At 35.7% G+C, this 70,615-nt stretch overlaps 2 protein-coding genes, 2 non-coding genes and 1 pseudogene across 5 annotated transcripts in view; 3 read left to right on the top strand and 2 right to left on the bottom strand.

Moving 5' to 3' along the window:
• Positions 1 to 32,879: 32,879 nt before the first annotated feature.
• Positions 32,880 to 36,008, top strand: LOC123257989 (transcription termination factor Rho 1-like). 2 transcript variants are annotated; one of them, XM_044717919.1, is made up of 3 exons: positions 32,881 to 33,133; positions 33,185 to 35,005; positions 35,066 to 36,008. In XM_044717919.1, exons 2-3 carry the CDS (start codon positions 33,850 to 33,852, stop codon positions 35,251 to 35,253), a joined length of 1,344 nt encoding a protein of 447 aa, XP_044573854.1. In that variant the 5' UTR covers positions 32,881 to 33,133; positions 33,185 to 33,849; the 3' UTR covers positions 35,254 to 36,008. The 2 variants fall into 2 exon arrangements, with proteins under 2 accessions (XP_044573853.1, XP_044573854.1); XM_044717918.1 differs by having other exon boundaries at positions 32,880 to 33,133; positions 33,185 to 36,008.
• Positions 36,009 to 44,295: 8,287 nt separating this feature from the next.
• On the bottom strand, positions 44,296 to 44,368 carry Trnam-cau. The gene has a single exon. It is a non-coding gene; the product is annotated as a tRNA-Met (tRNA).
• A 12,288-nt stretch (positions 44,369 to 56,656) lies between these two features.
• Trnar-ccg lies at positions 56,657 to 56,730 on the bottom strand. The gene has a single exon. It is a non-coding gene; the product is annotated as a tRNA-Arg (tRNA).
• A 10,303-nt stretch (positions 56,731 to 67,033) lies between these two features.
• Positions 67,034 to 67,140, top strand: LOC123257990 (annotated as a pseudogene).
• A 3,470-nt stretch (positions 67,141 to 70,610) lies between these two features.
• Positions 70,611 to 70,615, top strand: part of LOC123257984 (ATP synthase subunit beta) — a 1,656-nt gene continuing 1,651 nt past the window's right edge. Inside the window, exon 1 of the mRNA XM_044717912.1 lies at positions 70,611 to 70,615. This exon is cut by the window's right edge and continues 1,651 nt beyond it. The gene's annotated coding sequence lies outside the window, so the exon portion shown is untranslated.

The following is a 70,615-nucleotide window of genomic DNA, read 5'->3' as shown; positions in this document are numbered from 1 at the left end:
TGCACATATTGTAAGTATGGGAAATACTATGATTGACGCTAAAATCCTTGGTGCAATTAAATATTTAAAAGGGTTGATGTTCAAGGTTGTAAGTGCATCTATTTGCTCGGTGATGCGCATTGTACCAATTTCTGCTGCAACTGATGATCCAACCTTTCCTACCATTATTAAGCTGATCAAAACTGGTCCTAACTCTTTAATGATAGTGATCGTAACAAGTTTGGGTATTATCTGTTCTTGGTTAATTAATGGGTCACTCAAGCTGCTTTGTAAAACTATCGCCGCTCCTATGAAAACTCCAGTGAGCCCAACAATTGGCAGAGAGAAAAAGCCTATCTCTATAATTTGTCTTGCTACGTTGCTAAAATAATATGGCGGCACAAGGCAGTGGTATAGAGATTGAATAAAAAATATGAATGCACTACCAAGCCTTAACAAAAAATTGATAAAGTACCTACCAATTATTCTAACACTATTTATATCAAAAAAGCTCACTTTGTATTCATTTTAGCTAGAGGTTAGTCTTACTGATTTTATTAAAATTTTTATTAACTTTATCGCAAAGTATAGCTGAGATATGTTTTAAGTTCGATATACTTGATGTTTTAATTTATAGCTAACCCAAGAAAGGTTTCCCTATGTCATACCGCAATTCATTCGCGGTATAGATTCCACTAACTGGTAGCGGAATGACGGTTTTTCAAATTGTAGAGCCACTTTAGCTATAGAACTCAATTACATAAGCAAACCTTACTTATTTTACTATCCCTGTTTACTTCCTGTAAAAAACATGTTACTAATGAATTGAATTTTGTAGTAGAATGGAGGAAGTTTTGGCAGTTCCAAAAAGAAAAAAGTCAAAGTCAAGGCGTAATATGCATCGTTCTCATCATGCTATTGAGCCTAAGAATGTTGTGGTATGTTCAACAACTGGGGAATTCATGTTGCCTCATAACGTAGCAGTTGATGGCAGTTACAAAGGAAAACGGGTTTTCATCAAGCAACAGGCAGAGTGACTATTATGATATGTTATCTACGGTCAATAATAATATAGTTATTGCACTTGACGCTATGGGGGGAGATTTTGCGCCTCTTTCCGTAATTCATGGTGCTGGTTTTTTTTTAGACAACCTTGTTGACCCAGGCATTAAAGTTTTTTTTCATATTTATGGAGATAAGGAAGAAGTATCTCCTTTGCTTTTGAAATATAAAAAAGTAAGTAACAATTCTGAATTTACTCATTGTTCTGACAATGTCCTTGCAAATGATAAGCCATCTTTTGCGCTGAGACATCGTAAAGACTCAAGTATGAAAGCTGCAATTGTTGCAGTGAAAGAAGGTAAAGCTTTCGGAGTGGTATCTTCAGGCAACACCGGAGCGTTGATGGCAATTTCCAGATTTGTTTTAGGAACATTACCAAATATTTATCGTCCTGCTATTGCCTCTATCTGTCCCACTAAGACAAAAAGCTTCGCTTTGCTTGACCTTGGTGCAAATGTTGATTGTAATGCCGACTCATTATTTCAATTTGCGTTAATGGGTAGTATATTTGCAAAAATAGCATTAAAAATTGACAATCCTGAAGTTGCTTTGCTAAATATCGGCACAGAAGAAGTTAAAGGTAATGACTTACCAACTTTATGATTACCTATGCCTGAAGATCCAGCGTTAATATTAGACCCTTGTGAAATAAGAGCTTTAACTACTTCGAGGTTACCATTTTGTACTGCAGAATGCAAAGGTCTTGCTCGATCATTATTTACAGCATTAACATCTAACCCCTTTTCAATAAAAACATTTACTATATCTAGATGACCATTCTCTGCTGCTAGGTGTAAAGGTGTATTAAGTTTATCTGTTTTAGTACTAAGATCTGCTCCATTTGCAATCAAGGTGTTGACTATATCTAAATATCCTTGCTGGGATGCAAAACTTAAAGGTGTAAAGCCTAGAATGGCCCTATGGTTTACATCTGCTCCATGAGCAATAAGAAAGTTAACCATCTCTAAGCGATTTTTTGCAATTGCAAAATACAGTGGCGTAAAGCCATCGTACTTAATCTCTGAGTTAATATCTAAACCCTCTCCTAATAAAGTGTTGACTAAATCCAACTGACCATTTCCTGCTGCTAAATGTAGTGGTGTAAGACTAAGATGTTTCTGAGTTTCATAATTTTCATTTAAAAACTCTACAAAAAATTGTAGCTGATCCAGATTATTAGATATTCTATTAGTAAACATAAAGGCCTCGCATGAAGAATTTACGTAAAATATAGTATCTACAAGTTTTTAAGCAAGATAAATCTTCTTCTTAAAAAAGATACTGTAATCCAATCTGTGTGCTTATAACTTTTTTATTTGATCATGAGTGATCAGCTGTCTCAGCTGCAATAGAGACACCTTTCTTAAGTAGTTACATCAAATTTCTCTGTTTTTTGCCCTTTTTTTTCGCTGATGATGATGTCTTCATTCTTCTCAGTAGCCAACATTCTTTTTAAAGTATAATCGTTACGTGCACCAAAGCATTAATAATTATACACAATTGTGAAGAAATATTCAATCTTTTTATTGTTTTGAATGTGTTGATGAAAAAAACGTCTGTCAGAGATCATCTGAGAATTGCATTTTAGGCTTTAGATGTAGAAGGGTCTTATCGTCTTTTTATCAATACTCTAAAAATAGGCTTAAATCGCCAAGAGATGGATATCATGAATTTAGTAGCGTAAAAACATCAAAGATACCTCATATCATAAAGTTTAATGTCAACATTTGGTAGCAACATTCCCGATTTACAAAGCAGAGTCAATAAAGGTTGCAAATAATCTACGTATGTTGGACGTTTCTGTTGATGCTATTTCTAAAATAACAGATTTATCTATTGAGGAACTTGAAAATCACGCTTCCAAAACTTAACCTGAATTAAAAGCAACATTAGTTTACTGATTTCTATACAATATATTAAAATATCAACAAAGGTGATTACATAATTAATTATCTGCATTGCTGAATGAAATTCTTGTGCTTCTGTATTCAATATATAATATTAAAAAAATATTTTAGTAAATTTATTAAAGTAGATACTAGAAACTCGCTTATTTCGTTTTTCTAGCTCAGTTATAGTTTTGGATTTTGCTTGCAGAATTTGTCTATCACTTTCTGGTTATCCTCTATCATTTTACTTGCCTCTTGCTGAAGAAATTTGATATTTTTGAGTGTAATATTGTCCATCTCAGTCGATGCTACTTTCAATTGCGATTGTATTCTTATGTATTTATCATCTATTACTTGTTCTAGTTGATAATCAACGCAATCCAATCCAGAAGCAAACATCACATTCAGTAGTGGCTTGATCCACCCTATTTTGCCAAATCTCCTTGAGTTAGCATACTTTATACTTCTATTTGTTCCACCAGTGCCTATTGATAGCAGTATAATCTCATCATTTGGAAATAACCTTTTACCACTTGCATATGCACAAGCCGCTGGATTATTGGCAAACACTCCGCCATCTATCAACACTCTCTCTGTTTGGCTAATTTTTAGACGTTTTGGTGTGAAGTACGTTGGAGCAGCTGTTGTAGCTCTGAGTGCATCTTTTAACTTAATGTTTTCTTCTTTCCAACTTTTGAAGAAAAATTCACAACTATTGTGAATGTCATAACTGGTGAGCAGTAGATTACTCGCAACATCGGCCATAGTGCTTTCGCCGAAGTATTTGTTGAGAATAAATTCCATATTTTTATATGAGTACTGAGAACCACTCAGCCAAGAAGCGATTGATTTTCTCCAAAGTGATGCTTGAAAGATATATGCTCCATACTCTTGGTAAAGTTCAACCAAATCATTGGCAGAGTATTGAAGTTTATTGCTTTCACAAAGTCCAGCAACAACAATTCCACCGGTTGAGGTTCCTGCCATTAAGTCAAAGATCTGGGAAATTGGCTTTTTTGTCCTAGATTCAATTTCTGCTAGAATAATGGCAGGAATTATTCCTCTAATTCCTCCTCCATCTACAGATAAAATGTACTTTGTCATTTGTTATAGTTATTTTTGTCTCTGCTCAAGCTCGTTAACTTCTTCAGCAAGGTTTTTGACCCTTTCTTCAAGACGATAGATGATTTCTGTAGTCCTTTGATTTTGCTCTATAAATTTATCATGCATATGAACTCTTAAGTCGAGCTTAGCTAGCCACCAGATCAATGCTATTGTTTGTATCACCATAGTAGCAATTACTGCTACAGGGATCTTTCCTGTGTTTGTCATCTTTTTTAAAGGAAAAGTTGTATATATACATATACAAGATTCATCAAAAATACGTCCAAAAAATCTTTTCTAAAATAAAGTTAATTAGTTGCACTAAACAAGCGATGTAAATAATATAATCAACATGAAATCTAGCCTTTTTTGGAAATTGTTAACAAGTTCAATAATACCAATAATATGCGTTATTGTTCTGTATCAGCACTTTAGTACAGACCAATTATCAAAAGATGTGCCAATAAAAAGTAAGGCAAGTGGCAATGATCTGGAAACATTATCTACTGCAGCTGAAAAATGTAATTTAGATACTGTAAGATCCTTAATAAAAAATGTAGTAGATATCAATGCTACTCATCATTTTGGTGCAACATCATTACACTATGCTACAAGCGGAGGCTGTTTAGAAGTCGTAAAATTTCTAATTGAAGAAGGCATTGATGTAAATACTACTGATGCTTTTAGCTGGACAGCTCTGCACTATGCTGCACGAAAAGGACATCTGGAAATTGCTAAATTTCTACTGAAAAATGGAGCAAATCCTTCTGCTAAAAACAAAGATAAAAAAACTCCTTTAGATCTTGCTGTAGAGGAATTAAACAATAATAAAGAAGATATCTATGAGGAAATTATCAATTTACTTTCCAACTATCAATTATTCCCGTAACAATAGTACGATAGCCAAGGTTATCAATTACATGCTCAGCCCTATTTATTATCCATTTACCATAAACTCCTTTGCGAAATCCAGAAAGATTAATCTTTGCTTCAGCAAATAATTCAGGATTTCCTGGCATTGTGACATTGAGTGTTGCTGCATTACTCATCAGCTGATTCAACTTCGCAGATGCTGCACTTTGTGCCAAATCACTACTTGCATAAATATCTCGCAAAATATAGCTTGGTTCTTGATCACCTACTTTTTCCGTTATTGTCTCTGCTTTTTCATAATCATACCAGTAAGCAATAACCGAGCCATATTGATTACGCTCATTAAATTTTACTTTCCAATTTGTAATATCTCTAGGTGTTAAAGTAACAGTGCTTAAAGTTTTTCCGGTAACTGATTTTGCTTTTCCTTTTGAAACAAACAGTAAATATCCTCCTGCAGGTTTTGCTATTGCTCCATAAATTTGAGCAAGCCTGGTTAAAAAATGCATATCGCTCTCTGCAGTTTGATCAATATGTGATATCATGATATTTACAAACTCTGCAGCAATTTTAGCTTGATAGCCATGTTTGTCTGCAATCTTTTTTACCAAATCATTTAAGGTGATTTGATGCCACTCATTAAACACTTGTTCCTTTAATGACTCTTTTAGATCCGCTGCATGACTTTTAATCTTTAGTGATTGTGGCGGGCCTTGTAGCGTAATTTCATTTACTATATAATCTCCCATTGGCACAATGCCAGTTTCCTTATACCCGAGTAAAATATTTAGCTTTGCCCCAGTTCTAGGAATCTCAAATAATGAATCACGGTCATCAAGATGAATTACAGCAGTATCACTTATTACTCCTGCTTCATCAGTAATATGCATTGATACCAATCGACTTTTCACCAATTCAGTGATGGAAATGCCCTCTACTGAAATACTAAAGTCTGGTGTCATTTTAATCCCATAGTTTTACTACTTGCTTTTGCGTCTCTTTTTGAATAACAGGAAGTTTAATGATTAATCCTGCAGGAAGAAGTTCGTACTCTGCAAGCCCAGGATTAGCTCTTAACACAATCTCAACTGCTCCTGAGCTGAATCCATAGTAGTTCCAGCAGATTAAATCTAACATATCGTTTTCTTTAGTTTTGTAGTACATCATCATCAAGTTGTATATTGTCAACGGGATTATTTAGTGATCCGTCTGACAACACATTATCGTAGTGCTTCAAACTTAAGTGAAACTCAATCTTTCTTGGTTCACCATTTGGAAAAAAATATTTCTGCGTTTCTTCTATTTTCACGATAACAAAATGCCCTAAAATATTACCTTGGCCATCAATAAGTAAAAGAGGTTTCGATGAATTTCGCATATTATTTATTTGCTTCAGCCCTCCTGAATAGATTACTCCTGCAAGCTCAACAATGTCCTCTCCAGGACCAATACTTTGAAGCAATGGCTTTTCCCCAATACGCTCAAGTGCAGGCCAGCGATATTCACTTCTGCGTGTAAAGCCTTGCTCAATTAATGAAAATCTATATGGACCAAGAGATAACATAATTTAATTTATATCGTAAAGTGCGCCACTAAATTGCTCTCTAATTCGCTCCATTACTTCATCAGCAATGCTACGTGTATCTTGCCCAGGAGTTGAATGAATATTAATACTGAAGTGATTATTTTGAGTTTTATTCTCTATAGCTTTACTGTGTGCCGCAATGGGGTACTTAAGAGAATCACTTATAACGTTATTTACAGACTTAACTTCTAGTTTAGACTCATTTCTTTTATTCCACAGATTACTGATTGTTCTAAAGGGCTGAGTAATATTATTCCAAAATTTTCCTACCCAATCAGAAAAAGACTTCCATACAATTTTCACTGATTCCCAGATAGTAACAAAAAAGTTCTTTACTGCTTGCCATTTGGTAATTATCAAAGTTGCAGCAACAGCAATACCACCAATAATCAGCCCCATAGGGTTGCTCATCACAGCAATTGTTAATGCTTTAAATCCAGCAATAATTGCTGGAAAAACTGCAGAAGTAGAATAAAGACCTATTTTTACCAAAGTAATAACAGATCCAAACATTCTCCAAGTAGATAAAAGAGCGAATAAAGAACCTTTTACAAAAGTCCAAGCATAGCCAAGAGATATAGCTGCTATTTTAATGCTAATCAACGCTGTAGTAGTACTCATGATTACTGTAGTCAATACTGGATATTCCTTGGCATAAAGTGCTACCTGTGTAGTTGCTGACCTCAGAAGATTAACAGTAAAATTTAAAGGTGGTAATAATACATAACCAAGATTCATTCCTACTTCTGCTATTGAATTCTTAAGTAGCTGAAGATTATTTGCTGTAGTATTTGCTCTATTTTCAAACTCTCTTTGCATTGAGCCATGATATTCTTCGTTTATTAATCGCAAAGATTTTCTATATTCATCTAGACTACCAGTAAGTAGCGCTATATCATCCTGATATTCAAGACCAAAGAGGTCAAAGAGAACGCTAGAACGTTCTTGCTTATCTAATTTCTAAAAACTTAAGTAATGTGCCTTGTGCATTCTTGCCAATTGCTTTTTCAAATTCCTTAGCATTTATTTTTAGCTGCTGAAAAGATTTTTGAAAATTGCCACCTTGCTTACTTGCTGTTTGCAACTTACTGAGCATCGCATTAATTGCTGTACCTGCTTTTTCGGGGGTCTTACCAAGACTAATGAAGCTACTTGCTAAAGCTCCCGCTTCTACTGCAGTTAAGCCAAATTGCCTTGCTGTACCACCGATTCTGTTTAATGCAGGAACAATGTCTTTAGCTTTTGCTGCAGTGTTATCAGAGATATGGTTTATTGCATCACCAATACCTTTCATTTCACCAATTTCAATTTGATAAATATTAGAAAGTTTAGCAATAGCGTCTCCTGCTTCTTCTGCTGACATATCAAATGCAGTTGCCATTTTGGCCACAGTGTCTGTAAAAGTCGTAAGATCTTTAGCTTTAATACCAAGTTGACCACCACTTGCAGTAATTTGCGCAAGTTCTGCCGCAGATAGCGGAATTGTACGCGACATTTCCTTTAATGTTTCCCCAAGTTTTGTTAAGCCATTTACATCTGTATCTTCAAACTTTACAACTTTCTTTACATCAGCCATGGCACTCTCAAAACTAATTGCAGCCTTAAGTGGTGCTGCAAGGGTGAGGCCAAGTGCCACGGTATCCATGATTTGAGCTCTAAAATTTGCTCTTTGCGCTAAAACTCCCTTACGTTTTTGCATTACGGAATTTAAAGCTGTATAGCTATTTTTAAGCTTTTCAATAGAAGAGCCAAGTTTAACTTGATCTCCAATAAGAGATTTTATATCTCTACCACTTTTACTGAACTCCGTGCGTAGTAAGTGGAGAGCACTTCTTTTTTGTAAATAAGCTGTTTTAGCTTTCAGTGCTGCAGCTTTAGATCTTGTAAATTCATTTTGTAGTTTCTTACTTGGTGCTTCTGTGTTTTTTATCTGTTTAGCCAGAGATTTTGTCTTTATTTCTAGCTCATCCCAAGAGCGCCGAGCAAGCAGAGCATCACGGCTAAGCTCTTTAAACTTAGACACTGATTTACTTGATGATTCAAGTTGTTTTATCGTACTACCAATACGAGAAAGCTGCTTCGTACTACCTGCTATCGTACTATTAAAACTGCTTTGTAGTGTTGCTCCAATTACTATAGAAATTGCCTTCATTTGTATAATTTTCTGCTACTTTCAAACCACGTAAAAAACTCTTCAATATCCATATCAAGCCACTGATTGATTCCACCACCAACTACTGAGCTAAGCGATAATATGCTCAGCCTCAACTCTTCTGCTGAGACAAAAAACCTTGTAACGCTTCTTGAATTTTGCTGTAGTCTGCAAGATCAAGTTCTTCTACTGCTTCTCTTGAAATACTTGCAAGATTTGCAATCAGTGCTACTTCTTTCTCTGCATCGTTATTACTCATACGTTCAACAGCTAAACGATCTCGTACTTTTGGGCGACGTAGAGTTATCTCTGAAACTAAAATTCCATCGATTTTTATTGGTTCAGTTAATTTAATTTTTTGCATTGTTTTACCCTTTTAGTTAAATTCCTAAGGCTGTACGCATAGAAGTCATTTGATCAACACCATCGATCTTGCGAATCATGTTTTCTGCATCAATTTCAATCAATTCTTTGCCATCAATAGTAAGCTTATAATAGTTGGCAGCTACAGTGCATTTTAGCATTGCTTTTTCAGCAGGTTTCCAGCTACCAAAATCAAGTTCTTTAAAGAGCCCTCTTAAGTTAATCACTACTGATTCTGTATCACTACTTCCCTGCAAACCTCCTCTTAAAGTAAGAGAAACTGCATTATTGTTTATCAATCCGAAAAGTCTAAAGAGCTCAGAGTCATATTCAGCAAAAGTGAGCTCTGCTTCAAGTTTCTCCATTCCCATATCAATATTTATTGGAATATCCATACCACCAGCTCTGTATTCTTCTGTTTTTATGGTAAGCTTTGGTAGCGTAATTTCATCTATTTTCCCTGCATAACCTCTACCATCAACGAATACGTTAAAATTCTTTAAAATCTTCGGTAACATTTTTTCCTCTTTTTTCCCTTTTTACAATATTGTACCACTCACGAGGTGTGACCTAAAAGTAATCTGCTCAGCTGGATATGGCGGTGTAAACTCAAAATCAAAAGACACTTTTCCGCTTGCAATATTTGCCGGTGTATTGAGTTCGGGAGTTGCATAACATTTTCCACTGATAATCGCTCCTTGTGCTTTTAAATTGGCCAAATAAGAATTTACCCCCTCAATCACATCATCTATATAGGTTTTGGTAATATTGCGATCAACTGCCCATAGATGAGCTCGAAGTAAACTATCGTTAATTAAATCTGCAGTACGCCTCACTGATAGAAAAGTCCATTTCGCATCGTTTGAACATGTCCTATTTCCCCAAAGCCTATAGCCATTTTGATGAATTATCGTTGTTACTTCATTTTCATTTAAGTGGTTTGCTCTACAATTTGTATTACCGAGCGTAAAATCAATAGGCCTGCTTGTTCCAATAATACCATTTATCTCTTTATTTGAAGGTGAGTGCCAAAATCCTTGCTCGCTATCTACTTTCGCTATTAAACCAGCTACAAATGAACTTGGAGGCAAAATTTCTTCTTTTCCTTCAATAAATACCTTAACCCAAGGATCAACTACGTAAACTCTTGAGCTGCCCACACTTTTTCTCCATTTTATTGCTTCTTCATCATTGGTATTTGGTCCATCTGCTACTATTATGCTTCTCAGCTTTTCTGCTATAGGAACTAATGCTGCAACCGCTGGATTTTTGCCATCTTCTGGTAGTTGGTGAGTAAACTGAGGTGCAATTAGTATTCTAGGTAGCACATGAACTATACTTTCACTGCTGAGAAATGCCTCGATTCCCTGATATTCTCCGGTTTCTTTATCAACACCGCCAATTATATTTTGAATAGTTTCACTTTCTTCAACTCGAATAACTACTACTGTTGCACCAATTTGGGAAAATATTCCGTTTATTGCAGAAGGTAGTGTTCCACTTTTCCCAAGCTTTGCTGCTTCCTTTAAGCTTCCTGCTATTAATACTGGACTATTGAGTGGAAATTTTTGCTCATCAGCTTCAGGGGCAGTACCAATTACACCTATCACTGATGATTTAGCTGTACGTACTGTCTTTGCTCCTGAGGTTACCTCAATAACATTTACTCCATGTAAAAATTCTTCAGCCATTTCTTTGCATCTTTTGTTTAAAATTGTTTAGTAAGTCCTCTAGCTCTTCTTCACTTTTGGCTTCTTCAATCTTTCTCTTGGCTAAATCTTCAAGCTCTTCACATTTAATTATTGCTTTTACTGCTTTTTCTGCCTTCTCTTCTATTATTTTTGCCATCTCCACTACTGAAATCCCTCTCACTCTTGCCAGTGGCTCTATAATTGCTGCATCCTTCTCATCTATAGATTCTTGTGTTGTTAAAATGTTCTCCGCGGTTTTTGCTTGAATCTCGTACGACTTAGCCTTTTGATGAGAGTGCCCTGAGAATCTACTAGTAAAGTTATTAAAATGAGTACGAATATTGTCAAATGCACAGAGCTTCGCATTATCCAGTAACTCCTTTTGTATATCTTCTTTAGTACGCTGAGCAATTTCTCCTCCTTCCGTTAGACAATAACTCTTTTGCCATTCAAAATTTTCTGGCGCTTCATACCAATCATTTCCAGCTGGTTTGCTTTTAAGCGTCGTTGTTTCTACTTGTTTGTTATGTTCAAATCTAATATAAATTGGCATTGGTTTTCTCCGTTTTAATTCCAGATTTTGTGGGTGGCATCTAATCCTGGGCATTGCCAAGCCCTGAGAGTCCTTTCCACATCTACTTCAAGTCCTGTAGTCAGAAAATTGCTACGTATGTTATATATTCCCCACTGGATAAATTGACCATAGTTGTATACATAATTTGATGCAAGCATACCTTGACTGACTTGTGTTCTGGAACATAGGTAAGATGATGTGTAAAGTAATATTGCAACTGTTTTTCCTGCTGGAATCTCCACATTACCAGATCCAGCTAATTTGCTATCAGAACTCGTGTATTGGTAAACATTTTTCCATACTATTTTTGAAATACTTGATTTATTAGAATTAGTATTATCTGGTGTTCCCACAAATAGTCCTGCACCCCCATACTCCGTACTAGAGTATGATGATCCAATAAATTCTATTGTTTTATTTATGTTCACATTCGTTGTATTTTTTACAAATACTACTCCAAGTGCAGCATATGGGTAATAGTATATCTCATCATAACTACCCGAAAAGCTTTTTGTGCATAACTCTCCGTAAATAAATGTTCCCTTGCTTCCCTCTATAAAACTTAGTTGTCTTGGCCGATAAAAACTAACGTAATCTGTATTGTACGTATGGCTACCTGCTAGTAGTTGTAACATATAGTCAGTTTTTGTTATATCACTACTCCACTTTCCAAGCTCTGTCGTAAAAGTTCCGTGGCCAAAATAATTATTTTTTCTTCCAAGTACACCAAATAAGAAAGGTAATGACCCTGGTTCAGCCATATTACGCTTTCTTATTTCATTTATAAGAGACGCTTTTAACTGTTCATCCCGAGTTTTTACCTCATTTATCAGGGATGTTTTTAATTGGTTATCACGAGTTTCTATTTCCCTAATAATTGATGAGCCAGATGGTACATTATTAACAGCACGAAAATCTTCTACTAAACCTTTAAGACCATCTTTATGACTGTTACTAATGCTATTTATTGCTGCAATATTGGCATTCTTTCTCGTATCAAGTAGCGATATATGCGAATCTGATGATGCTTTTAAAGTGTTTAAGGAATTATCCCTAAGCTTGTTGATTTCATTAACAGACTCTGTTTTTACTGCAGTTATGGACGATATTGAGTTTGTTTTGTTGCTGTTTATGTCACTTAAGTGTTTTTTTGCACTATCAAGAAGTTCTTTTAACTTACCATCAGTCATTTGCACAATTTCAGAAACCGCACTTTTGTCGACTATTGATTCCAATGCTTTAGCAAGATATGCTAATTGATCTGGTGTACTGTTTGCTACTAAATCCTTAAGTCTTTTTTGTAGTGCATCAATTATTCCTTTTACTTCAGTCATCTGCACAACGTTGGAAATAGCTTTTTTATCTGCTATCAATTCCAGCGATTTTGCAAGATATGCCAGTTGATCAGCTGTGCTACTTACTGCTAAATCCTTTATCCTTTGGTATATTGCTTCTTTCATTCCCAAAAATTCAAAAAAGTTTCAAATCTAAATCGTTCAAAATTACTTTTCAGTTGATTATGTTTATTTTCTCCCTTACTCATATCCTCATCTATTTTCTCTATAGCTTTTCGAATACGTACTACATCTTCCACTGCAATATTTTCTGGATGAGGTAATGGATACTCTCTGCTTGTTTTATCATTTGGCATTTTTTTTATGTTATAACAATCCGCAAGTTTTTTACCTTTGGCCGATAAACAACCGTTCCACTTAAAACCAATTTTATCCTTGTCTCATTAGCATTAAAGTTTGTCAGTACATGAGTTCTCTCCACCCAGTTTTCCCCTATTGGTTTTCCTGATGTTAAATTGACTAATTGCCAATCCACATTTTTTTGCACATATGCTTTTACGTCTGCAGTGCCAGGTATTAGCGCATCATAGGTAATTGTTATCTTAGTGTTAGTTCCTGCTGTAATGCTCTTAGTTACATAATCTCCTTTTTCCCCTATATTACCCATAACTAGCTGTAACCCAGGATATAGCACTGGACTTTTTTCTTTTGACCCTTTTAAATTTGCCTTTACTGTTAACTCTCCAGATAGTCTTTCACGCAGCGCGAGCGGCAAGTTATCAGATAGAAAATTTTCTTTTCCTTCTTCATCTGTCAGAATAAATTCTACATTGGTATCAAATGCTACTTTTTCGACGTTCGTCAAAACAATTAAATCTGATACATTATTTACAGTAACTTTGCCCAGATCAACAACATGAGAAACTTCACTAAATTTTGCAGCTAGTAGTCGAAACGTTAAATCTAAATTTTGATGTGGAGTCCAGGTGCTTGCATTGCTTGATGACAGTAATACTCCTACTTGATATGGCTGGCTTGTTACCCAACGGCTATTTACTGCATCATATTTGCCAAGTTCTGCTATCTTTACTGCAGTACCAGGATCATCAGTAAGCAGTACTATTGCATACTCCTCTCCTGCATGGCAAAACACTGGTGACCAAGTTATACGTGTTGCTGTGCCATCTATCTTTATATCTTTTGGCTCAATATAACTTTCAGCAATGACAGTCTGCGAGGGCATTCCCACTGCTGTTTCTCTAATCTGCACAACAACACGTTTTTTGCCTTTATTTATAAACCATAACTCTAGACCTCCTATGTGTCTGCTCTCATTTAAAGTAAATGTTTGCGCTAATGGATCAACTCTTCTTGCTGCGATCACTCTTCTTCTTTCCTCTATGGTAATAGTTTTTTTACCAGTATAAGTTGCCTCTCCATAGCTTCCTTTATCCCCATAAAACTGTACTAATTTAGTACCTGCTGGAATGTTTGCTGGTACTTTCACCTTTCCCTTTAATTTTCCCTGGTTGTTAGCTCTTTTTTCCACTTTTTTTTCCTCTATGCCATAGGTATAATAGAAATGCCATCAAATTTTATTTCCTTAAGCTTTTCATCTGGCTCAAAACCTTCAATTTCAAAATTCTGTACTGCTTCTCTCATAAATTCAGTTTCGTATGAAGTACTTGACAGCAGCTCTGTCGTTTCTTTAGCATTAAATACTCTGGTTACTGGACTTTTCCAATTTGTTTTTACCTCCGTCCAGTGATCAATGTTTTTATTTAGAGTAATTTGTGCCGGGACTGGATCAAAAGCTTGATATGGATTGATCTTTTCTCCTTTAGTCTGTAAAAGCTGCTCCAGTACCGGTTCAAGTTCATATGGCAAAAGATATCTTTCCCCACCTTTTTCAATATCTGCAACTTCTACATCTATTGGCAGAACTAGCTCTCTATTTACTATTGCTGCAAACTGCGAAATTCCTTGATCACGCATATCATCATCAAAGAATGGGTCAACAAATACTCCTTTTTTGGTGGTAGGTTCTCTTGAATTTGCATCACTGCGTAGACGTTCCTGTGCAACAAGAGCATAAAGATCATTTATTCTTTTTTTCATTGCTTCAAGCTCATTCATCGGTACAGCATGAATAGCATTATTCACTATTTTTACCCCTTCGCCTTTTTTCCACGTCTGATGAATGTAGCAGAGCAAAAGTTGTCCACTAGGCGCTTTTGGCATCGATGGTCGCCAAGGGTGAGCTATACCTTTTATTCTCCTTACCACTCCTTTGCTATCGATAGTAATTAAATCAAAGCGGGGCATTTTCCAGGTGTAATCAATCAAAACCAAGCTGTTATCAACTGCTCCTTTTACTTTGCATCCCTCTTCACTTATATCTTCAGGACTTACATGAGTGCGACAGCGGTAAGTTATTTGATAACTACTTCCAGGAGCTGGTTCTTTACCGGGTAATGACCAATCAACGTTTCCTGCGTTTAGTTTGTAATCTATACTATTTTCATAAATAACATTGCCTTGTTTAGCTTGAATAAGCTCAAGTATTGCAGAATCAGGTATTGGATCAACAGCTCCTGAATATGAACCGTGAGTAACAGTAATAGTTTTTTGAACAGTTATATCTACTTTTTTGATTTCACTTATTGGAAAATCATTAACTTTAAGTTCCATTACTCTTTGGCTATTTGGCTGAAAAGTATGTGGTTCTGATTCAACTGCTTTTATGTCTGGATCTTCATCAAAAGAAACACGAATACTGTGAGGTAGCTCAATCTCATAGCCATCAACATGAGCTTTGCCCTCATTAATCACAAATATTTTTTTTCCTCCTTCTCCCTCTTCCTTTTGCAGGAACATTACTTCAAGACCATTTACGACATAGGAACCATTTGCCTCTTTGTCATAACGAGCAAGAGCAGTAGTTACTATATTTGCTTGTGGTGGCGGTGAATGTTCTATCAATACTCCATTTTCAATGTTATAAATTGGATAAAATTCTCCTTCAGAAAAACGTGGAGAAAGACCTTCTGCTTGATAACTCCAAGTGGTGGAAACTTTAAGCCTTGCAGCCCCTACTTCTTGATAATTACGTGTACCAACAGCAGGATCACGAAGGTTTTCATCCTCAAGTTCTGTAATCGTAGATTCTACATAATAAATACCTATACGCACTGTGGTACTTAGTGGAATAACAAATTCTTCTTCTTCAACTTTTCTAACTGCTCCACGAAGATAGATTTTTCCTGATTCAAGCGTAACTTTACCAGTTTCTCTATCTATAATACAATTGCTTCCTGTTATAACATCACCATCACGAAATATTGCATCGCCTATGCCTTTAAGCTCAGAGAGAGCATACTCCTGAGTTTCGTTTAATTCTGCAGATTGCAAACCTCTTCCAGCAAGAAACAAGCTTTTTTCGTATTCTTTGTCAGGATTAAAGCGGTTATAATAACTATTTAAGGTCATTTTGTTTCAAAAAGTTACAACAAATGAAAAAGTTTCCCGAGTTGCAGATGTTCTGATAAGTGGTACGGTGTGTTCTAAAACTAACAAAATTCCAGGATTTTCCACGTCTTTTGGCTCGAAATATCTCTGTCCTTCAGGTAATCCTTCTTTTATTTTAGTACCAACCATAACCCCTAATTCCCGTATAACTTGATTTGCTGCGTCCGTGAAATCGAAAGTAAATTTAAGATACAGATTATTGATTGGTACATTCGATGGTTTAAACCTTCCAGATGGAGTCACAAGTTCTCCATTCTCATCACCACTGCAAAAGAGCACCTCATCAACAACACGACGTCCAACTTCCTTAATTAATGTTGCAGAAGTAATTAGTTCCGGTGGTGTGTCTTGAGTATACTCTATAGTGATTACGCTATCTGCTATAATTGCACCATTTTCTACACGCTCAATAGCGCCTGAGCTACCATCAACTATATAATCTATGCTTGACTGATAAATTGTTTGCCCTGTATAAACTTTTACATCTTTAATAGTGTGGTGATCTAAACTTATCTTGCCACCTGCTGTAAAAGTTTTTTCAACTTTGTAGCTGCTTTCCCAGGTAGAATCTCCAGATCCCCAAGCAAGATGTATTGGTTGCTCTTTTATGCTCGCAGCAATAGCTGCTCTGCCTGATTGTGTCAGTATTGACATGTCTGATTGCGTGATTGATATTATATATATACAAGATTCGTAGAAAAAACGTCCAATTTTTTTGTAATAATGGGCTCAAAATTTTTCCAAGGGCGATTTAAGTGGCGATGTTCATGCCAAGTGACCATACCTGGGTAAAATACTGCTACGTAATTTTCTAGCTCATGAATAGGATCTTTCTGTTTTAAATCTGAGTCATTTTGACAATCAATATGATATTCCCTTAAATTAGACTCTATTATTCTTTGATCAGTAAAACTCTTTGCTTCGTAGTAATAAGTTATACTAAACCGCTCTAAAATTGGTGTACGTCGAAAATTCCAAATCTGCTCAGAGAGTTTATCTTCACTTAAGTAAAATGTATGCTCTATTTCTTTATAAGCAGTTGGTGCAAAACAAGCATTGATATCTCCCAAATTCCAACTATCTGATAATACTATCAACGCTTTAGCAAACTTAATTTCTGGCAATAAACCCTGTGGTAGAGGATATAGTGCTTTTAAGTTATACCACTCGTGACTTCTTTCATATATACCGTTGTAATTCTTGGTGTGAGGCTCTGTCTCTCCTAATACTGCAACATCCAACCTATATAAATCATTACTGTAACTTCTATCATAATGTGATCTAAAAGTGCTAAATTTAAATCTTGGATTTCCTATTTTTAGCTCAAATGAGTTTTTTCTTCCAAACGATAATACTGGCCCTTCTTTTGCTATTCTTACACCCGAGTAGTCTGAAAGAAGATCTCCAAAAATACTTTCATCTAACATAAACCGCTGAGCATTGTAATAGTCATTGAATATTCGCATTAATCGAGATCTTGCCGGTGCAGAAAGTTTTGCCAGAGCAATTACACTATCGACAAAAAAATCATTAGGAACATCAGAGATGCCAATTTGAAATTCAGCAAAATGCTCTCCTGGTGGTTCTTCTTGAATGGTAATATTATCAATGTTTGCCCATTTCAGCGCCATCTTCAGTGACTGTGGTGTACCGCGCAAACGTTGAAATCTTATTCCGTTTTGTTTAGCTAAGACCCATTCTTTTAATGCACTCTTAGTAGCTTTCTTACCCCAGGATAAAATTTCTCCCAAGCCGTATTCCGCTACTAGCCACGGCAACATTTCAGTCTGTGGGTTAAATTTAAATCCCCGTAGAGAATTTGCATCAAGAGAATAATTAATTATGTCTGTAAGTATTTGCTCTTGCTTTGAAGCATTTGGAGGAAGTATCACCAATTTTTACCTAACACTTAAATTATTTAAAGTAACGCATTCATTATCTTGCACGACGATGTCTTCTATCGGCTCTGTAAGCTCTATATTCTGCATACCTTCTATAAAGAGGTGGGCAATAATCCATGATCTGGTAACATTCCACCCTAAACCTTTAGCAGATTCAAGATCTTTGATAAATTGTTCCTTTACAGCTTCGATAACATCTTTTGATGCAGTAGGGTAAATATGCACTTTAGCATGAATAGTAATGGGAATAATACCACAGCCAATAACTGTAAGCGTATCTGTTAATACACGAATATCATCACGAATAACGTGATTTCTGACGATCTCTAGCAATTCTTCTGAAGGTACTCCATCATTTTCTGTGGAAAGTATTGAAATCTGTACACTTCCTGGTATAGGTGATACCACTTGCGCATCTTTTACTCTCGTGTCAGCAGATAATGCATGATAGCGATAATGCTCTTTACTCCCTGCTGTTGACCAACCAACAATTTTGGCTTTTACCCGCTTCCTTAAGGATTCATCATTCTCTGACTCCTTTCTCAGCACACCATAAAATTCAGCCAAGTGATCAAGGTCATTACCTCTTGCAAAAGCAAGTAAATTTGCCTGTGCTGCATCATTAATCCTTTGCCTAAGCAAAAGTTCACGCCAGGCTGCTACTTCCAGTATCTTTATTGCTGGATCACTCTCAGTTAGTGCAGAAAAACTTGCATTCCGACGCACTAACTCTTCTTTCATTCGCGAAAAGATTTCCTCAAATTTTAATGTTTCGACAATATTTGGTGTTTTCATCCTACTACCTTATACTATAATACCATCAAGGCGGATCAGCTTTCCATTTGGCAGATAGATTCCCTCTAAAATGAGAGTTACTTTACCTTCTTTTATTTCTGTTATTTGTACACGTTTAAGCTTAAATCGACGCTCCCACTTTTCTAATGCTTCTGCAACTGCTGCATAAAGTTCTTGTGCAAAACCAGGTACAATTGGATGATCAATCAGCTCAAATAACCTTGATCCATAATCTCGGCGCATAACACGAGCACCAATTGGTGTAGTTAAAATATCAACTATTGATTGTTTTAAATGCTCTATACCACTTATTGTTTTACCAGTTTCAGAATTCATACCACGCATATCACTTACCCTGCAAAGACATCATTGCTTCCTTGTTCTGCCACTGCTCCACAGGAAATTAGGTCACCAGTACGAGCAATCGCTTTGCTATTTGCAAACACTGCTTTCGACCCTTGAGTCATTACTTTTCCTTCACTCAAACTATCTCCTTGCCTACAGACAGGTCTTCCGTTTATAAATACATCTCTGCTTCCACTTATACAAAAATGCGGCAACGCTTCTTCACAGTGATCTCCTAGGCGTACAACTGATTTATTCATTCCTTTCCCTAATTTAGATTTATTCTTTTTGCTTTTAGTTTTATTTCGTTCTTTGCTATCTCTATGCTTGATTCCCCAACCTTCAGTGTTATTTTGTCTACTACTTCAATCTCTAAATGATGTTTCCCTTTATCATATGTAAACTTTGTTCCGTCTTGAAATTTTATACTATTTACTTCCTTTTTATTCTCTGGAGGAGGGTATTTTTCCTGATATATTGCCGGTAACACCACCCCCAAAGACAATTCTCCCAATGGTGATAATACTATTACCTGTTCATCAATATTTGGTGGTAACCAATTTTCAGCTCTATTTGTTATCCATGGAAGAAAATCTGTTACAAGTTCACCTATTTTAACTTTTACTTTAGCTTTTTCATAATCTATTTTTTCGACAATGCCTATACGGACAATGTTGGCCAATTTTCTCCGCAATTCTGAAATTGCAAAATTACTTTCCAACATTCACATCGATTAAATGAGGTTTTATTTTACTCACTTCCCAAATCGATCGCCCTACATGCAATTCGTGCGCCCAGTCTACCATCCACACTAAATATGCATCGAGCTCTGGCCTAAAATCATCTCCTCCTCCTGATATAAATTCTCCTGGTGAAACATTTTTCACGTTCCAAGTATTTTTATTTACTACTCTGGCAACCTCAGCAGCTAATGATCTGACAATAATAGGGGCATTTTCTATTGTGCTATCGATCACTATTCGTGCCTCAAATTTTGCTCTCAGCGCTAGCTCCTCTGTTCCTGGATCTTTTCCTTGCTCTAGACTTGACAATTCTATAAATACCGCTGGAGCTGCTAACTCTTTCCTTATTGCTGGATAAACCTCACAAGTTTGAATTGCTGGTATCTCTGCCTTTAGCGTATTACAGATTACCTCATGTAAATTAGTCCAAAATGCCGTCATAAAATAACTCATGTGTAAAATATTTTTCAAATATCCTTTCAACTTCATAATTAACAAGATTTTCTATTATCCTTGAAGCCTCAGGTTCAAGTGGTAGTTTAACTTCCTGTATTGGCAGTGCTGTTTTTCCTTCACGTTTAAAAATACCACGATAGCCTCTTGGCATCGTTGCCATAAATGCATCATTAAATGCTGTTCTTATTTTTGCTTGTTTTATATTTCTCATTCTCACATCATACAGATATGCTCTAATTAAAACCTTCAAAGTGCTTTTCCTTGCCTTGATAATTCTTAGTCTTTTTCTAATTACTTTTAGCCTAATTTGCTTTTCTTCACTGATTTCTCGGACAGCCTGAGATTTTAACCATAATGCCGTTTTGTTTAGCGCTCTTACCGCTGCCAATTCTATTTTTGCTTTGTTAGCATCAATGTTGTGAATAATTCTCTCAATATTTTCATTAACCTCAATGTTAAACATCCTTCTCTCCAAATACCGTGCATTTTATATTCCACACTACTCCTGAGTTATCTCGAAGCGGTGGCGAATATACTTTATATTTACGATCGTCAATAACAAAAATATCTCCTACCATTGGCCTCAGTACATCAAAAATGCTTACCTCAAGAAAAAGCATCTCTCCCACAAATTGTCCTTCACCAATCTCGTATAATTTATCTGGCTGTTGCTTTAATACCTGTACCATATATGACTTATCCTTTGATTTATAACAAGCCACTTCTCCTAAATGGGCAAAACAATCTTTAAATAATCTCTTAATATTCTCTTGCACATTTCTCCGCTATATACTAACATTTATATGCTAAGAAGAGGTAAAGCATTCTTCTGCCTCACACCGCTTTATATTTGCTCTACCTATGTTGCAACAATCTTGATTAATGTTGCTGGACGGTGGCACATTGGCAGAGGATTTGACTGCGTATGTAAATCGGTCCCTCTATCAAATCTTCTTGGCCCTTGTTTTGCATATAGTGGCTGCCCAAGAGTATTTACTGTCTCATTAAAATCTGCTGGTGCAAAATATGTTGTAAATGTACTTGCTGTTCCTAGTGGAAAACAGTGACCTGTATCTCTTTCTATAAATCTTCTCACGGTTCCTTCAGGATCAGTTGCTTGCCCTCTATATTCCTCAAATGTGATTCCACAGAACGTAAATCCTGACCTCATATCATTCCTTAGCGCTGCTCCTTCTTGCCATCTTTCATATGCTTCTTTTACTTTAGCATGAGAAGTGAGTGCATCAAAAAACTCAGGGCTTACCAGTGCATGAATCCCGGTCATATATTCACCACTTAAGTTGTCTTCAATATGCCGCAATACTTCCAGACACTTACGTTTTACATCAGTTGTTGCTGTTCCCAGGGCAAAATTTACTACTTTTGGTGTTATTTCAAATTCGTTGTACAGATTTAATAATTCTGACCCATCAGCATCTAAAATTATTCCTTTGAGCGCTCCCATTCGCAAATGCTCTAATGTTATTGCATGTTTGTTTCTCATTAGCTGCAAATGATCAGTTATTACATCTGCAAGCGCTTTAAGTTCACTCTCTGATCCAAATGCCCTTATTCCTTGTACTTCTTCTGGCAGCACTACATCATCATGCGGAATGTGCGGAATCGTAAATGTTCTTACCTTTCTTTTTCCTCTTTTTCCTACTGTTGCTGGTGCTCCGGGTACTTGCGTTGGTAGTAAACTTAACACTCCGTTGTGTTCTTCTATGGTAATATGTCTAAATCTTACTGACCTACTTGGAAACAAATTTAAATTTTCAACACGTCCATAATTTATCGGCAATATATTCATCGCATTTGTTAGTGCCGTCATGCTAAATGCTGTATTTGTAAATGGATTTTGCATTCTTTTTTCCCCTTATTAATTTTAGTTAAACTCCCTTGCGGATAATGATCCCTCGTCCTTCAAGTTGCTTTATTACTTCAGCTTTTTGCTCTTCAGTGATATTTGCTGGCCACACCACTGCATGATCTGCTAGTATTGCAACACGAGTAACAATTACCGCTTTAGTATTTTCTATTGCATTTACATCACTTACTATTACACCTATCGCTGTTTGTGTGCCATCTGTTCCAGCGGGATTAAGTACTCTAATAAGACCATCTTCCGTCTTTTTGGCAACTACTGCACCAAGCTTAATATTTTGTCCCTTGGCTACTGTTATCTGATCTCTTGAATATAGACTTGACACCTCATACTTTAATAAGTCACCCAGATTATTTTGTTCGCTTATACAACTCATAAATTTCTCTCCTTAACTGATTACCGCCGCTTTTATCAATGCTATATACGGCGGTTATAAAAATACTTTAACTCCTACGACTTTTCGCTACCTGCATCATCAATTCTTCTCCTGAATTCTGTGGTACTGCACTCAGTATCTCTGTCTTCTTCGTTCTTTCTGCAAGTAATTCCATTAAAACCTCCCTTGCTTGCTCAACACTTACGCTTTGCTCAATAAATTCTCCTATCTTTTCTGGCATCTTCGATATATTACATAATCGTATTAATTCAAGAACTTCAGTACGATACTTGGTTAAATTATCAGTTTCTAGGTCATTTGTAGTTTGTTCATTCATAGTAATACTCCTGTTTTTATTAATAGATGAAAGAATTGTCATTCCATCTGCAAGACCCATCTCTATTGCTTTCTCGCCAAAATATAGCCCTGCTTCAGTATTTTTTATTGCCTCTACAGAGAGGCTTCTATTCCGCGCTATTAGCTCAACCAGCATTCCATATAAACGATTCACTTCGCTTTTTAGATTTTCTAAACTCTCAGAAGTTATTGGCTCATGTGGATTTAAATCATTTTTTCTACTTCCAGCAAATACTGTAGTATATTTTATCCCCTGTTTTTCATCAAACCCACTTTGATCTATATGACTTGCGATTATCCCTATACTCCCAACTCCTGAAGTGCGGGTGAGAAAAATCTTTTCAGCACTAGAAGCAATTGCATACGCAGCAGAATACGCATCGTCATTTGCTATTGCAATAATTCTCTTTTTTGCTCTTGATTCATAAATAAAATCAGCAAGGTCAAACACTCCATTTACTTCTCCTCCTGGGCTATCTATATCAAGTAGAATCGTCTCTATGCTTTTATCTTCTAAAGCTCTCTCTATCTCTTCATGAATTTTTTCATATGATGTCATACCCAGTAAACCATCAAAAGTTTCTGACTTTTTTGTCAAGATTCCATGTATCGGTATTATTCCTCTTTCACTATTTCTTACTGCATGTTTTATATTTTTAAAGATAGGCTGCTTTCCTGCTTGTAGTGACAGTAATTCAAAACTCCTTGGTTCTACCATTACACATCTGTTTAGCCATTGTTGTTTCATAGTACCTCTTGATTGGCCGTAACGTCAGAATCAAAACTTAAGCCCAGTTCACTTGCACGTCTTTGATCTTCTGCTATTTCTTGGTCAATTTCTTCTACATCGTAACCCATTTCTGATACTACTTCCGATCGACTCTTAAATCCATTTCTTACTGCCATTTGCTGTGCTTGCTGATCTTTTAGCGGATCGACCCAATCAAATCCCTGTGGTATCCATTTTACTTCTTTTTTTGCTCCTTCTTTTCCCTTTGTCCATTCTTCACCTATGTCTAGCTCTCCAGAAAGTAGTGCTAACTCTAACCACCTATCCCATACAGGACGGCAAAACTGAAATACCATAATGTTATGCTGTAACATCGTGCACCTCCTGCGAAACTCTATCAATCCTGCTCGAATGGATGAATAATTAACGCCTGTTAAATCTCCTGTTAGCTGTTCATATGTTATCCCTGTACCAATCGCTATTGCCCTGAGTTGCTGTCTTATAAACGCTTCATAACTTCCTCCAACATCTGACGGTTCTGAAAATTTTATGTCTTCTCCTGGGTCTAAAAGCTGCATTGTTCCTGGCTCTAAACCTGATAGTGCCACTCCTTGCTCATTACTTTCACTTTCTCCCATGATATTTGCTTCTGGATCGAGTCTCGTAATAAATCCAGCAAACATTGCTGCAGTTTTCTTTCTCACCAGCTCTGCATCATCATATTGATCAAGCTCATAAAGCTTCAGCAGTATATTAGAAAGCCAAGGCTCCCCTCTAATTTGCCCAGGTCTTAGTGGTCTATAAATATGTAAAACATCGTTTGCTGGTACTCTCACTGATTCTCCAAATGAGCCTTCGCCTGGATGTTCTCTAAATAAGTAATATGCCTCTCTTTGCCCAAGTCTATTGAACTCAATGCCGTTTCTTATTACATTACCATTGGCTAGTTTTTGATTACTTTTACTATCTAAATGCTCTGATTCCAGTACTTGCAGTTGTAATGGTACATATCCCTCCAGCTTTCTCGTTCTTAAACGTACAAAACATTCTCCTCCCTCTATCATACTTCTGCATACTAGAGCTTGTAATCCGTAAAAATCACTTATCCCATTACTGTCTGCTTCATCTGTCCATTTCAGCCATAATTCTTGTACTTTCTTTCGAAATTCTCCATCTCTTGCTTTTGATTGCGGTTTTATTCCTGTTCCAATAGAGTTACTTACTATTGTATCAATGATATTTGCTGCATATGGATTTTTTCTTACCATATCACGAGAGCGGCTACGTAAAGTTTCAAGGCTTTGAGACAGCAAATTGTTTATACTTCCTAACTCTGGTTGAAAGTGTAAAAATCTTCTTCCTGAGCCTGCTGCATCCCATGCTGAGCTTTTGATTTTTGGCTTGTTAAATAGTTGTTTGAATGACTTAAGTAGCATCACTTTTCCTGATCTGAAACTTTAGATAACTCAGCTTCTAATTCCTCTATCGTTGGTAAAGCTGTCTTTATATTCTCTGGTAGATTCTCGGTTATCCTATATTCCGCAAGGCCTATCGGCTTATTTATGTCACGTAATGCGTACTCGGCTATAACACCAACTTTAGAGCGGTATAGGATAAGACCAATTGATTGATTATCACCTGGCTGTCTTAATAAATCATCAACTGCTGAAAGGTAAAAATTCATCTTCCCAGTATATTCTGGCCTAAATTTACCGGCCTTTAACTCAATTACAACATAGCAACGGAGCTTAATATGGTAAAAAACCAAATCTAAATAGAAATCTCTGTCTCCAACCCGTAAATGGTACTGCCTTCCTAAAAATGCAAACCCTTCACCAAGCTCTAAAAGAAAACGTTCTATGTGAGCTACAAGAGCTTTTTCTATCTCCCTTTCATGCGCTTTTTTACCAAGGCTTAAAAAATCAAATACATAAGGATTTTTGAGCGTTTGCTGTGCTAAATCTGATTGAGGTGATATAAGATTATTCCTAAAGTTTGTTATTGCTTTACCTTCACGTTTATACAAATTTGTCTCTATTTGCATAGACAAGATATTGCGAGACCAGCCGTGTTCACATGATTTTTTAATATACCAAAATCTTTCTTCTTTATTTTTAACTTCGTACATTATTACAATATTGTGTCCCCAAGGTAATTGGTCAACAGCTTGTTGACCAATTTCATTTTCGCTATATTCTTCCGCAAACCTTCTCATATATTTTAGATTCTGAATGCTAAACCCCTTCATATCAGGAAAAGCATCTCTTAAATCACGACTGAGTTGATCAATAATTTTAGCACCCCAACCATGTTCTTTTTGCCGCTTTAAGATCTCTGTGCCAATATGGTGATAAAGCACAATAAGCTTGCTATTTACTGCTAATGCTGCTTTATAACGACTAGTAGCAATCTGCTCTTTCAGCTGCTCTAAAAATTCTGTATATTCTTTTGCTATAACTTTTGTCATAAAATTCCTTTCAACGATTTTTATCATTATATGATCCCTTTACTCGTTGAAAAAACAATTTTCCTCTTTGGCTTCATACCTGCAACTTTTAACTCAGCCTTAATTCGTTGTCTTAAATTCAATAAATCATTTATTTGAACTTCAGCATATCTCACCACATGGTCACCATAAGCAATTGATACTACTCGCTCTCCGCTTTGCAGCTTTTTTATCGCTTCTTCGACTTGAATTAAATACTCTTCGTTGTACATCTTACTTCTCATTCAACCATTTGCTTTGTCTCACTTTTTTAGGTTTTTTGCTTTCTGGCTTTTCACTTAAACTATTCCATTTACTCTCTGGCCAACGATCGATTCCAAGCGCAATAGATGCTGCTCTGGCATAAATTCGGCAATCTAACACTTCATTTCTTTCTCTTACCTTCTGCCACTCTTGTTTGGTATATCCTTTCACTACCTTGCTGACTAATTGCTCTGCCGTTAGCTGTTTAAAATATTCAGGTGCATACTCGGGAAAATGACAATATCCAGGTAGAGCTTTTCCTTCTTCTTCTTTTAAAATATTAAGTAATTGAAAAAGCTCTGACTTTAATATCGATACTCCCACTGGCCATAGCTTTATTCCTCTTTTTAGCTTTTGACCACCAACTGTTATATCTACTCTACTTGGACTGCTAAGTGGTACTAGGGCTTTATTTACACCTTTAACTGCCATTACTCTTCCAGCTCCTTGATGACCTCTTACCCAGTTGTATACTTCTTGCGTTGCATACCCTGCATCAACTGCCATCATACTTATCATATATTCAAGCCCATTTTGACCGATAAAATGATGATTTAAGAGCTCAGAGAGTTTTCCCCATACTTCTCCGCCTCCAGTATCACCTTCAAATACTCGGTAGTCTATTGACCAACTTTCGCGGCTTTTTCCCCATGCTACAACTTCTACTTCTAACCGATCTTTTTGGACATCAACACCTGCAGTAAGTACCACTTCTCTCCTAGGCACTGTGCCTACGGGAAAAAATTCTCTTCGGTTAAATAATTGCTTCCAGTCTGGTACTTCTCCCTTATCTACCCAGGTTTCTCCAAGCGTTGTGTTGATCCAAACTTTCAGTAATTGTTCACTTTCCTTTGCATGCAGAAAATCCTCTACTGCTTGTTGCCAACTATACCACCCAACTGGGCTATAAAGACTTGAAAGGTGAAATCCTATTACTTTGCTATTGTGTACTTGATTTGTAGCTCTCCATTCTCCACGGTCTAGCATCTCTGTCTTTTGATGATTTTCTATTTTGCCGCTACATTCAGTGCAGACATAATGTGCTGTTCTTGAGTCATTATTTTCCCATTTTATTTGTGACCACTTTAATACTTGGTAATAATTACAATGCGGACATGGTACAAAAAAGTATCTCTTATCTGTTGCTTCAAATTCTTTCTCAATTCTGCTTATTCCATGAATCGTTGGTGTTGACACTAAAAAAATCTTTCGATGTGCAAATGTATTAGTACGGGCTATGCTGAGTAAAACTGGATCTCCTTCACCTCCAGAATCTCCTGGATAGGCATCTATCTCATCAAGAAAGAGATACTTTACTGGCATAGATCGGAGGCTTACACTGCTATTTGCTCCAGTTATTACTACTATTCCACCTGGAAACTCCTTACTTTGTACAGTATTGCCTGAATCTCTTGACCTTGGGTCCTTTACTTTACTTTTTAAACATGGTGTACTCTCTATTAACGGTGCAAATCTTCCTTTTGACCAGCGCTTTCCCATTTCAACTGTTGGCTGTACTACTAGCATTGGACCTGGTGTTTGATCGATGATATAGCCTATCCAGTTGTTACCAGCTTCTGTTCCTCCAATCTGTGCTCCTTTCATAAATACTACTTTTTCAGCCTGTGAAGAAGGAGATAGTGAATCCATGATTTCTTTTAAATAAGGAGTTCTTTCTGTTCTCCATTTTCCTGGCTCTGATGCTGCAGTTGGCGCTAAAACTCGATACTCATTCGCCCACTCTGATACTTTAAGTTGCGGGTCTGGTCTTAAACCTTCAGAAAAAGCTCTAGCGTATATCATTATCTGCATCTACTCATAACTGGTTCTATCTCAACATCATTAACAGTAGAACTACACTCCTCCAGTTCCATAAACATCTTTTTCTGAAATTCGTTTTCTATATATCTTTTGCTCACCTCACTTATCATTATTGCTATAATAAGTGCAAATATCCCTGTTATTGTTGCAAAAATGATTGCATTGCTTATTGTTATTGCTGTTAACCCTATATATACCGCTATTGCTACTGCACTTACTGAGGTAGAAACACAGATCACATTATTGTATTTTCTTACTTTTGCATCTCTACGTTCTATACACCTATAATAAATTGGTACAGATCTGCCTATCTCATCTGGTAATTTGATACTCTTTTCTTTAAATAAAGTTTTTAGCAATTCTAAATTATTTGACTTGATTGCTAAGTGCAAAACAGGTGTATAGTTTGCTCCTTTTTTCAGTAGTAATTTTACTACATGTAAATGTCCTTTTTCCGCAGCAAGGTAAATCGGAGAGTGACCTTTGTTATTTAAGATATTAATATCGATTTCTTCTTTTAAAATTGTATCTACAACTCCTTTCTGTGCAGCTAAATGCAATAGACTATTCTTTTCAGAGCCGTATTTACTACTCATCAAAACCTTCTTTATCTCAGGTCTATTTTCAGCGTAATCAAATGGTGTCTTGCCGCTATCGTCTTTTACCAGAGGGTCTATGTCTTCTCGTGTTAGTAAAACCTCTATTGTTTTCAGTCTTTCAGCGTAATGTAGTGGTGTTTTATTTTCGTAATCTTGTAAATTGACTTGAGCATTAGGCTCCCTTATTAAGCATTTGAGAATATCAAGACATAAGTCTCTTTCATCGTAATTAGTATTACTTACAGCTATATGAACAGGCGACAATTTCATTGAGTTTTGTCCCATGCGTGCACTATTCACATCTGCTCCAAGCTTCAGCAGTAACTTTACTATCTCCAACTTTTTATTATTAACTGCATAGTGCATTGGTGTCTGATTTCGTGCATCAAAGACATCTATTTCAGCTTTTCCTTCTCTTATCAAAATCTTTACAACTTCTGCATGTCCTATCCCTGCTGCTAGATGTAATGGTGTATGATGCAGAGCATTTCGTACATTAACGTCAATACCTTGTATCTTGAAAAAAGCATCTAGTGTTTTTAAGCTTAAGCATTAGGTGGAGAAGGGAAGAACTCTGGAAGATTCCTTAGATATAAAATCTGTAGAAAAGAAAAGAGTTCCCTTCTCAAAAGTAGAGGCTGGACGGTATCGTAGAAAGGCCTAAATGGTTCTAATTCTGTATTCACAAGGTAAGCCTTACTTTTCATTTTTAATAGTAGTATATGGAGTTATATATGATCAACAACTTTTTAGGTATAGATGTTTCAAAAGAACGCTTTGATGTTTCTCTCTCATTCATAAGTAAAAAAGGAAAGCGTGAAACTAGGAAAAGGAAATTTAAAAATGATGATACTGGGTTTCAAGGTCTACTGAACTTTCTACAAAAACATAACGTAGAAGAAGTAAAAGCTTGCATGGAATCCACTGGTTGTTATAGCGAAGCTTTGGCTGAGTTCCTCCACAACGCTGGATATTTCGTTAGTGTTGTAAACCCAGCTTGCATAAGATTTTATGCAAAAAGTAAGCTTACACGACAAAAGAATGACCAGACTGATGCAGAGATTATTGCAGATTATTGTCAAAGACAGGAACCTTCTCGTTGGACACCACCTTCTCCTGAAAAGAAAAAATTAAAACATCTTTATCGTTGCTCAAATGCGTTAAAGGATGAGTTAACATTAGCAAATAATCATTTAGAAAAGAAAGAGAGACTGCCTAAAGAAGTTGCAAATGCTTGGGAAGACCTTGCAATGAACATAGAGCAAAAAATAGAAACAATAAAAAACTCCATACGCGAACTATTAAAACAACACAAAGAATTGTTGGAAGATTTTCAACTCCTATTAACTATTCCAGGAATAGGAGAGGAAACAGCAATAGCTATTTTAGCTGAAATTCCTGGTATAAAAGCCTTTATAAATGCTAGGCAATTGGCAGCATATGCTGGAACTATACCACAAAATATAACATCAGGCTCATCCGTACATGCCAAGCCCAGATTAAGTAAAACCGGTTCACGAACATTACGTAAAGCAATGTACTTTCCTGCTATAGCAGCTAAAAAGCATAATCCTATCATTATGGCTTCTTGCGAAAGATTAAAAGAGAAAGGCAAGCATGCTATGGCCATAGTTGGTGCTGCAATGCGTAAGTTACTTCATATAGTTTTTGGTGTTTTAAGTTCAAAAAAGGCCTTTGATCCAGATCATATCAAGAACTATAGGGCTAAAAGGTTAACTGAAGGTTTAGTACTTTAAAATCAAAAAATGCTTCTAATTCATCTTATGTAAAATGGCATCTTACACAAATTTATTGAATGTTGTTGGTTAGTGGATATGTTGATAAGTAAATTTCTGCTGTTTTATATGTAACTAATTTACTTATCAACATATCCACTAACTATAATCTGTATACTGCTACACAGTTGGAAGTATTTTTTGATTTTATTATGCAATTTGGAGAATTTTTATGACTTTTTTGTTGACTAACAAGACGGTATCTTTTCTAGTGAAGATTGCTCTCAAATCGCAATGTTCGTACAGTTGTGTGTCTGGGCACTGGATGCGTTTGAAGCAGCTTATAAGATTTTTGATTATATATCATCAAGTATAGCGTGATTAACTTCGACTTTATACTTTGATTCCAGATAGCTAATTAATTGCTCTTTTAGCGATATCATCACACGTTTTCCGGTGTCAAGCATGTTTAATTTGCCATTTGATGAATGCATTTCTTTTAGAACACCTATTATAATTTCATTATTGTATTGAATAGGGTCTGTCACTGAACCAGTTGTTTTCATATTGAAAATCTCTTCTACAAAAGAAAATGGGTAGTTTTGTTCATTGCGATGCATCTGCTGATCTTCAACTAATTCCACACCTTGAATTTTTTCCCAATCTGTTTTTTCTCTTAGTTGAACTGCAAACTCTTGCCCAATTTTAAACATTCTTTTATAAACTCACTCTGCCAAAGCTCTACTGCTGATGCCCTGCCTTCTTCAAAACTTTGTGATTTAGGTGGAACGATATCGATGATTTTTACACTAACAACAGCGTCCCCAACGCCCTTAAAATAACCTTTCTGATCCTTTTCTCGCGAAAAAATGAAAGAAATCAAATCACTAGAATCTCCTACGTTATTACCGCTTTGATCTTTTCCACTCGCATCTACTGGACCAATAGTTTGTATAGGTAAATTATATTCACTCAATATTTCTTCGATTGCTGAACCATTGTATATCTTATAGTTCACTTGGTTTATGAAATCATTGACTCTTTCAAAAGACTTTTGGTTAGTTAAAACTGACTTTATGTCTTTTTTTAAATCAACTAAGTCTTCATCAGAGATTTGATGCGCACTTTCCACTTTTATTATGTGCCAACCAAAACTGCTTGCTAAAACTTCACTTACTTCACCTACTTTAAGAGCAAACACCTTCTCTCTCATGTCTTCCGGTAGAAAATCCTTAGTTATATTATTTACTCTAGTTTCTTCAAGTTCTGCTTTGCCAAACTCTTCTACTATCTGTTCAAAGCTTGTTTTACCCTCCTCAAATGCTCTTCTTGCTGTCTCAGCTTCTTCTTTGGTAGAAAATATTATATTAAATATGTCTCTTTGATCTCTAAGTTCTTGTTGTTCTATTATGCCATCAACTTCTTCATCTGAGATCTTGATTTGATCTTCAAAATATTTCTGTTCTAGAGAAATATATTGCGCAGTTCGATACTCAGGATAATAAAAATGGGATTTATTTCTTTCGTACAAATCAAGTAAGGTTTGATCATCTGGTTCAGGAATGTTTGTAACTGCATCTTCAGTTATCTTAACAATATCAACTACTCTAGTTTGGTAGCGACTGTTGTATATCTGCTCATCAATTTTCTCGCCAAAAGTTACCGGATAATTATCTTTAAATAACGAAGTCATAAACATCATTGCAGGCAGGATTTTCTCTAGCTTTGCTATATACTCTTTCTCTGTCATATGCAGGTCATTTAGCGTTTCATGGAATTTGTTTTTGTCAAATTCGCCTTTATCATTTTGAAAGTACTTGGTGTTTTTAATATGGTTTTTTATAGACTCTTCTCCAACTGTCAACCCCAGTTCACTAGTTAGGTTAAACAATAGTTTTTGCTCTATAAGTGCGTTAAGTAAATCATATTTCAGCTTTTTTACTTGTTCTCTACTCGCATCAGATCCAGAAATTTGTTTTCCATAATTTTGATATAGTGATTTATACTCATCTGACGTTATAACTTCTTTTCCAACCCTAGCTACCTCTTCTTTTTCATCATCACCTGATAAAAGGTTGCCAACTCCCACAAAGATTAACAAGCAAGCTAAAAGGACAACAGTTACTTTAGTGAAAAAATTTTTAACATTCATTTTAAACTCAGTTAATTAATGGTTAATTATAGAATAGTGATAATTTAATACTTGTAAACCTGTTGCTTTATTAGATAATATATATAATATATTAACTTAAAATTTAACTCTCTTCTTAAATAGAAACATATGTTTAACTGAGTTATACTATACCTTAAGAAGGGGAAATATGCTTAAAGGTGAGAGCATTTAATTAACTTAAGAGGTGGGAAGTGACAAACAAAAAGTTATTGAATGACAAAATTAATGCTTTTTTAGTTTTAATAGCTTATATTTTAGCTCTGTATAACAGTAATGGATACTTTAAATGGGAGATGCTTTTTTGATGTCAATGGAATCTTCTAAGGGCAATAACGATAGAAATAAACAGTTTCTAGTGCAAATAGTTGCTTGGTTAGTAGACAACACTGGTTTAACTTTTAATCAAATAGCACAATGTTGCAGATTGGCCCTTGAAGAAGTACAAGACATAGCTGATGAGGAAATAGAAGTAGAAAAATATAACCCTATTATTTCTGGAATAATTACTGAAAAAGAAATCGATGATTGCAAAAAAAATCCAAATCGTGTACCAAATTTGATTATAAAAAATATAAAAAAAAGGAGTAAAGCGATTGGTAGCATTCTTGGCTTTGCCTCTACGGCAAGACGTAGAGATAAACCTGATGCGATTTATTATTTAGTAAAAAAATTTCCTATCTTGGACAATAACGTTATAGCTAAATTAATTAGTACAACAAATTACACAGTTGAGCAGGTAAGAGATGGATCTCATCATAACATGCAAAATATAAAACCCCAAGATCCTGTACTACTCGGCTTATGTAGTCAAGAAAATTTAGAAGCAGAAGTGGAAAAAGCAAAAGTAGAAGAGGAGAAGCAAGAAAGGTTAAAAAAATATAAAGAATAGCTATTGAAAATCCTCAAATTTTTGTGCTTTGTTAACATTAAATTAACTTGACTTGCTAGTGTTTATTAGTATAATGTAAGTAAAGTACGGGGTTTAATGATAATTAAGCTTAATACGCACTGAAACTAACTCAGCCTAATTTATTATCTTATAGTCACATTTTAGGTTAGTAAGCATCAATTAAAATTTTTGGAGGATTATGACAACAATCAATGAAGATGTTTTGGCAAAAGGAAAGGTTACAGCTCAACCTGAAAAAAGTGAGCAAATTTACAATAACGATACAGTAAAACAGATGGTCAATGAAGGTACTGAGAAAAACAGAAAAACATTAGATCTGAGCGAATTAAAAGAGAAAACAGCAGAAGAATTGTTAGAGTTAGCTGAAGAAAGAAAAATTTCAACTAACGGTAAAAGCAATGGTAGAATGCTAAAGCAGGAAATAATATTCAGCTTAATGAAAAAAATGAGTGAAGAAGGAGGCATAACCACAGGGAGTGGAATAGTGGAAATATTGCCTGATGGTTTTGGTTTCTTACGTTCAGCAAGTGCAAATTATGCCCCAAGTACCGATGATGTTTATATTTCTAACGGGCAAATAAAGAAGTTTAATTTACGTACAGGAGATATGGCATATGGAGAAATAAGGCCACCTGGTGATAAAGAGAGATATTTTACTTTAACTAAGGTTCAAAGTATAAACTCTACTGAAGTAAGTGAATTAAGAAAGTACGTCCATTTTGATAATTTGCTTCCTCTTTATCCTGAGGAAAGCATAGTACTTGAGTGTAATAATGGTGATGATAAAAAAGGCTTAAGCATGCGTGCTATAGATATAGTAGCTCCTCTTGGAAAAGGGCAAAGAGCGTTAGTAGTTGCTCCACCTCGCACAGGAAAAACTGTATTGCTTCAGCAAATGGCTAACTCTATAGCTATAAATCACCCTGAAGTAGAATTAATAGTGTTACTTATAGATGAAAGACCTGAAGAAGTAACAGATATGATACGTTCTGTAAAAGGTGAGGTAGTAAGTTCTACGTTCGATGAGCCTGCTTACCGTCACGTACAGCTTGCTGAAATAGTAATAGAAAAAGCTAAAAGAATGGTTGAGCATAAAAAAGATGTGGTAATTCTACTTGACAATATTACTAGACTTGCACGTGCTTATAATGCGGTTATTCCTTCGTCTGGGAAAGTTCTAACTGGTGGTGTAGATTCAAACGCACTGCAGAGACCAAAACGCTTTTTTGGAGCAGCTCGTAATATTGAGAATGGGGGTTCTTTAACTATAATCGCCACAGCTCTTATAGAGACTGGTTCAAAAATGGATGAAGTTATTTTTGAAGAGTTTAAAGGTACAGGAAATGCTGAGATCATACTTGATAGAAAACTTTCTGATAAACGTATATTTCCAGCTATTGATATTACAAAATCCGGAACAAGGAAGGAAGAGCTATTAGTTGATAAGGCTATACTAAATAAAATATGGGTGGTGCGTAGGATACTCAATCCTATGGGACCCGTTGAAGCAATGGAATTTTTACGTGACAAACTACTTTTAACAAAGAGCAATGCTGACTTTTTTAACTCCATGAATCACTAAAAGTAAGCCAGTTATGATGGATATGCTGAGCAAAAAGTAAAACGCTCTTATAGCTAAAATAATTTGGATTTACCAAAATATATTTATAGTTAAGTTGGCAATTTACCTTAAGTTAGCGCGTGACACTGGAATAACACCCTTGGTGGTAACAACTAAAGAAAAATATCAACTAGGTTTATAATCTATCACTACCGTGTTTGCAATTTTGTCATGAAAAGCTTGTTTATGTTCATCATCTACTGCACATACTAAAACTAGGATTAGTATAGCTAAAAGTAAAATAGGATTATAAAGCGATATACAGTAAATTATGAAAAAAGCGATGGTTCTTTTTATTGCTTGTATTAGAGTGATCTGCTCAAGTGTATCTTTGTCTCTTACACGCATGCTAAATAACAAGTGCCCTAGAGTGCCGCCAAATTTTACTAGCATGAATATATGAAATATACATGGTATCATTAAAAATAAAGAAAATACAATCGTGGTGATTACAATTATTGCACCCATGATCCCTTGTATTGCGTGTGTAAGTGAGAAACCTACCGCCATTAAAGCAAATGGTATTGCGATAAATAAAATACAATCAACTATAAATGCTAGAATACGCCTTGTCATTGTTGAGTAGTTTACGTTTTTATCCATACACTGCCTATAAAGAAAAATATCAACTAGGTTTATAATCTATCACTACCGTGTTTGCAACTTTGTCATAAAAAGTCTGCTTGCGTTGATCAAATATTGCAAACATTAGAACTAAAGTTAGTATAATAAAAAGGCATCCAGAAACATAGCTAGGCAGAAGATAAGACAGAAAATTATAAATAACCCAAATGCCTTCCCTAAAAATGTATCTTATTGTTGCTTGCATTAGAGTAACGTTTTTAAATGTATTTGCATCTTTTATACGTACGCCGCACAGTAGTCTTCCTGGAGTGCAACCGTACTTCGTTATTGTTAATATATTAAATACTATATATGTTATAAGCAGTGTTGCCATAAGGATTATCCTATGGGTAGATATATCATCTACATCGTAATTTAGAAAAAGGAGTGAAACAAGTGCTATTATCATCCATAAAACACCGTCGATCGCACATGCTGAAACTCGCCTCAGAATCCCTGCATAACTTACTTTAGTATCCATACTCTGCCCATGTTCTACTGTGACATAACTAGTATAAAAATATGTTATTAAATAACCGTAAATATACTAATTTGGGTAATATTAGCTACTTGTGTCACTCTATTATTTGAATTAACATTAAATCATTTACAGTTAGGGAAGTTATGTCAACACCAATCACAGTTGCGTATGGCGACGGTATCGGACCAGAGATTATGGAGGCGGTGCTGTCGATATTGCGCGGAGCGGAAGCGAAGATCTCAATAGATATTATTGAAATAGGGGAACGTGTTTATAGTAAGGAATGGTCTCACGGAATTTCTCCAAGTGGTTGGGAGTCTATTGAAAGGACAAAGATATTACTTAAGTCTCCGACAACAACTCCGCAAGGTAAAGGCCACAAAAGCTTAAACGTTGCACTCAGAAAAAATCTAGGGTTGTATGCAAATATCAGACCATGCATTTCATATCATCCTGTGATAGAAAATAAATTCGGTAAGTTTGATATCGTAGTGATACGCGAAAATGAAGAGGACGTTTACACCGGAATAGAGCATAGGCTCACTGGTGACTCTTACCAATGCACTAAAATTATTACTAGGTCTGGCTCAGAGAAGATATGCAGGTACGCTTTTGAATACGCGAAAAAACACAACAGAAAAAAAGTAACTTGCCTGACTAAAGATAACATAATGAAAATGACTGACGGCACTTTCCATGCAGCGTTTGATCGCATTGCAAAGGAATACCAGGACATAAAGGCAGAACATTATATAGTTGATATTGGAATGGCACGTGTTGCAACAGAACCCGAGAATTTCGATGTTATAGTAACCGAGAACTTATATGGCGACATATTATCAGACATTGTGGCACAAACCTCTGGATCTGTGGGGCTTGCTGGAAGTAGCAACATCGGAAATGAATACGCAATGTTTGAAGCAGTGCACGGTTCTGCCCCTGATATTGCAGGAAAAAACATAGCTAATCCTTCTGGTCTTTTAAATGCTGCAGTGCATATGCTAATTTACATAGGTCAAGTGGGTACTGCAAAATTAATCTACGATGCATGGCTCAAGACTTTGGAGGGTGGAATACACACTGCCGATTTGTATAAGGAGAAAAGAAGTAAACAGAAAGTTGGTACAAAAGAATTTGCAGAAGCTGTTATAGATAATTTAGGAAAGAAACCTGCTGAGCTTACAATTGGCAGTGGTTCGGATAGTAAAATAAATTTGGATAGTAAAATAAATAAAGTACAAGACAATTACGAACAAGATTACAAAGTTAAAAAGCTAGTGGGTAGTGATATAACTCTCGCTTGGGACAAATCCAGTAATGTTGATCAAATAGTAGGATTATTTGAATCAAGTAATCCGCAGATTATAGCAATATATTCGAAAGGCCTTGCGATTTGGCCAGGAAGTTCAAAGTCTTCAAGTGACCAAATAACCTGTAGGTTTATCGCGAATAGCGAAAAAAAACCTATCACAAATAGTGACGTAAACGACCTACTAATCAAACTCGAAGAAAATACCTTTGACGTAGTAAGAATGGATAAGTTGTATTTGTATGATGGGAAAGAGGGGTTTTTCTCTTAATGATCGTTTGACATTCTTATGATTGCATAAAACATTTAAATAGATTATACTAGAGATATAATTTATTTATGTGAGATGTAGTAATGGGTCAACATTTCAAGTTAACTGGTCAGGAGTTTTGTGATAATGCTGACCTGTTCAACGTATTGGAAGTAGAAGCTAAGCAAGTTGTAGACAAGAATTATGAAGAGCTTAGCGCAATTTTGAAGAAACAGCATAAGCAGTTAATTCTTGTAAATCATCCTGACAAGGGTGGAGATAAAAATAGATTTGATCAAATTTATAAAGCTTATCAAGAACTAAAAAAATATATTGAACCTTTGGAATCAGGAAATCCTTGTGTTAAAGTCAGTATTGGCGCTGAAAGTGATGGGCGTTTAACAGCAAGAGAGTTTCACTATAGGAAAAATTTGTTTAATAAGCTAAAAGTAAGTGAGGAAGAGGCTGTAGGTAAAGATTTTGATGGATTGATTTCTATACTAAAAAGAAATGACTATTCGTTTGAAAAAGACCTAGAAAAACGCATTGAACTTGAAGATAAAATAGAGAGGATTTTGCAAAATCCAAATTTAGATGATTTTGAGAAGAATGTAAAGAGTGCAGGATTAATGGAAGAGCTATATCAATATATAGCAAAGCCAAGCATACAATTATTCAATTATGTTACTCCTCTAGGAAAAAAGAGAAGCCTAATTGAAGAAGATAAAAAGACATTAGCATTGAAATTTATAGAGCGTAAAAATGCCTTACTATTTATTCGGACTCTTAGTGTTCTACCCTTAGGCCTGTTAACTACAATTACTATAGGTTGCTATTTTTCATGGTGGATCATAGCACTTAATATCATTATTAGTAACGCCTCTCGTTTATTAATAGGTCATTATATGAAAAAATATGCCAACTCAGAAATTTCTACTGATGAATTCATGAGTAAAATAAACTATATCGCACTAGGTAGTAAGCTTCTTATCAACTATCCTTTAGCTGCTTTTTCTGTTTATCTACTTACAACAAATTTCATTGCTAATAGATTAACTGTTGGTGGAACCATACTTGGTTCACTATTGTTATTGGCAGTATTAATTGAAATGTTAGCTCCTGTTTTCTCAAAAGGCTGTGAAATATATGCTGAAAAGCACACAAAAGATTTACTAGAAGAGGATCCAAGAGATAGGGTACAAAAGGAAACTGACCTGTTAGGATGGTATGATCCACGAAAACTGTTAATGCCAATTGTTATGCCTCTTGTTAAAAAGTGTTTTGCGGAAGTGGCAAGCGAATTTGCTGAGAGGAATTTTGATGAGGTAAAAACTGATATGTCTGATGTTAATGCTAAAGGACTATCTAAGCCTAAAGGAATTGAATTTGCACAGCAACCAGTGTAGTATAAGCTTTTAGCTCTATGCATGGACTCAAAAAAAGTAGAATTGATATTTGAAAAGTTTCAACAATCAAATCCTGCACCAAAAATAGAGCTGAATTATACCAATGATTTTACGTTATTAGTTGCGATAGTTCTATCAGCGCGAACAACTGATATAAGCGTTAATAAAATTACAAAGGAGCTATTTAGTATCACTGATACGCCAGAAAAAATGCTGAGTTTTGGGCAGAGTGAGCTAAGAAAATGCATAAGCAGTATTGGTTTATATAATTCCAAAGCAAAAAACATAATCGGGCTCAGCAAAATATTGATTGAGAGGTACAATAGCAAAGTGCCTACTGATTTCGATGATTTGGTGTCTTTGCCGGGAGTGGGAAGAAAGAGCGCTAATGTGTTCTTAAATTCGGGGCTTGGCATTCCAACATTGGCAGTTGATACTCACGTTTTTAGAGTGAGCAATAGAATCGGGCTTGTGAAAGAAAAAGATGTGTTTAAAACAGAACAATCTCTTTTAAATGTGGTTCCCAAAAAATACCTGCTTTATGCTCATCATTGGCTAGTTTTGCATGGTAGATATGTTTGCAAAGCACAGAAACCTTCGTGTGAAACGTGCATAATTCATGATTTATGTGAATTTGAGTGCAAAAGGTATAAAGTCTAGTATTTCTTTTTTTGTCATCCAAGTAGCTATAGAAACGAAAAAACTTACTTGACACATTTTGCTGGAATGATACAAGTTATTATTCAAACAACAGTTATGCAAGAGATCTGATTACATCTAAGCTAACAATGGACCACTAGATATATTACTAATCACGTTGACCTGATTTAATATTTTATTAGTGGGATTGAAATAATTGTATCCGTTCAGCGGAGTGGCAGAATAAGGTAGACAAGGTGATCTAAAAAGATAATCATAGAGCAAAAGTGAAATAATATGGTAAACCTTTTAGAACTTTGCAAAAATTTACAGCAAAAAATAGAAAGGTTAGAAGCAAAAATAGAAAGATTGGAAAAAGAGAATGAAAGTTTAAAAGCAGAAAATAAGGCTTTAAAGATAGAAAATGCTGAGTTAAGAGAAAGACTCGGTTTAAGCTCAAAAAATTCATCAATACCAAGTTCCAAAGAGTTGTATAAAATAAAAAAGAATAAGCCGAAAAGCGAAAGGAATATTGGCGGTCAGGTTGGTCATAAAGGAAGTTTTCGCGCCAACATGGATGCAGATAAAGTAGTAAAGATAGAGTTGCCTAATACTTGCGAATGCGGAGGAGAAATTGCAATATGTGAAAAACCATATATTCATCAGAAAGTTGATCTTCCAGAAATCAAGCCTTATGTAGTGGAATATCAGTTAGAACATGGCCGTTGTCGGAGATGCGGAAAGAGAAGAAGTAGCAAGTTACCGGAAGGTGTTACGCCAGATACATTTGGTCCAAGGGTTAAGTCAATAATTGCAGCGTTCAGCGGATTCTACAAAAATTCAAAACGCGAAATAGCGAGTGTCGTAAATGATATCTTCAATTTGAACATAAGCGTCGGTAGCATATCAAATAGTGAACATAGAGTTGCTTCAAAATGCAAAAAAATGTATGAGCAGATCGAACAAGAGATAAGTAGGAGTAAAGTTCTACATATTGATGAAACGAGCCATTATAACAAAGGTAAACTCGCTTGGTGTTGGATGTTTGCAAGCAATACGGCAAGTTTTGTAAAATTTACAGAGTCAAGAGGAATGAAAGTTTTACAAAATAGTAAATTCTGCAATCGCAATAGCTTGGTAATAACTGACAGGTATGCAGCATACAATTATTTTGCCGATAAAAACAGGCAAATCTGTTGGGCACATTTATCAAGAGATTTTGAAAGATTAGCACATAGTTGGAATATTGAAGTTAAAGTTCTGGGTTGTTACTTGAGAAACGTGGCCACTGAATTATTTGCACTAAAAAAAGCTTTACTAAAAAGTGAGATAGATGTTTTGAGGTTTGTCAGACGTGCCAGAAAATTAAGAAAACGTACAAAGTATTACTTGAAGGAGATATCTCGTTTACCTGAAGCAATTGGAGCCTCTCGAGTTGCAAAAAATGTTCTGAGATCTGAAAGAATGATGTGGAAATTTTTAGATGACCCAGAAAATATTCCGCTGACAAATAACCACGCTGAACGGCAAATTCGGCATTATGTCGTTTATCGCAAAAACTCATATTTTACACAATCAAAGCGGGGAAATACATTCCTTGAGCGGATAATTTCATTATACTTAACTTGGAAACAAAGGGGTCTCAATCCTTTCCAAAATCTCCTATCTATTGTTTCTTAAACCACTCTCCTGAACGGATACAAATAATTTTCTATAAATTCCTTATATATAGCTGTTAACTTGTGTATATCGTTTACTAATACGCATTCGTTTATCTGATGTGCGGTTTTGTTGATTATACCAAATTCAATCACTGGACAAACATCTTTGATAAACGCAGCGTCAGATGTGCCACCACTTGTGCTCAGCGCAGCATCAATACTGGTAACTTTATTTATCGCATCAAGCATAATATCAGTATTTCTATCGGGAGTAGAGAGGAAAACGTCCCTGCTGCTATGCACAGAAAGTTTATAATCGTTAGTTACACTGGAGCATATTTCATCAATCAGCTTATATAAGCCACCCGGTGTTTGTTCATTGTTATATCGAATGTTAAAACGTGTAGTTGCTAAACCAGGTATTAGATTGCTAGTATTATTTCCAACATCGATAGTAGTAACTTCGCAATGTGAAGGCTGAAAATATTTATTACCATGATCAAAAGTAGTATTTTTTACCTTACTCAATATCGATATTACCTTATATATTGGATTATCTGCTAGGTCTGGATAGGCAACGTGCCCTTGTTTTCCATGGCAAATTAATTCAAATGTTACAGAACCTCTTCTGCCTATTTTTATGGTATCACCTAATTTCTCACTACTGGTTGGTTCAGCAACCACACAGAAATCCACCTTTTTTTGCTTACTTTTCATCCATTCCAAAACTGCCTTTGTTCCATATTCTTCCGTGCTTTCTTCAGCACTGGTAATCAATGCACTTATCGAACCATTAAATTGAAACTTCTCTGCAATCAAATTTACCATAGCAGCAATAAACGCAGCTACTCCGCTTTTCATATCAGCCGCCCCTCTTCCATATAATATACCATCCCTCACTTCTGGATTAAATGGACCAAATGCCCAATCTTTTAACTGACCCGGTGGTACAACATCAACATGCCCAGCAAAGCACAAATTTGGTACTCCATTTATATATTTCGCATAAAGATTTTTAACTTTATCACCAAACTCTAAAATTTCACAATCAAAGCCACTCTTCTTGAAGATTGTTGCTATATACTCTATTGCCCCGCCGTCCCTTGGTGTTATACTCTCAAAAGAGATCAATTTCTTAGTTAGCTCTACAGGGTCAATTTTCATGTCAATCTTAAAATACTTATATTGCTATATTGTAAACACTCTATGCACTATTTAAAACAAATATTACATCAAGCCGAACAAACTTTTCTAAGGGAAGTAATAACAGATTACCACCTTGCTGATGATATCTATGAAATATGCACACGACACGGAAATGACATCTTTCTAGTTGCAGATGAAAATACAGCAAAACTTTTAAACAAAAACGTATTTAATAAAATTTCTCATTTAATTATTCCAGCCCCACCTGTCATTCCAGTGTCACGCGCTGGAATGACACCGGGTGGAGAAATGACACCAAGCAGAGCTGCCTCTCTTGAAACCGTAAATCTAGTGAGAAACAAAGTAAAAGACAGTGACTTAATAGTTGCATTTGGTAGCGGCACCGTTAACGATATCTGCAAATATGCAAGCTACCTCGAGAAAAAAGATTATATATCGTTCCCAACAGCCGCTTCCATGAATGGATATACATCCGCAAATGCTTCAATATTAGTAAATGGATATAAAAAATCGTTCAAAGCACATCTTCCAAGAGCAGTATATATAGATATAGACATACTTGTCAATGCACCACTGCGTCTCACATTAAGCGGATTTGCAGATTTCATTTGTCGTTCAACAGTTCAGGCTGACTGGCTACTATCTCATTTGTTGCTTGGCACAGAATACAATGAATTACCTTTTACACTTGTTCGCGATTTGGAGCAAATTTTGCTAAGAGAGTATACGGCGCTTACTAAAAGAAGTAGAAAAGTGGTCCTATTACTTATGGAAGTTCTACTAATTTCAGGACTTGGAATGGTAATATCAAAAGGCAGCTATTCTGCAAGCCAAGGAGAGCATATGATAGCTCACGCAATGGAAATGGTAACAAGAGATCATTCCTTACTACATGGCGAAAAAATTGCTGTTACGACGATTACCATGGCTAATTTGCAGGAAAAGATATTATCAATACAAAACCCGATTATCAAACCGACCACTTTAGATGTAGAACATATAACTCAGTGCTTTGATAATATCGAATTTGTAAGAACTTTTGAACAGAAGCAAATTATGCAGCAAAAAATCCAAGAGATTATTTGTAAAGAATGGCATAATATTTCCAGTTTAATTAAGCAAAATTTACTACCTGCAAAACACCTGCAAAAAATATTTGAAGATCTATCAATTCCACACTTACCAGAGCACCTCAGTTGGAATAAAGAACAATATTGTAAAGTGGTCGATCTTGCGTTTACAACAAGAGATAGATTCACCTTTCTTGACTTAGCTAACTGCATAGAAGAAAGTTAAGTTTTGTAGTGAAATTCTGTCATTTAAAGAGATCATAGGCCAAAAGCTAAACCCTTTTCACAATCTCTTATCCATTGTCTCCTCACCTGAGTGGATATACAACTCATTCCAAGTAACTGACACTGGGTTTCACCAGTAGCACTGCTTTGCTAAACATAGTTTAGTTCGAGTGGCTGAGGAGGGACTTGAACCCCCGACCAAGAGATTATGATCCTCCTGCTCTACCAACTGAGCTACTCAGCCTAATTAAAAACCTTATTATACACACGATCTATATGTTTCGTATAATACTTCAAATCAAACAAAGATTCAAGTTTTTCCGAGTTAATAACCTTAAGTAAGGGTTTATCTTGTTTCAATTCGGCCAGAAAATCACTGTTGTTTTGTTTCACTTTCATTGCATTGCTCTGAACAATTTTATACGCCTCTTCCCTCGCCAAACCACTATTTACTAACTCAAGCAATACACGCTGTGAGAAAACTAAACCTTTTGAAGAATTTAAGTTCTTTTCAATGTTTTCCTTATTGATCACCAATTTATCTATCAAATCTGTTAATCGCACTAAAGCAAAATCCATTGTTATACAAGCATCAGGAGCAATGCATCTTTCCACAGACGAGTGTGATATATCACGTTCGTGCCACAATGCAACATTTTCTAACGCAGGAAAAACATAACTGCGTATTAAACGTGAGAGTCCAGTCAGATTTTCACTTAAAATAGGATTACATTTGTGTGGCATAGCAGAGCTTCCCTTCTGCCCCGTGGAAAAATGCTCAGAAATTTCGCCGATTTCAGTTCTTTGCAAATGACGAATTTCAACAGCAACATTTTCTATTGAGCTTGCAATCACTCCCAAAACTGAAAAGAACATAGCATGTCTATCACGAGGAATGACTTGAGACGATATGATTTCAGGTATGAGTCCTATTTCTTTCGCTACATATTCTTCAACAAACGGATCAACATTTGCAAAATTGCCTACTGCACCTGATATTTTACAAATTGAGATCTCTTTTTGCGCGCTAATTAATCTCTGATAATTGCGTTTAAATTCAGCATAAAATCTGGCAAATTTTATTCCAAGAGTTGTTGGTTCTGCATGCATTCCGTGACTGCGTCCAACACAAACAATATCTTTATAGTCCTCAGCTTTTTTTTTCAATGCTGCAAGTAAATTTTTTAGATTCTCGAGCAAAATATCACAGGACTCTTTCAGTTGCACCGCAAGGCATGTATCCAAAACATCAGAACTTGTCATTCCATAATGAAGATAACGAACATCAACTCCCGCTTTTTTAGCAATATATGTCAGAAAAGCTATAACATCATGTTTTACAATGGATTCAATTTCGTTGATACATTCAACATCAAATTCAATAGCACCAGAGAGGTTCTCAGCAATATTATTCGGAATCACTCCTAACTTTGCTTGAGCTTCACACGCTAATTTTTCTATTTTAAGCCATATATTAAATTTATTATTTTCCTCCCAAATGGAAGACATTTCTTTTCTGCTATAGCGGGGAATCATTTTTGATTTATTCCAATAATGGTGTCATTCCAGTGCGTGACACTGGAATCCAGGTATAAAAGTATTTGCAAATTATTCAATGGACAACGGATTCTAGAAGCATAAAATAATGTCCATGATGAAATAAACTGGATCCCAGTGTCACGCACTGGGATGACATGAGGGAAGCGCTGGGATGACACCAGCTTAGCCATGGCAGACATTTCTTTACGACTATAACAAGGGATCATCTTTGATCAGCTATCATCACCATCAGCAGCTTCTTTATTCGCATCTTGCTCTGCCTCTTGTTGCTCAGATTTCTGATTTTGCAATTTTACTTGCCTTAGCTCATTTGCATCTGTTTCGGATTTCACGACGTATATAGTAATTGGTACTACTACTTCACTATGTAATTCTACGTTTACTTGGTATTCACCCAAGTTTTTGATGCTTATTCCACCAAAAGATAAACTACGGTGATCTATCACATGTCCTTCTTGTAGTAAAATTTTCGCAATTTCACGTGTTGTTACAGAACCAAAAATTTTACCATCCTCTGAAGCTTGCTTTATTAATACCACAAACTTATCATGTAGTGACAACGCAAGCTCTTTTGCTACATTTAATCTTTTTATATTCTCTTCTTCCAGTAATAAACGTTGCTCCTCTAGCTTTGTTAAATTTTCCTTGGTAGCTTTCACCGCTTTTCTTTGTGGAAAAAGAAAATTACGTGCATAACCTGGTTTAACTTTGACAACTTCACCAAGCTTACCTAAAGTCCTTATATTTTCCTTTAAAATTATCAACATAAATTACCTAAACTTTTTTAGTACAGTAAGGAATAAGAGCTAAAAAACGTGCCCTTATGATCGCTAAGCGTAACTTCCTTTGTTTTTTTGCACATACGCCTGTTAATCTTCTAGGTAATATCCTACCATAGTCAGAGGTAAACTTGGATAATAAATCTATATTCTTATAATCTATGTCTTCATCTTTAGACGCAGCAAGAGGGCAAACTTTAGAACGCCTAAAGCCAGTCCTATTATTTACAGATACGTAAGAATTATTAAAACTATTTCGTCTTTTCATCATTATGCGCTTTGTTCCTCAATTTGTTTATTCATCATATAAGATTTACCTTCAAAAATTTTATCAACCTGCACAGGAAAGTGGCGAATAACGTTCTCATTAAGTTTCATTCTACGCACAAATTCATCCAGAATGCTTGCAGTAGAACTTATGCACATTATACAATAATGACCGCTCTTCATTTTATTTGTGTGATATGCAAAATCCAAAAGACCCCAATGTTCATACTTGATTAATCCTGATGCTTCAATGTTTTTCAAAAGCATTTCCAATGCTTTGCTCGATTGAGTTGGACCGTTTATTCTAAAATCTTTCAAAATATCTTGAAAAATCTTTATTAGATGTTCTGAAATATTTCTCTTCAAAGCATTTACTGCGTTATGGATAAACGCACTTTTAGTACTGCCTCCTAGAAATTTTGTAAAATCTTGCGTTATTCCTAAATCTTTTAGGTCATCTTTCAACTCTTTATCGATTTTTGACTTCACTTCTTTCAAATTTGAAAGATCTTCTTCTAATTCAACCCATAAAATTTTTGTAAGATCTTCCAAGAAATCAGAGTAAGCAACTAGACTTTCTTTAATGTTCTCAGCACGCACTTCTAACTCTTGTTTTGTAAGCTTGTCATTTCCTTTTTTCAGAATATCCCTGATTTGCTGGAACATAACATCTGTTTTAATGTTTTTCAACAAGACAGCTAGCTCTTGGACCATCTCCTCTACTTCTTGCTGTAATAATCCTTGTTGTGCTATAAAAGTAAATTCATAAAGATTCACTATATCTTCCTTTAATACCGATTAAATATTTCATTATATAAAGCTTTTTTATATAAGCAAGTTATTTGTATTAATTTCTACGCCTTTAATCCAGCTTAAGTTAGATATTTCATAAATAACTTGAGGAGCAATTGAGTATGCACCTGGTAATAAGATGCTCACTTTGTGTTTTTCGAGAAGAAGTTTTAGCATTATTTTGGTTCTGCCTTCATCTTTCAATATTGCGTTTAATTCCATAGCGGCTTTTTGCGAATCCGTGCACTCAGTGGTGAGAACTAATTCTTTTATTGTAGAAGTGACTCTTTTTGTAAACTCAGATATATCCTTGCCTGCTAATCTTGTCGTATTTTCCGAAGCTTCAAGATCAATTATCACAAATGTTCCTGGTGAAAATAAATCTCTTTTTTCTTCTATTATTTCATTATTATAGAATGCTATTTCAGAAACGTTATGGGGATCAGAAAGTGTGAGGATAACAAACCTTCCACGCTCTGAAGTTCTCATACGTGCATTTAATATTACCCCAGCAGTTTTTGCTGTTCTATTTTCTCCGATAAACCCAATATTTAACTTTTCCAGAAGAGTTCTAAATTTTTCAAGCGGATGATTAGTTAAATAAAATCCTAGTGAAAATAACTCATGTTCTAATTTTTCCTCTTCATCAAAATCTTCCACATTCTCAAGTTTCGGTTTGAGGACATCAAGACTACCAAACAAAGCAGCTTGACTTGATTCTCTATCCTGTTTGTTTTTATTTGCAAAGTAAATCAGCGTGTCCATTGACTCATATAGCTGCTTTCTGTTCTTATGCACGCTATCGAATGCTCCGGATTTAATCAGGCTTTCTAGCGCTCTCTTATTTATTATATGACCTGAATTTTGAATGAATTCCCATATGTCCTTACAAGCGCTTGAACGTACGTTCACTATTCCTTCCGCTATAGAAAAACCAACATTCCTCAAGGCAGCAATACCATAACGTATGCGTTCATCCTCTATTGAGAATTCAGCTTGAGACTTGTTTATATCAGGTGAAAGAACGGTAACGCCACTAAACTTTGCTGCATGATAAAATAAATTCAGTTTATCTCTATCATCAATATTCAGATTCATTAGTGCTGTAAAAAATTCTAATGGATAATTAGCTTTAAGGTAAGCCGTTTGATAAGATATAACCGCATATGCTGCAGCATGAGATTTATTGAACCCATAACCAGCAAATTTTGCAACAAGGTCAAAAATATAACTTGCCCTGTCATAATCAACGCCATTCTTCGTTGCCCCTTGGATGAAAAGTTCACGTTGTTTATCCATCTCTTCCTTGATTTTCTTACCCATGGCACGTCTCAGCAGATCTGCTTCCGCTAAGCTATACCCGGAAAGAATACGGGCTATTTCCATCACTTGTTCTTGGTAAATTATTACCCCAAATGTCTCTTTTAATACTTCCTCAAGTAACGGATGAATATAATCTGGCTTTTCAAGTCCGTGTTTTCTTGCAACATAAGTTGGAATGTTATCCATAGGTCCTGGACGATAAAGGGAAATTAAAGCGATAATATCTTCAATGCAGTCCGGTTTTAGTTTAATTAAAGCTTCTCTCATTCCCGAACTTTCAAGCTGAAACACTCCAATTGAATCACCGCTTGAGAGCATCTCATAGGTTTTTTGGTCATCTAAAGGAACTGAAGAAATATCGATCTTTTGTCTATCACGATTAATTAAACGACATACATGATCTATTAGCGTTAGCGTACCAAGCCCAAGAAAATCAAATTTTATTAGCCCAGCTTTCTCCACATATTTCATGCTGTATTGAGTGATTGGCAGAGCCGAATTTGGATCATAGTACACAGGAACAAAATTTTCCAACTTTTGATCACATATTACAATTCCAGCAGCATGGGTTGAAACGTGACGATATATTCCTTCAAGCTTAAGAGATATATCAAGAAGCTTTGCAATTACCTCATCACTATCCCGTTCTTTCTGCAGGTTTTGATCAAACTCTATCGCTTGTGATAAAGTTACAGGATTTACTGGATTAAATGGAACCATTTTAGATATTTTATCCACTTGAGAGTAAGGCATTTGTAATACCCTCCCAACATCACGCAATACTGCCCTTGCCTGCAATTTTCCAAAAGTGATTATTTGAGCAACATAACCGTACTTTTTCTGAACATAATCAATAACCAGGTCTCTTTTTTCCTGGCAAAAATCAATATCAAAGTCAGGCATCGATATACGATCAGGATTCAAAAATCTTTCAAATATTAGGCCAAACTTTATTGGATCAAGGTCTGTAATCTGTAAGCCCCAAGCAACAATTGATCCAGCACCAGAGCCTCTTCCTGGACCAACTGGAATGCCATTTGCTTTGCTCCAACGAATGAAATCAGAAACTATCAAAAAGTAGCCAGCGTAGTTCATCGAAGTTATCACACTCAGTTCGTAATTCAGCCGATCGTAGTATTGTTTAAGGTCTATGTCTGTCTCATTCGCAATACGGAATTCTAATCCTGCAACTGCCTGCTCCCTCAGTTCTTCATTCTCAGTTTTATTTTCTCGACAAGGAAATTTAGGCAAAATAGGCTGCCTGCTTCTTGGCATGTAAGAGCACCGCTTAGCTATCACTAAAGTGTTATGAATTGCTTCGGGAATGTCACTGAACAGCTCCTCCATTTCTGCCACAGATTTGAAGTAATGCTCGGTAGTTAACTTCTTTCTGTTATTCTCCAGGGCATAACTCCCCTCCGATATACACGTTAATATATCATAAGCCTCATAGTCAGACCTATTTGGAAAAAATACATCGTTCGTTGCAACTAGTGGTATATTGCGCTGATAAGCAAAATCTATTAAAGTTTCTTCAAGCTCTAGCTCCTTGCTCAGCCCATGACGCTGCAATTCAACATATAAATGACCATTGAATGCTGAAAGCAGTTTTTCAACCGTTTCTTTATCTTGCCCCAACAATAGTTGAGCCAAACATCCACCGGTTAAAGCGATCAGACCCGTACTTAAATTCAATAGCTCATCAAAATCAACGTAAGGAATATCGCTGTTATTCTTGCGCTTTCTAAAAGACTCACTCACCAAAGTGACTAAATTAGTGTACCCTTGCTCATTTTTTGCAAGCAATAATATAGGTAAATTTTGTTCTGAATGTTTAACTATAATATTGCATCCTATTATTAGCTGTATTCCCCTACTTGCCGCATATTCTGCAAACTCAAGTGAACCAAATAAATTACCTGAATCAGTAATTGCAACCGCTGGCATTTTATTTCGCAAACAAAGGCCGATCAGCTCCTCAATTTTAACCGAGCTTTCAAGCAGCGAATAAACACTATGAACACGTAAGTGTATGAACATAAGAAACTTTAGATCAACAAAAAAGGATAACATTAATTTACTCATGAGAACATAATTTTCATGAGAACAAAAGCCTATAAGATTTCTCAAATCTAAGGTTAAAATACAAAAAACTTCCTTGACAAACTCCGCCAGCCCCCTTATCATAAAATTGAAGCTATTGTATTTGCTTTCGCCAATCTGCAGATTAAAAGGTAAGGATTACTTAATGTATCGGCGTCTTATGTTCAATTTTTTGCAGTATATAGATACTGTATGTCTTTACAAAACTTCATCTACATCTAGATTTTTATCTAAATAAGCTGAACGCGCTTATAAAGCGTTACAAGACATCAAAAAATGCCAATACTCGACAGAGATAGTAAAAGACTAGCTAACTCGGGGATTCTTTGTCTTTTTTTCTGCTTAGTAAATTTCTTAAACATTTGCAGCGTAAGTTAGTTGCAATTAAAAGCGGCTGAATCTCGCTTGTCAAGCGTTTAAAACATAAAAAACGCCAATATTTTAAAGCGGATAATAACCACGGGGCTTCTTTTGCCTTTTTTTTCATTTGGTAAATTTCTTAATGTTTATGGCTAAACGACAACCGTCATCCCGCTGCTTGTTAGCGGGATCTCTTGTTAGCGGGTGAGATACCGCGAATGAATCGCGGTATGACGTAGGGATTGCATTAGCTATAATTCTTTAGTTTTCACTTTTCTTTTAACCTTGCAATGATATTTTCTTTGCCGATAAAAATTAATAGTTTAGCGAGCTCTGGTCCTGTTTCTGTTCCTGTTAAAGCTGAACGCAACTGCGTAAATAGGTTTTTTGCCTTTATATCCACTGTTTGTCGAATAGTTTTGACCCATTCTGACAACGTGTTTTCATTACAATCACCTTGGGGCAATGCATTGAACGCAATTTTTATAAGCTCCTTATCAAGAATCACAGGCTCTATATCAGATTTGCATATTTTCCACCACTTGGCCACCTCAGAAAACCTTTCTATATTGTTCCTTATAAAATACCAAAACTCTGAGGAGTCCACTCCAATTTGATTTAAACGGTCTTGCACCATTTCAAATGGCATTTGTTGCAGAACTTTGCTATTTAGCTTATATATTTCACTCAAGCTGAATTGTACAGATGCTGAGCTAAATTTTTTAATATTAAATGAATCAATCAAAGATTGCATACAGGCGCAAGCTTCAATTGGATTGGATGTTCCAAGCTTCACTAAATAACTAACTAGTGCCATCGGTTCAATTTCATCTTCTTTTATAGATTTAATGTTCAGCACGCCGGTTCGCTTGGATATCTTGCTATCATCAAAATGTAGCAGAGAAAGGTGAGCAAATGTAGGGATTTTCGCTTTTAATGCTTTAATCATTTGGAGCTGAACTGCGGTATTAGTTACATGATCTTCCCCGCGTACAACATGGGTTACATTAAAGTCAACATCATCAATAACAGAAGGTAACATGTATGTGTAAATTCCATCTTCTCTTTTTACCACAGGGTCACTTATGCTACTGGTTGCAATATTTATTTCATCTTTAACTTCATCATTCCATTTAACAACCTCATTTCTATCCAACTTAAATCTAAAATGTGGTCTTCTTCCTTCTTGCTCATAACTAATTTTCTCTTGCTCAGTTAGAAGTAACGCGCTTCTGTCATATACAGGGGGAAGTCCTTGTTTTAACTGCAATTTTCGTTTAATGTCTAACTCTTCTCTTGTTTCATAGCATGCATAAATATGCCCTTCTTTTATTAACTGCAAAAACACCTCATTGTAACGCTCAAAGCGCTCTGATTGCTTGAAACTTGCATCCCAATTGATACCAATCCATTTCAAATCTTGTATGATATCATTTATATATTTGACATCTGAACGCTGAAGGTCAGTATCATCAAAACGGAGTAAAAATTTTCCATTTTGATTGCGTGTGTACATCCAACAAACCAAGGCAGTTCGTACGTTTCCTACGTGGAGGTAGCCAGTTGGGCTTGGAGCGAATCTTGTTAGCATTTAAACAGCAATATTGTTTACTCTAATTTATTTTAATTTTATATAAATATATGGCTAAAGCAAGTGAGATCTGCTAATACAATTGAGCGAGAGAAGAATAAGTATGGCTATAGCATTGTGGCACCTTTGATATTTGATGGATTAAGACCATATGATAAATTCAAGAAAATTCACAGCTTGACGACAAAGGCTAATGTAGCATTATATTGGTATCATGACTAACTTAGAAAAGATGAGAGAAAAACTGCAAGATCAAATAAATTATCATAATGTTTTGTATCATCAAAAAAATAAGCCAGAAATAAGTGATGCTGAATATGATGAACTGAAGAAAAAGTTAGCTGAAATAGAGCCAGAAATTTATGCAACACAAGAAAGTGTTGGTGCTCCACCTGATGAGAGGTTTTCTAAGGTGGAACATCAAGAACCTATGCTTTCCCTTGAGAATGCTTATGATGAACAAGGTGTAGAGAAATTTTTGTCTAAAATAAAGAGGTTTTTAATTGAGGACAAAATAGAGATATTATGTGAACCAAAAATTGATGGGTTGTCGTTTTCTGCAATTTATGAGGATGGAAGATTTGTTAAAGCTGCAACTCGAGGTGATGGTTTTGTAGGGGAAGATGTCACTCACAATGTTGCAACAATAAAAGGCTTTCCTAAGTTTTTGCAAGGTGTGCAAGGAAGACTAGAAGTAAGAGGTGAAATATACATCAGTAACAGCGACTTTTTAAAGTTAAATGAAAACGATGAATTTGCCAATCCTCGAAATGCAGCCGCTGGTTCTCTAAAGCAATTGGATGCAAACATTACAGCAAGCAGACCTCTTAGATATTTTGCTTATTCTTTGATTGGTGGAGCAGAGAAAAGTCAAAGTGAGGTACTAAATAAGCTTGAGGCACTTGGTTTTTGCGTAAATGAGCATCAGTCCTTAACGAGTAGTTTGGATGGAATGCTGAAGTTCTATAACGAAGTCTATAACTGTCGCTATAACTTGGATTATGATATTGATGGAATAGTCTATAAAGTAAATGATTTGGTACTACAAAATCGTCTAGGGAATACTCACAAAGCACCGCGCTCAGCACTTGCATACAAGTTTTCTGCGGTTTATGCAAAAACAAAGTTAAATAAAATATTTATACAGGTGGGCAGAACAGGAGTTTTAACTCCAGTTGCAGATTTAGTGCCAGTTAATATTGGTGGGGTGCTAGTTAGTAGAGCAAGTCTGCATAACCAAGATGAGATAAAACGTAAAGACATAAGAGAGGGAGATATTGTAACAATCAAAAGGGCAGGGGATGTAATTCCCCAGATCGTTGAAGTAAGCAGAGATTCTCGTCTTCCAAATACACCTGAATTTGTGTTTCCTGAAGTATGCCCTGAATGTGGTAGTAAAGTACGTCAGGTTGAGGGAGAGGCTGCAGTAAGATGTCCTGAGGAATTTGCCTGTAAAGCTCAAATAATAGAAAAACTAAAGCATTTTGTATCGAAAGATGCATTTGACATTGTTGGCCTTGGTGATAAGCAGATAGAGTTTTTTTACGACCTTGGTCTGATAAAACAAATTCCCGATATTTTTACTTTAGAAGAAAGATTGGATGAATTTAATCTGGAAGAACAGTCTGGTTGGGGCAAGAAATCAATAGCTCATTTATTAAATGCTATACAAAGCAGAAGGGTAATAACTCTAGATAGGTTTATATTTTCTTTAGGTATTAGATTTATTGGCCAAGTTGCAGCAGAATTGCTTGCAGATTATTATGTTTCTTATGATAATTGGTATAATTCGATGATTGAACTGTCATCAGATAATACTGAGCTAGTAGGTATAGACGGCATAGGAAAAAAAGTAGCTGAATCTTTGGAATCATTTTTTTCTAAGGAACATAACATCAAAATGTTAAATGATCTTACTGCTTGTCTTCAAATTCTTCCTGTGAGCTCCAACTCTAGTAACTCTGTTTTAAATAATAAAATTATAGTGTTTACTGGTAAGCTACTTGCTATGAGTAGAGGAGAGGCAAAAGTAAGAGCCAAAACTCTAGGAGCAAAGGTCAGCTCACATCTTTCTGCTAAAACTGACTACCTAATTGCAGGAGAAAAACCAGGATCCAAATATAAAAAGGCAGTGGAATTAGGTGTAGAAATTTTAGATGAAGACCAGTGGCATAAAGTGATAAGTTTGGGAGTGTTCAAATGAAACTTGGATTGTATATTAAATCAAAGTTGCAAGACTATTTAGAGAGTAGCCAATTCTTTCCATCCAAGAATCATTTTATTGACTTGCCTCAATTTTTCAACAGAAGGCAAGTCTTCTGTGCTGAGCGGTAGGCGGACAGTTTTGTGTTCTATGAGCCCAATATCATGCAAAAGTGCTTTAGTGGGTATTGGGTTGCTGGCAGTAAATAACGCTTCGCAAGCCTGTTGCCAGATATCTGTTGAACTTTTCATGTCATTTTCTGTCATTTGAACAGGTTTCCTTCTGGATTCCAGCGTCACGCGCTGGAATGACAGTGAAGAGAGTTCGTCGTTCAGACATTTCTTAACATATTCATGCGCTATGCGTGGCCAAACATTGGAAGCAACGGAAACCAGGCCAGCCGCACCATAAGCGGCCATATCGGATATCATATTATCATCTCCGCAAAAGACCTCAATATTTGGTGCAACTTTCTTATACTGAGCTAAAGTATCAACAGTGCCACTTGAATCTTTGATAGCCCAAAATTTTTCGTCGCTGGATAAGTTGCGTATAGTTTCAGCGTAGAGACTCACTCCTGCTCTTGATGGAATATTGTAAAACATAGCCGGCACATGTGCTTTCTCAAGCAGCTTTTCAAACCATAAAGTCTGCCCCATAATTCCGGGCTTTGCATAAATGGGAGTTGTCATTAGATAGCCATGAATAGGCATACCCTTGCAAAAATCAAGCCATTCAAGAGTCTGATATAGATTCACTCCTGGTACGCCAATTATAATTTTCGTATTTAATTTTAGCTTACATACGAATTCAACTAATGTACGCTTTTCAGAATCAGTAAGCGATAGGCTCTCACCTGTGCTACCCAGCAACACTACGCCATTTTCAGCTTTAACTTGCATTGTCAGTAAACGCTGCAAACTGCTATAATCTATGCTATCTCCATTGCAATTAAAAGGAGTAACACAAGCAGTCCATAAAAATGTAGATTTCAATTTAAATTGTTAAAATGGTATTTCATCATCGAGTAGTTCATCTTTTATATCGTTGTCAAAACTTTCGTGTTTATCTTTTTGTTCTGTTTCACCTTGTTTGTATTCACTTGGCTTGTAATCAGAATTTGGCGCACTATTTCGTGAATCCAAGAGAGTAAGAGCGCTATTAAAATTATATAGAACCACCTCTGTTGTGTATCTTTCACCACCGTTTTGGTCAGTCCATTTTCTAGTTCTCAAAGAACCTTCAACATAAACTTTACTGCCTTTGCGTGCAAAATCTTTGACGATTTTTACTAATCCTTCACTAAAAATTACGATATTATGCCATTCTGTCTTTTCAGAGCGCGTACCAGAAAATTTATCAGTCCAACTTTCAGATGTGGCTATTGAAAAACTTGCCATTTCTTTTCCATTTTGTGTAGTCCTAATTTCAGGATCTTTTCCTAAATTACCAACTAGTATGACTTTGTTTATGGTACCACCAGACATAATTATGCTCTAAATAAATCCTTTTATTATCTTATGTGAAAATACTATTGTCAAATTTAATTAAAAGTGCGCTTGGAGGGATTCGAACCCACGGCCTTTGCCTCCGGAGGGCAACGCTCTATCCAACTGAGCTACAAGCGCATATATATTTAAGTTATTTAATAGATAAGCCATCCAAGTTAAATTTTTGTTTTGGATAAAGCGTAAACATAATACTCCCATATCCAAAATATACATTTTGAGAATCATTCGCATGCTTTTTTATTGCTTTTTGATCTACGGTCCATACAAAAGTTACATAATTTTCAGTGACTGAGTGCACTTTTAAATCCTTAGTATTTATAAACAGTTTTCCATTTACCCATATTTTCCATGTATCGGGAGAAAGATATAAAATTGAGTCTAAACTCACTACCTTACAGTTGAAATTCTCCTCTTTCGCAGCTTTTGAAGACCATAAATTGAACTTTTCCATTTCATGAACCATTTTATTAACTGGCTCTTCATCAAAAAAAATGCTTTTTACGTTACTATATTGTGACAAAACGTCAAAGTCACTTTCCACTGCTTCTCTTATTATATCGTCCCGATCTGTATAGCTTAGTTTTTGATTGTTGATAAAGAAACACTCTTTTGCACGCAAATTTGCTATATCAATAAAATCGTCGATTTCTTGATTGCCAACTTTAAGAATACTTTCAAAATATCTTTTTTCTATCATCATTCCATACTGAGAATGATGACAAACCATTTCATCATTACCTTGTTTTTCTATATATACGCATAAATTTCCACTATTTAATCCTAATATTTTATGCTCAATAAAATCTTCATTGCCAATATATTGTCGGCAAGAATACTTCTTACAAATTCCTATGCTTTCTATAATATCTTCACAACTGCAATATGCATTAACATTGGAAATGAGTAGCGTAAAAATAAAAAACAGCTTTATATTCATTATCTTATCTACTTAATATAGTATACCAATCAAAGACTATATTAGCTCTCACTATCTCTATCATATTACCATTCAAAATCTGATTCATAGTTGCAGCATCAATATTTCTCTGCTTGTTTAAAATAAGAGATTTGATCATAACATAACCAGGCAGATTTGGAATAGACTGTAAAAATAAAAAAATATGCTTATCGCTGATTGAGCTTAAATTTAGGGCCACTTCACTTTTTATTACTTTTGTGCGTTCACTTTTGTTGTGGAGCTCAACTTCTTCGGGTATAGAAATTGATATTTCAGGTTCTAATATATAGTACTTTTTATATAACTTGCTAAGCTCGAAATTTAAATTTGCAATGTATCTGCTACTATGTAAATTTGAAGAGGAAATTTTTTTCCATAAATCTAGATTTTTATTTAGAATGACTTCCTTTTTTTGAATCTCAGTAATCTGTAAATTAATAAAACGTATTTTATCAATCTCAATTTGGTTTTTATTATAAATCTTTTCGTTATAGATAACAACATATGTTAATAACCCTATTAATCCAACAGATAATAACAAATACGATATAAACTGAATTGTAGCTTTTCTTTTTAATTGAGAGATAGTCATTAATCTACATTGCCTCTCCTATTTCAACATCAATAGATAGATTTTGCTCTTTAGCAGCAGGTAAGCTAGAAATATTAATGTCATAGGTACGAAAATTATCGTTTAAATTTTTTCGTAGTTTCTCGTATTGATGAGAAATATTTTTACCGGATTGAAAATTAAACTTTAAAGTTGTGGTAATATAACTTTTTGCCTCATTATAATTCCATTCAAATGATCGAAGCTAACAGCTTCGAAGCAACACTCAATAGTTGCGGGTGGTTTAGAAGTGATATCATAAACAACTCTATTTACTCCGGGAACATTATTAACAATTATACTGCCGACATTACGTAAAAAATCCCAAAATACTAGCAAGTGTTGATCCTTATCTTCAAATGGAAATGCATCGGCTGTCATACCATCAGATGATGTTACAGCCCTTAAAGCACAAACATATCCATACGTACGACCATCTCCCATAACGCCTACAGTTTTTATTGGTAATAATACAGCAAAAGCTTGCCATATCTTATCATATAGATCGTAATTTTTCATCGTATTAATATATATTTCATCTACTTCTTGCAATATTTGCACCTTTTCTTTATCGACTTCACTTATAATCCTCACTGCAAGTCCGGGTCCAGGAAATGGATGTTGAAATATTATCTCGTCTGAAAGCCCAATTTCTTTTCCAAGTAGCCTTACCTCATCTTTAAAGAGGTAACGTAAAGGCTCCACTAACTTCAGATTCATCTTTTCTGGCAACCCACCAACATTATGGTGAGACTTAATTGTACTAGTGTTGTCTGAGGCATGCCCTGACTCAACTACATCAGAGTAGATGGTACCTTGCATCAAAAAATCCACATCACCTATTTTTTTTGCTTCTTCTTCAAACACTTCAATAAAAGTGTTACCGATAATTTTTCGCTTTTCTTCTGGATCAGTTATTCCCTTCAACCTACTCAAAAATAAATTTGATTTATCAACGTAATTTATCGGAATCTCTTTCAACATAGCGATGGTTTGGTTCTTGCGTAACAACCCAGTATCGATAAAAATACAGTTCAATTGTTTTCCTATAGCTTTATGTGTGAGAGCCGCTGCAACGCTTGAATCAACCCCACCACTTACTGCAGCGATTACTTTTTTCTCTCCTACTACATTTTTGATTTTTTCCTTTTGCTCCTCAATAAACGACTTCATTGTCCAGTCTCTTTTGCAATTTGCAATATCCAAGAAGTTAGAGAGCAATTTACTGCCATTTGTTGTGGGCTTAACCTCAGGATGGAACTGAGTACAGTAAATCTTCCGCTGTTCGTTGACAATCATTGCAATTGTTTGATTTATCACACCTGATGCGATAACAGTAAATCCCTGTGGTATAGTATCAACACTGTCCGCATGGTTCATTAATACATCCACTTCAGAATTAACATCCCAGGTATCCTTTACAATGGGGGATTCTTTTAGTATCTTGATTTTAGTTCTACCAAACTCCTGTTTGAAACTCTCTTTTACTTTTGCTCCAAAATAATGACAAATGAGTTGCTGTCCATAGCATATTCCAAGTATAGGAACGCTTGTTGCCTCATTAAGTTTTATAATTTCATGTACTACTCTACTTGTTTCAGAACAATCATCATTTACAGATTGTGGTCCTCCAGAGAGAATAAACCCATTGAATTTTGATATTGTTTCAAAACTGATGTTGCTTGGAAATATCTCACAATAAACACCCATTCCTCTTACTTGTCTTGCGATAAGCTGTGTAAACTGTGAACCAAAATCAATAATGGCAATTGCTGACAATTTGCTCCTCCATATTATTTAAAATGATATCTGATAATAAAGAAAATAATGGAGTAAGTAAACCAAGACCTGTTTAAAAGCTTTAACGCGTGGTACAAGTTAGCTATATAGCTAATTTTCCTACACCATACCGCTGCGGCGCTAACTAGTAGCGGAATGACAGCAATCTACGTCATACCGCCGCAGTATCTCAGCCGCTAACAAGTAGCGGGATTATCTTCATGCTGCCACGAACCGTCATACCACCGCGAACCGTCATACCGCGATTCATTCGCGGTATCTCAGCCGCTAACAAGAGATCCCGCTAACAAGCAGCGGGATGACGAGGTATAAACTTTATCGTCATGCCACCGCGAACCGTCATACCGCGATTCATTCGCGGTATCTCGGCAATAGATCCCGCTAACAAGTAGCGGGATGACGATTGTCGTTTAGCCATAAATGTTTAAGAAATTTACCAAATAAAAAAAAGGCAAAAGAAGCCCCGTAGTTGGCTAATTACTTACATTATACTTTCAAGTATGGCGTTTTTTTATTCTAAACGCTTAATAACCGCGACTCAGCTGCTTTTAAATGCAACTAACCTTAGCTATAAATGTTTAAGAAATTTACTAAACAGAAAAAAAGGCAAAAGAAACCCTAGGGTAGCTAGTTATTCACTATCCATTTTTTAAGTTGGCGTTTTTTTATGTTTTAAACGCTTTATAAGCGCGTTTCAGCTTATGTAGGTAGAAGTTTGATAAAGACATAAGGTGCACATAGTGCAAAAAATTAAACATGAGACGCCAGATACGTGAGTTTTTTTGTCATTTAATCTGTACAGAGAAGATAAATAAATAGCTTCAATTTTATGATAAGAGGGCTGGCGGAGTTTGTCAAGAAAGTTTTTTCGTTTCTATTCCCAATAAAAGTGCGTTATATGGTTATGCAAGAAGTCTATTTACCCATTTGCTTAACTTTCTCTCTACTTTTTTTGAGTAAGGCCGCTATTGGCATGACAGACATTCATCGTAGTCAATATCTGTTTTTTGTTGCAATATTTCACTTTTTTTGAATATGTCATGCGAGACCTTATCGGCTCTCTGCATTGATTGTGATCTGCAGTAATATAAGCTCTTCAATCCTTTTTTCCAAGCAAGCATGTGTATTTTGTGCAAGTAACGTTTATGTACGTTGGCAGGTAAGAACAGATTTACTGATTGAGATTGACAAATATACGAAGTTCTATCACTTGCATGTTCTATAATCCATCTTTGGTCAAGCTCGTACGCTGTTTTAAATGTCAATTTTTCATGCTCACTAAGAAAATCTAAATGCTGAACGGAACCCTCGTTTGTTGAAATTGAAGACCATATTTTATCATTGTCTTGATTTTTTTCTGCTAATAGTTTTTGCAAGAATTTATTTCGCACTACAAATGAACCTGTAAGTGTCTTTTGTATGAATACGTTTGCTGCATATGGTTCTATTCCAGGAGAGGTATTACCTGCAATAATGGAGATCGAAGCAGTAGGAGCAATAGCGAGTTTGTGTGTAAACCTTTCCATTAGATCAACTTCTTTGGCATCAGAACATGCTCCCTTTTCTTCTGCTAATTTTTTAGAAACTATATCTGCTTGCTCGCGTAAATACTTAAATATTTTTTTATTCCATTGTTGTGCTGTTACTGATTCAAAAGGAACCATTTTGCTTTGTAAAAATGAATGAAAGCCCATCACACCAAGACCAATACTGCGTTCTCTGGCTGCAGAATATTTTGCTCGCTGCATTTCATTCGGTGCTTTATTTATGAAATCTTCCAATACATTATCAAGAAAGCGCATTATATCTTCTATGAAGAGTTTATTGTCTTTCCATTCTTCGTAGTACTCAAGGTTTACGGATGATAGACAACACACAGCAGTGCGTGACTTATTCAGGTGATCATAACCTGTGGTTAAAGTTATTTCACTGCATAGATTTGACATCTTGATGTCTAAGTTGAGCTTTTTGTAAGATTCTGGCTTATTGTTATTTGTTGCATCAAGGAAAATAATGTAAGGTTCTCCAGTTTCAACTCTTGCTGTTAATATTTTGATCCATATATCCCGCGCTTTTACAGTTGAAATAACCTTATTGTTGTGAGGGCTTATTAAATTCCATTCTTGATCATTCTCAACAGCCTGCATAAATTTATCTGTTACTATTACAGCATGATGTATATTTAACGCTTTGCGATTTGGGTCACCGCCTGTTGGCTTGCGTAAATCTAGAAACTCTTCTATCTCCGGATGAGATACAGGAAGGTAGACTGCTGAACTTCCTCGCCTTAGGGATCCCTGACTAATTGCAAGCGTTAGAGCATTTTGCACTACAATAAATGGAACAATTCCTGATGTTTTGCCGCTACCCTTTACGCTTTCGCCTATTGAGCGTAAATTTCCCCAATAACTACCTATGCCTCCTCCACGTGCAGCAAGCCAAACATTTTCATTCCATAGATCAACTATTCCCTGCAAGCTGTCTTCGGTTTCATTAAGAAAGCAAGAGATAGGTAACCCTCTCTTAGTGCCACCATTGCTGAGTATTGGTGTTGAAGGCATGAACCACAAGTTGCTCATGTAGTCATAAAGACGCTGCGCATGTTCTTTATTATCAGAATAGTAATTAGCAATACGTGCAAAGAGGTCTTGATAACTTTCATTTTCTATTAAATACCTGTCTGATAGAACTGCTTTTCCAAAGTCGGTTAATTTGCTGTCCTTTGCGTAATTAATGGTAATGTTATTCATAAAGTTCCTTTTATTCTTTTATTATATATAGATACTTAAAAGTCATTTTGAGCGATTTTTAAGTTAGGTTTTTCGGATTTTCTTGTTGATGCTGTAATGCAAACAAGATACCGTCAACCTGACTGCCATATATTTTACAGTAACTCATATAACTTATTTGCATATTTATTTCTTTTGCAACATGTTGAACATAACTTTCTGAGTGACGAAAATAGTCTCCTTTATTTACAAAGTCAATACCTTCACCTTCCTTTCTTCTTATTAAACATACAATAACCCCTTTTTTGCTCGTAGATCTTTTTGCTAATTCCAATTCTTCTTGAAAGTCATGTAGATAATGTAGCACTTCAGCAAAGATAATTACATCATACTGCTGGTTTTTCTCTTGTTTAAGAAACTCTTTCATTTCCATATGTATTAATTCATTGTAAACAGGCTTACCTTTTATAAAGCATCCTCTTGCGATATTTAGCATTCTACTTGAAATGTCAATTCCTGTTATATGGTTTCCAATACTATTTATTTTCAAGAAATGACCACATATTCCAGTTCCACAACCAAGGTCGAGTATATTGAGCTCAGAAGTGGAGTTGTTGAAGATTTTTGTAATTATCATGTGTACAAGTTCATGCCCTCTATATTGTTTGGCAATCAACCAATGCTCAACAAAATATTCACCTGTGTAATCAAAATATTGTCTTATGAGGTTTTTTGGCAATTCTGTAATAGGCGCTGAGTTTGTCATTTTTTTTATATAGTAAGACGCCTCTTCGTGGTCATTATCTAATTTTAGTGCCCTTGTTAAATAATTATAAGCTTTGTTAGTATTCCCTACCGCAAAATGACACCTTCCGATGTTATACCAGACTATAGGTAAATGGGGGTAAAATATGCTAATTAACCAAAATCGTAACTTTGCATCTGATATGCTACCTTTATAAAAGTGATATAAACCGATTTCAATGTTGGTGTTTAACAGGTTCTTAGATTTTTTAAGAAGCACTGTCATTTCTTTATGAAGAGTATTATATTTATTCACAATGAAGTGTTTTACTTTCTTAATATTTAATACGCCAATGAGCTTAGACATACAATTTAAAGCAACGTTTTTTATAAAAGAGAGATTACTTTTCATACGTTAGAAATACTCCGAATGTTTATTATCATTTTTAGGCAATTGATTTTAACACATTTTATCTTACAAAATATCTTTTTTATTAATTTTTACTGTATATATAAGTTTACCACATATTTCTCAGATTATACTGTTTAGGATTGCTAGTATATTGTTGTTGATAATATAAGTAAATGTTTTGTGCAAAAAGGCGTTGACATATTATTTATTAGGTTATAACATATAAAAGATTAATTTAGTTTTTAGATGTTTGACAAGTTTTATGGTAGAGATTAATTTAATCTCAATTCAATTTTAATAATATTTAACTCTGCATATTCTGCATATAGTCGGATAAATAAATTATTAAGAGCACTTGATGGATGCCTTGGCGTTAAGAGGCGATGAAGGACGTGGCAGGCTGCGATAAGCTGTGGGGAATTGTCAACAAATTTTGATCCGCAGATTTCCGAATGGGGAAACCCAACTAGTTTAGCTAGTTATTACGTACTAAGTATGTAAAGCAAACTTGGTGAACTGAAATATCTAAGTAGCCAAAGGAAAAGAAATCAACCGAGATTCTGTTAGTAGTGACGAGCGAAAGCGGAAAAGGCTAGTGATTTAAGAATAAGAATTAGAATACTCTGGAAATAGTAACCATAGAAGGTGATAGTCCTGTATAAGTAGAAAGTTTTTAAATCCTTGAGTAGAGCGGGGCACGTGAAATCCTGTTTGAATATGGGGGGACCATCCTCCAAGCCTAAATACTCCTTAACGACCGATAGTGAACAAGTACCGTGAGGGAAAGGTGAAAAGAACCCCGGGAGGGGAGTGAAATAGAATCTGAAATCAAGTGCTTACAAACAGTTGGAGCTCTATATCAATTTATTGATATTTAGAGTGACAGCGTACCTTTTGCATAATGGGTCAGCGAGTTAATCTATGAAGCAAGCTTAAGCCGTTAGGTGTAGGCGTAGCGAAAGCAAGTCTGAATAGGGCGTTTTAGTTTTATGGATTAGACCCGAAACCAAGTGATCTAGTCATGACCAGATTGAAGGTGTGGTAAAACACACTGGAGGATCGAACCAGTTAATGTTGCAACATTATTGGATGAGTTGTGATTAGGGGTGAAAGGCCAATCAAACTTGGAAATAGCTGGTTCTCCGCGAAATCTATTTAGGTAGAGCGTTGTATGTATGTTGTTGGGGGTAGAGCACTGGATAGACTAGGGGGATTCACCGTCTTACCAAATCTAACTAAACTCCGAATACCAACAATTAATTATACAGCAGGCACACTACGGGTGCTAAGTCCGTGGTGAAGAGGGAAACAACCCAGATCACTATCTAAGGTCCCAAAATTACAGCTAAGTGGGGAAGGAAGTAGAAAAACCATTACAGCTAGGAGGTTGGCTTGGAAGCAGCCATCCTTTAAAGAAAGCGTAACAGCTCACTTGTCTAAATAAGTTTTTCTGCGCCGAAAATGTACCGGGGCTAAAGCTGTATACCGAAGATGTGAGTGCTTATTGATTTCGATCAATAGGCGCGGTAGCGGAGCGTTCCGTAAGTCTGTGAAGGTGGTTTGTGAAAACTGCTGGAGATATCGGAAGTGAGAATGCTGACATAAGTAGCGTAAAAGAGTGTGAAAAACACTCTCACCAAAAATCTAAGGGTTCCTACGTTAAGTTAATCTGCGTAGGGTTAGTCGGTTCCTAAGGCGAGTCCGTAAAGGAGTAGTCGATGGCAATTAGGTTAATATTCCTAAACCTCTTAAGTGTGACGGGTTTCGTATTTGTATAGATCTTATTGGATTGATCTATGCTTAAAAGAAGCTCCAGGAAATAGCACTTATATTTATGAGGCCGTACCGCAAACCGACACTGGTGGATGAGTAGAGTATACTAAGGTGTTGAAAGAATGATGTTGAAGGAACTCGGCAAATTATACCTGTAACTTCGGAAGAAGGGTAACCTGCTTTTAGGCAACTATGAGTAGGTGGCACAAAATAGGGAGTAGCGACTGTTTACTAAAAACACAGGACTCTGCAAACACGTAAGTGGAAGTATAGGGTCTGACGCCTGCCCGGTGCTGGAAGGTTAATAGGAAGGGTGCAAGCTCCGAATTGAAGCCCCAGTAAACGGCGGCCGTAACACTGACGGTCCTAAGGTAGCGAAATTCCTTGTCGGGTAAGTTCCGACCCGCACGAATGGCGTAACGATTTCTCCACTGTCTCCAACATCACTTCAGCGAAATTGAATTCCCCGTGCAGATGCGGGGTACCCGCGGTTAGACGAAGAGACCCCGTGCACCTTTACTATAGCTTTACATTGCTATTAAAAGTGTGATGTGCAGGATAGGTGGGAGACTTTGAAGTTATGGCGCTAGCTATAATGGAGTCAACCTTGAGATACCACCCTTTACACTTTTGATATCTAACTATGTTTCATTATCTGGAACTAGGACATTGTATGGTGGGTAGTTTGACTGGGGCGGTCGCCTCCTAAAAAGTAACGGAGGCGTGCGAAGGTAAGCTAGAGCTGGTCGGAAATCAGCTTGATAGTATAATGGCATAAGCTTGCCTGACTGCGAGGCTGACAAGCCAAGCAGAGACGAAAGTCGGTCATAGTGATCCGGTGATTCTGTATGGAAGGGTCATCGCTCAACGGATAAAAGGTACGCCGGGGATAACAGGCTGATGGTGTTCGAGCGTTCATAGCGACGACACCGTTTGGCACCTCGATGTCGACTCATCACATCCTGGGGCTGAAGAAGGTCCCAAGGGTTCGGCTGTTCGCCGATTAAAGTGATACGTGAGTTGGGTTTAGAACGTCGTGAGACAGTTCGGTTTCTATCTGCCGTGGGTGAAGGAAATTTGAGAAGGTCTGACTCTAGTACGAGAGGACCGAGATGGATATACCTCTGGTGTACCAGCTGTTATGCCAATAGCATCGCTGGGTGGCTATGTATAGATGGGATAATTGCTGAAAGCATATAAGCAAGAAACCCTCTTCAAAAAGATTTCCCAATTAAGGCCGTGGAAGACTACCACGTTGATAGGCTAGGTGTGGAAGCATGGTAACATGTGAAGCTAACTAGTACTAATAGCCTGATTGATTTATTTGCTTTCTATATGTGTGTATGCAGTGTTAAATATTAAGTTAAAATTGTTAAGTTAGAAATTTTTATTGACTTGGTGGCTATAGCAAAAATGAACCACCCGATCTCATCTCGAACTCGGAAGTGAAACTTTTTAGCGCTGATGGTACTTGAAAAGGGAGAGTAGGTCGCCGCCAAGTTTATAAAAATTTCTTTGTTAATTAGACAGTAGGTATACTTATATTTTGTATCCGTTCAGGAGAGTGGTTTAAGAAACAATAGATAGGAGATTTTGGAAAGGATTGAGACCCCTTTGTTTCCAAGTTAAGTATAATGAAATTATCCGCTCAAGGAATGTATTTCCCCGCTTTGATTGTGTAAAATATGAGTTTTTGCGATAAACGACATAATGCCGAATTTGCCGTTCAGCGTGGTTATTTGTCAGCGGAATATTTTCTGGGTCATCTAAAAATTTCCACATCATTCTTTCAGATCTCAGAACATTTTTTGCAACTCGAGAGGCTCCAATTGCTTCAGGTAAACGAGATATCTCCTTCAAGTAATACTTTGTACGTTTTCTTAATTTTCTGGCACGTCTGACAAACCTCAAAACATCTATCTCACTTTTTAGTAAAGCTTTTTTTAGTGCAAATAATTCAGTGGCCACGTTTCTCAAGTAACAACCCAGAACTTTAACTTCAATATTCCAACTATGTGCTAATCTTTCAAAATCTCTTGATAAATGTGCCCAACAGATTTGCCTGTTTTTATCGGCAAAATAATTGTATGCTGCATACCTGTCAGTTATTACCAAGCTATTGCGATTGCAGAATTTACTATTTTGTAAAACTTTCATTCCTCTTGACTCTGTAAATTTTACAAAACTTGCCGTATTGCTTGCAAACATCCAACACCAAGCGAGTTTACCTTTGTTATAATGGCTCGTTTCATCAATATGTAGAACTTTACTCCTACTTATCTCTTGTTCGATCTGCTCATACATTTTTTTGCATTTTGAAGCAACTCTATGTTCACTATTTGATATGCTACCGACGCTTATGTTCAAATTGAAGATATCATTTACGACACTCGCTATTTCGCGTTTTGAATTTTTGTAGAATCCGCTGAACGCTGCAATTATTGACTTAACCCTTGGACCAAATGTATCTGGCGTAACACCTTCCGGTAACTTGCTACTTCTTCTCTTTCCGCATCTCCGACAACGGCCATGTTCTAACTGATATTCCACTACATAAGGCTTGATTTCTGGAAGATCAACTTTCTGATGAATATATGGTTTTTCACATATTGCAATTTCTCCTCCGCATTCGCAAGTATTAGGCAACTCTATCTTTACTACTTTATCTGCATCCATGTTGGCGCGAAAACTTCCTTTATGACCAACCTGACCGCCAATATTCCTTTCGCTTTTCGGCTTATTCTTTTTTATTTTATACAACTCTTTGGAACTTGGTATTGATGAATTTTTTGAGCTTAAACCGAGTCTTTCTCTTAACTCAGCATTTTCTATCTTTAAAGCCTTATTTTCTGCTTTTAAACTTTCATTCTCTTTTTCCAATCTTTCTATTTTTGCTTCTAACCTTTCTATTTTTTGCTGTAAATTTTTGCAAAGTTCTAAAAGGTTTACCATATTATTTCACTTTTGCTCTATGATTATCTTTTTAGATCACCTTGTCTACCTTATTCTGCCACTCCGCTGAACGGATACTATATTTTAACTTTCTTGTTTTGTTACTATTCTTTAAGTTTTTACTTTAACCACGATATCTTTTTTTTCTTATATGTTCTTGGTCATTTTCTACATTATTTAGCATTGTTCCTACTTCCCCTAATTGATTCCCTTTTGAAGGAGAATTACTGATTTCTGGTAATATTACATTACTTCCCACTTTTTTAAATAATTCTTCTTGTTGGCGAAATGCTGACCTCCAATCTGTTCCTGTTCCTTTAGGAAGAAATAAGAATTGATACATCTGACCAAAGCCTGTGTTATTTACCTCTTTTATATGCTCTACCATTCACCACACCCATTAACTATTTTTAAAAATTTTACCTATATTATCATAAAAAATATAGTTGTAAATACCTTAATTGAGATTTTTTTTATTTTATCTTTTTTAAGCAAATAGTTAGATCTTTTTGTAAGTTTTTATAACTTGCTTGCATAATGTTTCTATGAGTTAGTATTATGTAGTAGTGCCCTATATTACTTATATTTAAAATGCTAATTTTAGCAAGCATTCGTAGTTGCCTTTTTATTTTATTTCTTTTTGCTGCTTTTCCGGTTTTTTTACTGATAGCCAGACCTACTCTAATAGTATGAATGTACTTTTCAGGTTCTCTTTCTTTTATAGCGTACAGTGATATATAAAGCCCACGATAAAAAAGACTGTTGAGTGCTAACTTATTTTTGAAAGCAGAAGAAAAATCTTTTTTTTTATACTTACTATGCGCATAATTTGTTACACCCTAATGAACGGCGCCTATTAAGGATTTTTCTTCCAGCTCTTGTTGCCATACGTGAACGAAATCCGTGTCTGCGCTTTCTTATCAAATTTTTTGGTTGAAATGTTCTCTTCATTGTTTTTATATAATATAATTATTTATTTTAAATTGTTTTACTTTATTGTCAAATAATGGTGAACTTGTATGACATTTTCGTAGAATAAAATTTGATGCATGGAAGAATGAATTCGGTGATAGTCATACCTGTCTTACTAATCCTTTTATTTTGTTTTAGTAGGTTTCAAGAAGTAAATAAGGTTAAATCTTATCTATATCTTAGTTGTGTATGGATGCTAACTTGGTTGTTAGTATTCTATAATAATTGTTTTGTAACTTTTATTTCTATAGCGTTACTTTTTTTCATGCTTGCTTTTATCTTTAAAAATAAAAGAAATAAGATAATAAAACTTTCGTTATTTGTGGCTTTGGCCATATCATTTTTTATCACTTTATTTATAATGCTGTCTATTTTTATTCAATTCATTAGTTTTTTTAATAAAGTAGCTATTTCAGAATTCTTGTTTTGCTTGAAATGGGGCCACAATGTAGTCACTATCAATGAAGAGAAGATAGGATGTTTTGGTATAGCGCCGCTTTTAGTTGGTACATTACTTATAACTATTATAGCAATGTTAGTTGTCGTTCCGCTTGGTTTATTTTCTGCAATATATATTAGTGAATATGCGAGTGAGAAAGTGCGTTATATTGTTAATACAACTTTGCAAGTTTTGTCTGCTATTCCTACGGTTGTATATGGATATTTCGCGGTTGTGTTTTTGTCTTTCTTTATAAAGCAGGTAGCAAATTTTTTTGGTTTAAGTATACACTCAGAAAGTGCCTTAGTTGCCGGTTTATCGATTGGGATAATGATTCTTCCTTTTATTATTTCTTTACTCGAAGATGCCATAAGATCTGTTCCAAAAAGCTTGCGTTATGGCTTCATGGCACTTGGTGCAACTCCAGCGGAAACTATATGGCATATAACAATACCTTATGCAATGCCTACAATTTTAAGTGCAATTTTATTGTCAATTTCAAGAGTGATAGGTGAAACAATGATTGTGCTAATGGCTGTGGGAATCAACGCAAATTTGACTTTTAACCCTCTTAATTCAGTTACTACTATTACCGTGCAGATCGCTACATTAC

The sequence above is a fragment of the Drosophila ananassae genome, assembly GCF_017639315.1.
Source record: "Drosophila ananassae strain 14024-0371.13 chromosome 4 unlocalized genomic scaffold, ASM1763931v2 tig00000078, whole genome shotgun sequence".
Taxonomy (NCBI): Eukaryota; Metazoa; Arthropoda; class Insecta; order Diptera; family Drosophilidae; genus Drosophila; species Drosophila ananassae.
Note: the sequence above shows the minus strand (reverse complement) of the source record. Positions and strands in the feature narration are given on the sequence as shown.

Excerpts from the sequence above, each read along its gene's own strand:
- LOC123257989 (XM_044717918.1), top strand. The coding sequence starts at position 33,850 with ATGACAACAATCAATGAAGATGTTTTGGCAAAAGGAAAGGTTACAGCT.